The following is a 72,089-nucleotide window of genomic DNA, read 5'->3' as shown; positions in this document are numbered from 1 at the left end:
TCTTTCGTAAACCTACGATCAGATGTTTTCTATTGTGTGCTTCTTCATACACAATGGTAATTAGAGGTAGGCTACAGAGTGGTGCAGCGGCTATCGTCGTAAGAAAGATGTACTGGAGCAGAAATGATTAGAGAACACATAAATAGAGTAAACAGAGGTTTTACTTAAGTTGTAGATTTCTCCACGCATCTCGGAGAAACTTTAGAACAAAGAGCAATGACGCCTAGCTAATACAAGAAGCAAACCAAAGAGCGCCGTGCAATTTGAGACTGCCACTGTTAATGCACTAGCGAACTATAGAAGGCTGACTAACACTCATGAATTCCGAAGCCTGCGTTTGAGACTAGGACGTGTAGCTGTCGCCGGCCGTCCTATATCGTGGCGGTAGAGTGCGCTCGCAGCCGGAACCACTGAAGGCTGGCACAGTGAGCGCGCGTCACTGGATCCCGCGCGACTGCTATAGGCGTTTGTCGGAAAGGTGTATTTCCGTTGCCAGGTGTGAGACGCCGATACGGATGGTACCGATCTATCATACCACACTTTCACTGGGTGAGAGATGGGGAGAATGTACAGGTAATAGCAATCGAACGGAACCTGTTTTCAGTCAGGTCAGGACAGCACCAGTAACTTGTAGTCTTGCGTTATCTTGTTGAAGTACAATATTGGCCATTAAAATTGCTACACCAAGAAGAACTGCAGATGATAAACGGGTATTCATCGGACAAATATATTATACTAAAACTGATATGTGATTACATCTTCACGCGATTTGGGTGCATAGATCCTGAGAAATTAGTACCCAGAACAACCACCTCTGGCCGTAATAACGGCCTTGATACGCCTGCGCATTGAGCCAAACAGAGCTTCCATGGAGTGTACAGGTACAGCTTCTCATGCAGCTTTAACACGATACTACAGTTCATTAAGAGTAGTGACTAGCGTATTGTGACGAGCCAGTTTCTCGGCCACCATTGACCAGACATTTTCAGTTGGTGAGAGATCTGGAGAATGTGCTGGCCAGGGCAGCAGTCAAACATTTTACAGGACCTACAACATGCTTTATCCTGCTGAAATGTAGGGTTTCGCAGGGATCGAATGAAAGGTAGAGCCTCGGGTCGTAACCCATTTGCAATTTAACGTCCGCTGTTCAAAGTGCCGTCAATGCGAACAAGAGGTGACCGAGACGTGTAACCAGTGGCACCCCATACCATCACGTCGGGTGATACGCCAGTACGGCGATGACGAATACACGCTTCCAATGTGCGTTAACCACGATGTCACCAAACACAGATGCGACCATCATGATGCTGTAAACAGAACCTGGATTCACCCGAAAAATGACGTTTTGCCATTCGTGTACTGAGATTCGTCGTTGAGTACACCATCGCTTGCGCTCCTGTCTGTGATGCAGGGTAAACGCAGCCACAGTCTCCGAGCTGATAGTCCATGCTGCTGCAAACGTCGTCGAACTGTTCGTACAGCTGGTTGTTGCCTTACAAACGTCCCCATCTGTTGACTCAGGTATCGAGACGTGGCTGCACGATCCGTTACAACCATGCGGATAAGATGCCTGTCATCTCGACTGCTAGTGATACGAGTCCGTTGGGATACAGCACGGCGTTCCGTGTTACCCTCTTGGACCCACCGATTACATATTCTGCCAACAGTCATTCTATCTCTACCAACGCGAGCAGCAATGTCGCGACACGATAAACCGCAATCGCGATAGGCTACAATCCGATCTTTATCAAAGTCGGAAAAATTGATGGTACGCATTTCTCCTCCTTATACGAGGCATCACAACAACGTTTCATCAGGCAATGGCGGTCAACTGATGTTTATGTATGAGAAATCGGTGGGAAACTTTCCTCTTGTCAGCATGTTGTAGGTGGCGCCACCGGCGCCAACCTTGTGTTAATGCTCTGAAAAGCCAATCATTTGCATATCACAGCATCTTCTTCCTTTCGGTTAAATTTCGCTTCTGTAGCACGTCATTTTCGTGGGGTAGCAATTTTAATGGCCAGTAGTGTATAACGTATCAGGGCCGTTGAAGATTGTGCACAGCCACTGGCGTTAACATGTCAGAAATGTGACCTTTCCTACTATGCGAACCAGACGAATCCACACTGAAGTGTTGACTGTAAGGTTTAACATTTAGTTGCAGGACACTTCCTGACATTGCACTATCTTCAAATTATCCTCAACAGCGATGAGAGGCGTCCGATATCTGTACACGATACCAGCTCAGAACAAGACGCCCACATCTCCCGTGGGACAGCATGTCTGAGATTTGCGTGACCACCTGGCCGCCCTACGCCATTCTACGACGATCAGAAAAAATCTTGTATCCGTCGGTGAACAAAAACCTTAGTGTTCCCTCGATCATCTTCTTGGCGCACCAAGACGTTGAGGTTAGTATTTTTGTTCGTAATGGAGGCTGAGAGACCAAATTAATCGTGTGGAGATTATCGCATACTGTATACTTCGACACATTTCTACCAGGTCTCTCCGAGAAGGCAGGGCAGAGGTGTTTTGCTCTGTCTGTGGGTACCTACGATCTACAGGGTGCGGCAACGTTCATAGTAGGATATTAAAAATACACCATCAGGCAGTAACTATAATTCACTTATTACCTCTTATGTCAATTAACAATTAAAAGTATGTCATTTACTAATGTGTAAGTCATTGCCCATTGTGTGGATTACTTTTTAATATGACTCCTGTCATATGATGCCCCTTCTGCACAACACATTCATCTAGGCGGCGTTGGAAGCTTTCGATAACTCGGCGTAACGTATACCCTGGGACATTGCCGACTGAAGTTTTGATGTGATCCTTCAACTCAGGAATGGTGGCCACAATTTGCATGGATTTCTTGCGACAGACATTTCCCGTTTTGGTGACATTTCCTGGCCTCCTCGCTCACCTGACCTTTCATGTGCAGACTTTATCTTTGGGGCTACCTGAAGCAAGAAGTGTTCCGAACGTGTTGTGCCACCATTCCTGAGTTGAAGGCTCGCATCAGAGATTCCGTCGGCGGTGTCCCAGGGAATACGTTACGCCGAGTTATGGAAGGCTTCCAACGCCGCCTACATGAATGTGTTGTGCACAGGGGGCAACATTTGACAGGAGTCATATTCAAAAAGTAATCGAAGGAGTGGGCAATGACTTACACTTTAGTAATTGGCATACCTTTAACTGTTAATTGACATAAGAGGTAATAAATAAATTACAGTTACTGCCTGATGGTGTGTTTTTAATTTCCTACTATGAATGCTGCTGCACCCTGTATCATCTGTAGCTAGCTGTCATCAGCGGGTTCTGTTGATAGCATGCGACCACTATGTTGCACACCTTTGTTTTGTGTCTACTTGTAGCGGTTGAATGACGACGCAATTTGTGCACCAATTTGACAGTCAGTTCCTGGGGTAGACGAGCCATCTTGCTGTGAACTCAAAAAGCGCAAACAGTCTTCGAGACAATTTGTTAGACTAAACAGTGCACACACAGCCGTTCACGAAGCAGACGAAGCAAGGCATTGCATCGAGAATGGAGGAAATACCTCCGCTGTTGTTATGGTCTCCAGTCAGAAGATTCGTTTGGTACAGTTCTCCGCAGAATGTATTCTACCAGTCAGTTTGTGCCGTAAATTTTTGCCCTCAGTTCCATTCACTGTCTCCTCTTTAGTAATCTATCCACTTAATCTTCAATATTCTTCTGTAACACAACATTTCAAAAGCTTCTATTCTCTTCTTGTCTTAGTTGCTTATCGTCAATATTTCACTTTCGTACACGACTATATTTTACGTAAAACACATTCAGAAAATAGTGCCTAACACTACAAATTAAAATTGCATATTAACAAATTTCTCTTTCTCAGAAACGATTTTCTTGATGTAACCAGTCGGCGTTTTGTATGCACTCTACTTCAACTATCGTCAATTATTTTGTAGCCAAAACGTCCAAGCTAACCTATTGCTTATAGTGTTTCATTTGCTAACCTTGAAACGTCCCCTTAGAAAAATTACACATAACTGTGCTTAAACTGACACATATTATTTTTAGCGCAACGCAATCTGACTTTCAAAAATCCCTACGACGAATGGCCCTGACTAACATTAGCCTATACCTTTCACAAATCACTTACCTCACCAAAAATCTTCTGCAATACAGCGAGCGCCACTACTGCCAGCTAAATAAAAGATTCAAACTACGGAAGGCACTGACTACTGATAGGGGTAGTTAGCAAATGAAAGATTTTAATAGAGAACAAACAATGTTTTTACCTTAACAGTCATAATATATCTAGCAGTTCATGACATCCAGTCTTACAAATTACAAAACTCCGCCATCTCTCTCCCTACATCCACCACTGCTGGCGGCTCACCTACAACTGCGCAACGCTACGCGCTGTTAACATCCAGCTGCCCAACACTACAATGGCGAGTATTACAACAATGCCAACCAGCCACAGACTGCACACAGCACAGCCAGTGATTTTTCATACAGAGCGCTACGTGGCGTTACCAATAAAAAAACCTAAACAGCCTACTTACATAGCCCCCATGCTCCCCACAAAAAATTTTACAAATTGTTTTGGGTAGTGGCCAATACTGATTAGAAAAAATTTTTCATAATTACAATAACAAAGATATTATTGATACAACGTTGGTCAAAAGCTAAAATTTTCTCACAGTCCATACAGACAGTTCTGATCGTTCACCACAGTAAAATTGCAGTGTTTTTCTCAAAGTCTGAGCAGTAAAAGAGAATGCACACGGAAGTAGTGGATTTCCATGCAGTCTTGAAGAAGTAGTGTTGTCATTCCAACGGAAATACAGTGCTGACTCTTGACATGCAGACAGGTAATGGGTCACAGCAGAGCAAACCCACAGCAGAGTCAGTCGAAGTTTATAAGAATATTGGTAGGTAGGTCATCACAGAACAGACCCACTGCAGTTCCGGTAGAGATTACGGTATTGGTGGGCCACCAGAGATGCAGACCCACTGTAGTCCTTGTAGAGATGCCCAGCAGCTATCTGTTGCGACTGTGCAGGTGCACGATCACCATTGAAGAGTCTTGCGGAGAATACAGCAAGTCCATAAACCACTACTTGTGCACTCACAATTTTTTTTTGAAATGTCCTGAGAACCAGCAATGCTGTTATCCAGTCTCTTGCTGAATTATTAACACACGTGCAAACACTATCAGTCCCTACTTCTCACATGTTGTCCATATACTATGACCAACAGAAACGTGTGCAGTGAAATGTAACTTATAAGTTACTTAATTTAATGAACTGGTATCAATTACAATTTTATAACATAAGAATACAATTACAAAGGTACAAAATACATCATTAAAACATAATAATACAGATAACGTTTGTAGTAAAACAGGCTTTACAAAAGAATAGAAATAAACATTCACATCAGTGTTACAAGAATTATCACATAAGTACATACATATAGATCAGAATAACTTTTGAAACATCAACTTCACATATGAGCAACAAAACAGAACAGATAAATAATGTCTAAACATTACAAAGTAAATAACATACTATCAGAAAAATTCTGCAACGTAACTCTCATCAGATAAACAGATAAAGACAGGAAGAACACAAATACTCAAGGGTACACAAACACATAGTGGGATAACACAAGAGGAAAGGGCAGGGTTTGTTTTCAATGTAACATTTGGTACTGCAGTCCAATCCAAAACTTCATTCCATAGATCTATCGTCTTATTCCAACATTTGTTTCCACCAGAAAAAATCCTATCCAAGCATGCTTTCTGTATTTATATGTTCACATATTTCTTACCTCATTATTTATTTTCCAGTATCTTACCTCATCATTTATTTCCAAGAAAATCCTACCTATACCTGCTTTCTGTCCATTTTTCGTATAACTTCTCAATGCATTTCTTCCAATTCACCACAACTCGTTCTCTCAGATAGTCTACCCCCTCTTAAGCTAACTTAAATCTACTGAGCTCAGATGCTAAACTAAGGGACAAGGCAATGCAGCAGCACAAAACAATTAACACAAACAGCAATGACAAAAATGGAAATTGTCAAAGCAAGCAGCAGCAAATGCAATAACTTATATCTAAACATGACAAAGCTCAAGCAGAAAAAATATTACAGTAAAAATGGCCACGTTTAATACCTATATCACATCTTAACACTAGAGTGATGCATCACAAAAACTTACTCTGCAAGAAAGCTACCAAGTCGTTAAAAAAATTAATTATACACTCCCTGTGAGGGGAAATGTCTATTTGCATTCCTCCTTTTTTTGAAGTAGATTATAAAGTTATTATGTACTGGATCTGTAGGCATAAAATATGTATATTAGTACATCTATCAAATTTTTATTTTAACTAATGCTACAGTGTAGCTAGAAACTAGATATTAAACAAAATAAGCAATTATATACAAAGCAATGTACTCGAACTACTGCAATACAGCGAGCGCCTCTACTGCCAGCTAAATAAAAGATTCAAACTACGGAAGGCACTAACTACTGATAGGGGTAGTTAGCAAATGAAAGATTTTAATAGAGAACAAACAATGTATTTACCTTAATAGTCATAATATATATAGCAGTTCATGACATCCATTCTTACAAATTTCAAAACTCCGCCATCTCTCTCCCTACATCCACCACTGCTGGCGGTTCACCTCCAACTGCGCAACGCTACGCGCTGTTAACATCCAGCTGCCTAACACTACAATGGCGAGTATTACAACAATGCCAACCAGTCACTGACTGCACACAGCACAGCTAGTGCTTTTCATACAGTGTGCTACGTGGCGTTACCAATAAAAAAACCTAAACAGCCTACTTACAACCTAGTCCGCATCTCGTGGTCGTGCGGTAGCGTTCTCCCTTCCCGCGCTTGGGTTCCCGGCTTCGATTCCCGGCGAGGTCAGGAATTTTCTCTGCCTCGTGATGACTACGCGTTGTATGCTGTCCTTAGGTTAGTTACGTTTAAGTAGTTCTAAGTTCAAGGGGACTGATGACCATAGATGTTAAGTCCCATAGTGACAGAGCCATGTTTTTGCTAACCTAATTCACTCAACAGAGCCTGGTTTAATTCGACTACATTGCATTACCTTTGATTTACTTTTGTTAATGTTGATCTTATATCCTCTTTTCACTGTACTGTCCATTCCATTCTCTTCCACTTCAAAGCCTATGCCGCCTCTGATAGAATTACATGTCATCAGCAAATCTCAAAGCGTTTATCAATTCCCCCTCAACTTTAATTCCCTTTTCAAATTTCTCCCAGATTTCCATCACAGATTCCTCAATGTGCACACTGAATACCCCAGTCGGCTCGCCTTCTCAACTACTGTTTCGCTTTCATGCCCCTCGATTCTTAAAATTGTAGTCTAATATCTGTACAATTTGCAAATAATCTTAAATGAAATAAATTATGACATCGGCTGCAATTGGGCACTGAATTGAATTCAATGGCAATAGGTGAAAATTTGTGCCGGCCAGGGACTCGAACCTCGATTTTCAGCGTCGCCTAATCGCTTCGGCTATCAGAGGATGCTTAACACCCAACCCAAATCCACATTTAGTCGCACACTACTCACGTAGCTTGCCCACCATATTTATTGCTCGGCACATCACGCTTGATACCCTCATGAGTTCAGAAAGAACAGCCATCACACAACACACACACACACACACACACACACACACACACACACACACACACACACACAAATAGTAGCACTCAAAAGTATTTTGACAAACATACTAATTGGGTTAATTAAAAACAAATATGAAACATGAAACTCAGTAACGGGATATTCAATTTTCTACACAATACTGACCAAGTAGCCCTTGTTGCAACATAACAGAGTGTCATTTTTTTCAATGAGGACAATGGTGGAGCAACAGTGTTTTGATATTGTTGAAAAAACATTATAACACATAATTATCGTATACAGTAGTAAGAAAATCAATATTTAGTGGGATATCCCTTGGCTTTTATGACAGCCTCGCACCGCGCCAGCACTGAGTCGACCAGCTTTTTGAATCGATCCACTGGAATTTTCACCCACACATTTTTGAGAGCTTCGAAAAAAGCGTCTTTGTTCGAATAATTTTTTATTCTTATTCTGCGATTCAACTCCTCTCACAGATGTTCTATCTGGACTTTGAGTGGGCCACTCCAAACCCTTGACATTTTGAGTTTTAAAAAACCTTGATGGTTCCGTTAACGTCGATATGCAGCAGGATTTTAGAACATATATTGTGTTCGAACATTATGAATTACCTCGAAGGAAACGGTCTATTGACACACAGTCAACATGGGTTTAGAAAACATCGTTCCTGTGAAACACAACTAGCTCTTTATTCACATGAAGTGCTGAGTGCTACTGACAAGGGATTTCAGATCGATTCCGTATTCCTCGATTTCCGGAAGGCTTTTGACACTGAACCACACAAGCGGCTCATAGTGAAATTGCGTGCTTATGGAATATCGTCTCAGTTATGTGACTGGATATGCGATTTCCTGTCAGAGAGGTCACAGTTCGTAGTAATTGACGGAAAGTCATCGAGTATAACAGAAGTGATCTCAGACGTTCCCCAAGGTAGTGCTTTAGGCCCTTTGCTGTTCCTTATCTATATGAATGATTTGGGAGACAATCTGAGCAGCCGTCTTCGGTTGTCTGCAGATGACACTGTCGTTTATCGACTAATAAAGTCATCACAAGATCAAAACAAACCGTAAAACGATTTAGAAAAAATAGCTAAATGGCGCGAAAAGTGGCAGTTGACCATAAATAACGAAAAGTGTGAGGTCATCCACATGAGTGTTAATAGGAACTCGTTAAACTTGGGTTACACTATAAATCAGTCTAATCTAAAAGCCGTAAATTCAACTAAATACCTGGGTATTACAATTACGAAGAACTTAAATCGGAAAGAACACATAGAAAATGTTGTGGCCAAGGCTAACCAAAGGCTGCGTTTTATTGGCAGGACACTTAGAAAATGTAACAGACTTACTACGGAGACTGCCTACACTACGCTTGCCCGTCCTCTTTTAGAACACTGCTGCGCGCTGTGGGATCCTTACCAGATAGGACTGATAGAGTGCATCGAAAAAGTTAAAAGAAAGGCAGCACGTTTTGTTGTTGTTGTGGTCTTCAGTCCCGAGACTGTTTTGATGCATCTCTCCATGCTACTCTATCCCGTGCAAGCTTCTTCATCGCCCAGTACCTACTGCAACCTACATCCTTCTCTATCTGTTTAGTGTATTCATCTCTTGGTCTCCCTCTACGATTTTTACCTTCCACGCTGCCTTCCAATACTAAACTGGTGATCCCTTGATGCCTCAGAACATGTACTACCAACCGATCCCTTCTTCTAGTCAAGTTGTGCCACAAACTTCTCTTCTCCCCAATACTATTCAATACCTCCTCATTAGTTATATGATCTACCCATATGATCTTCTGCATTCTTCTGTAGCACAACATTTCGAAAGCTTCTATTCTCTTCTTGTCCAAACTGGTTATCGTCCATGTTTCACTTCCATACATGGCGACACTCCAGACAAATACTTTCAGAAACGACTTCCTGACACTTAAACCTACACTCGATGTTAACAAATTTCTCTTCTTCAGAAACGCTTTCCTTGCCATTGTCAGTCTACATTTTATATCCTCTCCACTTCGACAATCATCAGTTATTTTGCTCCCCAAATAGCAAAAGTCCTTTACTACTTTAAGTGTCTCATTTCCTAATCTGTTTCCCTCAGCATCACCCGACTTAATTCGACTACATTCCATTATCCTCGTTTTGTATTATCGCGAAATATGAGGGAGAGTGTCACAGAAATGATGCAGAATTTGGGCGGGAAATCATTAAAAGAAAGGCGTTTTTCGTTGCGACGGAATCTTCTCACGCCTGGTGCCGGCGGAGGTTCGAGTCCTCCCTCGGGCATGGGTGTGTGTGTTTGTCCTTAGGATAATTTAGGTTAAGTAGTGTGTAAGCTTAGGGACTGATGACCTTAGCAGTTAAGTCCCATACGATTTCACACACATTTGAATCTTCTCACGAAATTCCAATCACCAACTTCCTGCTCCGAATTCGAAAATATTTTGTTGACACCAACCTACATAGGGCGGAACGATCACCACGATGCGGAACGATCACCACGATAAAATAAGGGAAATCAGAGCTCGTACGGAAGGATACAGGTGTTCATTCTTTCCGTGCGCTATACGAGGTTGGAATAATAGAGACTTGTGAAGGTGGTTCTGTTGTGGTTGGCAGGAGAGCCAACCAGGGTTAGTAAAGGAGGCCGAAATGCACGCGTCTCAGGTCACGCAGGCTGGCGTGAGGTCTGGAACATGACAAGGGAATTAGAATTGAGAAAAACTGACGTAGCTGGTGGAATACGAATACTTAACTTTAATCCATTAATGGAGAACGTCGCTCTTTATGGTACATGATTCACAATATCAATAGTATGGATACTGGCGCCTTGCTAATTCGTAGCAAATAACGTAGCTGAAGGCTATGCTAACTATCGTCTCGGCAAATGAGAGCGTAGAAGTCAGTGAAACATCGCTAGCAAAGTCGGCTGTACAACTGGGGCGAGTGCTAGGAAGTCTGTCTAGACCTGCCGTGTGGCGGCGCTCGGTCTGCAATCACTGATAGTGGCGACACGCGGGTCCGACGTATACTACCGGACCGCGGCCGATTTAAAGGCTACCACCTAGCAAGTGTGGTGTCTGGCGGTGACACCACATTCCTCCCCCACAAATCGGCGTACGGTTGTGGAATAAGGCTTCCGCCCGCCGTGGGGAGGACCGCATGTTGACGTGTGCGACGAGGTGGGGAGCCTAACAACAGGCGAGGCTGTGCCACTTGCACCCTGCCATTCGGACCGCGGGGAGCGAGGAAACGCCTGAAAACCTGCTCCAGAGTGCACGCCAGCATGCGGTGTATGCGCCCGTAGAGAGACAAGAGGGGCCGAAGGGTCGACCTCCATCCGGCCGGGGCACCCGACGGGCGAAGACGACAGATGGTCCGGAGCGGGCAAGAGTTCCATGTCGGAGGACAACTTTTCACGGGAAGCGATCGGCGGCGCGTGACCCAGGAAGGCGCCCGGCGGTTGCAGCGACGCGTCCACTGCGGGCGTCGCCGGCGGGAGAACAGGTGGCGGCGGCGGCGGTGGCGTCTGCGCGTCACCAGGGGAAAAATGGAAGGCAGCGTCAGTAACACCTGTAGCTGAGGCGAGCCAGTAGATGGGTCCCCGGGGCGCTGACCGGACGGCACCATCGCTGAAAGCAGACGGCGAGCGGCAGATCCCGTGCGACGACAGAGGCGCAGCTGATTGAGATGCCGACGCACCTCACCAGAGGCCCCCAAAACCAGATACATAGCGCTGCCGAGGCAGCGAAGAATGCGCCCTTCGAGCCAACGCAGTGAACCTCGATAGTGGCGATAGTAGACAACGTCGCCTGGAGCAAAAGCAGGTGTCTGCCGCTGCACAGGAACCTGATGCGGCGGATGTAGCAAGGCATTAAGGTTCGATCAACTCAGCCGGCGAGCGATCATCTCGGGGCTGAGAGCGATACGAAGACAAAAAGAGCAATAACGCGTCCTCCCGAGAATGCGACTCTTTCAACTTCAACATCTGTAACTCGAAAGTCCTGACCAATCGTTCAGCGGCACCGTTTGACTGTGGCGAAAACGGCGCGGACGTCAGATGTTGAATACCATTGGCTTTGCAGAATGACTGAAATTCTGCGGACATGAATTGTGGGCCATTGTCGGAAACAATAGTCTGTCGAAGACCTTCAATGCAAAAGATAGCAGATAACGCTTGGATGGTGGCAGATAACGTCGTGGAAGACATCCGGACAACAAAAGGAAAATTACTGAATGAATCTACCACAACCAACCATCGAGCATTCCAGAATGGACCAGCAAAATCTATGTGTAAACGTTGCCAAGGGGAAGTGGCTTTTGGCCATGGAAAGAATTTCCGCGGTGGTGCTGATTGTTGTTCGGCACACACCATGCAAGAAGAGCACATATTCGTAATCGCGGCATCGATTCCCAACCAAGTACAGTGCTGACGAGCAAGTTGTTTCGTTCTCACTATACCCCAATGTCCTTGGTAGAGAAGCTGTTAGACAGAGGACTGTAACGAACGTGGTACCGCGACCCTGGACTGATAAGTATCAGAACGCAACAGCAAAACACCACGTCGTACAAAAAGTCTCTCCTTGTGAGCAAAAAATCGGCGAACCAACGGGTCCCCGATCCGTGACTTAGACAAGGGGCATTGCGTAGCAACAAAACGCAGAACGGGAGCAAGGACAGGGTCGGCAGCTGTGGCTGTAGCTACACGGCGAAAATCAATCGGAAACGATTCGACCACGTCATCGGTTTCCGCATCAATGAACATGCAAGCAAGTTCGGAGGAAACGAATGCCCTATCCTCAGCAACAGGCAAGCGGGACAACGCATCGGCGTTTTCGTGCTTAGCAGTGGACCGATACAAGATATCGTAGCTGTACTGCGAGAGGAAAATAGACCAGCGAATGAATTTCTGCGCTGTACGTGGAGGTACAGGCTTGGTCGGATGAAAAAGCGATGTCAAAGGTTTGTGGTCTGTGATTATGGTAAAGTGACGACCATACAAGAAATCATGAAACTTTGTAACACCAAATACGAGAGCCCTTGCTTCTTTCTCGATCTGTGAATAATTTCTTTGCGCAGACGAGAGCAATTTGGACGCAAAGGCAATAGGGTGATCGTGCGATCCATCTTCGTGCGCGAGCACAGCTCCGATCCCGAAATCTGATGCATCCACCATCAACAAAAGGGGCTTCCGGGGATCTAATGGCGTAAGGCAAGTATTGGAAAGCAACGCCTGGCGAAAGGCGCGTTCGCATTCCGTCGTCCAGACGAACAGAACACTCTTGCGGCGTAAGCGATGAAACGGAGCTGAAATGGAAGAGGCATGCGCAATATATTTGTGATAATAGTTGATTTTTCCCAGCACACTCTGTAGCTGCTTCAAATGCTGCGGCGACAGCAAGTCTTGTATGGCACGAAGGTGCGTGGGACTGGGATGTATGCCTTGGGCATTGATTACATATCCCAAGTATGGCAAGTCCTGAGCAAAAAACACACATTTGTCCTTCCGCAAGCGAAGACCATTTTGTTGCAAGACCTGAAATAATGTTCGGAGATTGGCCAAATGTTCTTCTTCCGTCTTTCCGGAGATCACAATATCGTCCAGATAATTTCCTGCAGTAGGGACCGACGCACAAACAGTTTGTAGATATTGCTGAAATAATGCAGGGGCGGATGCACACCCGAATGGCAGTCGTTTGAATCGATACAAACCAAGATGCGTGTTAACCACCAAAACGGGCTGGGATTCTTAGTCCACCGGTATTTGCAAGTACGCATCTGCGAGGTCCAACTTCAAAAAATATTTACCCGGCACAGTTTGTCAAAAAGATCTTCCGGGCGGAGCAAAGGAAAAGTTGCAATCACTAGTTGTGGATTCACTGTTGCTTTGAAGTCCACACAAAGTCTCAATTTGCCGGACGGATTTGGCAAAATTACTGAGAGTGATGCCCAGAGAGAAGCCTGCACACGTTCAATTACACCTTGTGATTCCAAATCGTGTAATGTTTTTGCGACCTCATCACGCAATACATGGGGAACATTGAGCGCTCTGAAAAATTTCGGTTGCGGGTGTACTATCAGTTTCAAATGTGCTTTATAGTTCTTAGCGCAGCCGAGGCCCGGTGCAAAAATGTCTGCAAATTCTTCACACAGACGAGAAACACTGTCTGAAAGCACAGTTTGGTTCACTGAGAGGACCTTATTTACTATAGACAAGTTAAACAACTGAAATAAATCGAAACCAAACAAGTTCACTGCAGAGGAAGAACGGAGGACGTAAAATGACACAAGTTTTGTTTGTCCTCTGTATGTTGCTGCACTGTCCTAACACAGAGATACGTTGCCCTGAATAGCTTGTTAACTGAACATTTGCGGCACGCAACGGAGGTGTGCCCAGCAGTTTGTAAGTGTCTTGATTGATCAGTGAAACTGCAGCTCCGGTATCGAGCTGGAATGGTGTCACTTTGCCGTTAATGTCCAAGTCTACAAAAAGTTTATTGTCTTGCTGACGACAAGAGCGACTGTCTCGTGCAACGTGAACTGACACTGGTACATAACCACTTGCTACTCGACGGGAGTTCCGGCGATGTTGATGCACACTATTTTTGGGACGAACACAGTCAGTGTTAGAGATAGTGGCACTGCGCGGAGTGGAATGAACTACATGAATTTCCATGGGCGAAGTTTCGCGAGCCTGAGTATCCTTGGTTCGATTCCGATACCGGCGCGAAGCAAAGTGCCTGGAACGGTTTTGAGCTTCCGATCTGAGCTTTTCCCGGCAAACACTTTGAACATGTCCTTTTTTATTACAATAAAAGCAAATAGCTTTGCGTGACGGGCAATTCTCACGCGAATGTTTAGTAGCACACCGCGGGCATGATTTGATCACTGCATTCGCTTGCCTGCGCGGCACACGTGGCTGAGAGCCTGGCGGCAGCGGCGCGGCCGGGCGCGAGGGCTGTTTACTGTTCCGTGCAGCTCGCCCGGCGGGCCGGTTAACCTGACACACTGCTGAAGAAGTTTCAAATGATTCCTGAGCGAAGTCAAGTGTGTCCTGCCGATCCAATATGTCCATCACTTGTTGAAGGGAGGGCTTTACTAGTTTCAAAATTTGTTCCCTTATACGAACATCAGAAACGTTCTGTGCAATTGCATCACGTACCATAGTATCTGAATAAGGGAGTCCACATTGACACTCAAAAGCACAATCTCTAGTAAGGCCTTGCAAGGTTGCAAGCCAGTCCCGATTAGTCTGACCTGCCGTACGTTTTGTACGAAAGAAGGTATACCGTTTCGCAACTACATTGACTGATTCTTTGAAATATGCATCTACGGCAGACAAAATTTTTTCATAGGTCAGAGTTGCTACGTCGCGGCGGGGAAACAATTTGACTATCACACGGTACGTCGTCACCCCGACAGAAGACAACAAATAAGGCTGCCGCTCGTTACCTTGAATTCTGTAGGCGGCGAGATGGAATCCAAATTGGCGTGACCACTCCGTCCAGCGTTCCAGTGCAGCATCAAAAGGTCGAAAAGTGGGTGCAGCAGCGTGTTGTGGCTGCTTTAGCGGTGAAGCAGCTGCTGCCGCATCGTTTTGCATCGCACGTTGACCCTGGACAAGCTGTCCAAGGGCATCCAGTAAGGCCTGCGTCTGCTGATTCTGTAAGCGATAAAATTCGGACAGTACATCTGGAGATTGTGGCGAAGCCATTACACAAGTAAATCAGGGCAATATCGATAAGAAAGCGGTTTTGCATCGTCGCCAATGTTGTGGTTGGGTGGAGAGCTAGCAAAGTCGGCTGTACAACTGGGGCGAGTGCTAGGAAGTCTGTCTAGACCTGCCGTGTGGCGGCGCTCGGTCTGCAATCACTGATAGTGGCGACACGCGGGTCCGACGTATACTACCGGACCGCGGCCGATTTAAAGGCTACCACCTAGCAAGTGTGGTGTCTGGCGGTGACACCACAGGTTCGATGAACCCTCTGCACAGAATTCATGTAGATAGATGTAGAAGAAGACAGGGGAGATTTACTGTTCTATCCTTTGCCTATTCTTGCGCTCCATCTCTAATTACCGCGCTGCCGACAGGAACTTGAAGCCTAGTCTTCCTGCCCTTCGGCTGTGAAACAGACACACCGTCTCCACGCAAGACCGGCCGGCCAGTGACGCAGCCGCTGTGGCATTTGGCTGTCTGCCGCAGTCGATGCTATCTGCTGGGTTGGCGTCGCGCTGCCCGAGTCACCGCCGCCTTACGCTGGCTTCCACAGTACCTGCTACACCTGTGGTTCTCACACAATTAACATCAAAACCGCGCACGCTAATTACGTTGTGTGCCATGGAGAGCTGATCGCTTTCCAAGAGGAAACCCCTGTCCAGCTGAAAAACTCATTTGTACATGAGAGTGCTATAGCTACATCCACATCTACATCTACATACCTACTCCGCAATCCACCGTACGGTGCGTGGCGGAGGGTACCTCGTACCACAACTAGCATCTTCTTAGCATCTTCTCTCTCTGTTCCACTCCCAAACAGAACGAGGGAAAAATGACTGCCTATATGCCTCTGTACGAGCCCTAATCTCACTTATCTTTGTGGTCTTTCCGCGAAATATAAGTTGGCGGCAGTAAAATTGTTTTGCAGTCAGCCTCAAATGCTGTTTCTCTAAATTTCCTCAGTAGCGATTCACGAAAAGAACGTCTCCTTTCCTCCAAAGTCTCCCACCCGAGTTCCTGAAGCATTTCCGCAACACTCGCGTGATGATCAAACCTACCAATAACAAATCTAGCAGCCCGCCTCTGAATTGCTTCCATGTGTTCCCTCAATCCGACCTGATAGGGATCCCAAACGCTTGAGCAGTATTCAATAATAGGTCGTATTAGCGTTTTATGAGCGGTCTCCTTTATAGATGCACTACATCTTCCCAAAATTCTACCAATGAACCAAAGACGACTATCTGCCTTCCCCACAACTGCCATTACATGCTTGTCCCACTTCATATCGCTCTGTAATGTTACTCCCAAATATTTAATCGACGTGACTGTGTCAAGCGCTACACTACTAATGGAGTATTCAAACATTACGGAATTCTTTTTGCTTGTCATCTGTATTAATTTACGTTTATCTGTATTTAGAGTTAGCTGCCATTCTTTACACCAATCACAAATCCTGTCCAATTCATCTTGTATACTCCTACAGTCATACAAGGACGACACCTTCCCGTACACCACAGCATCATCAGCAAACAGCCGCGCATTGCTATCCACCCTATCCAAAAGATCATTTATGTAGATAGAAAACAACAGCGGACCTACCACACTTCCCTGGGGCACTCCAGATGATACCCTCACCTCCGATGAACACTCACCATAGAGGACAACGTACTGGGTTCTATTACATAAGAAGTCTTCGAGCCACTCACATACTTAGGAACCAACCCCGTATGCTCGTACCTTAGTTAGGAGTCTGCAGTGGGGCACCGAGTCAAACGCTTTCCGGAAGTCAAGGAATATGGCATCCGTCTGATACCCTTCATCCATGGTTCGCAAGATATCGTGTAAGAAAGGGCGAGTTGCGTTTCGTAGGAGCGATGCTTTCTAAAGCCTTCCTGATACATGGGCAGCAACTTCTCTGTCTCAAGGAAATTCATTATATTCGAACTGAGAATATGTTCGAGAATCCTACAACAAATCAATGTTAAGGATATTGGTCATCAACGTCGCTGCTCTGCAAATCACACTTAAGTACCTGGCAGAGGGTTCATCGTGCCACCTTCACACTGATTCTCCATTTTTTCACTCTCGAACAGCGCGCGGAAAAATAACACCTATATCTTTCCGCCCAAGCTTTGATTTCCCTTATTTTATTATAGTGATCCTTTCTCCCTATGTAGGATGGAGTCAACAAAATCTTTTTGCATTCGGAGGAAAAAGCTGGTGACTGGAAATTTCGTGAGAAGATCCCGCCACAACGAAACGTGCCTTGGTTTTTTTAATTTTCATCCCAAATTCTGTTTCTTGTCCGTGACACATTCTCCACTATTTCTCGATAATACAAAACGGGCTGCCATTCTTTGAACTTTCTCGACTCCGTTAATCCTATCCCGTACCGCTCAGTATTCCAAAAGTGGACGGACAACCATAGTGCAGGCAGTCTCTTTAGTAGATCTGTTGCATCATCTAAGTGTTCTGCCAACAAAACGGAGTTTTTGGCTCGCCTTTTCCACAACATTTTGTGTACGTCTTTTCCATTTTAAGTTGTTCCTAAATGTAATTCCTAGGTGTTTAGTTGAATTCACGGCCTTTAGATTTGATTGATCTATCGTGTAAGAGAAGATTAATGAATTCCTTTTAGCAGGCCTCTGGATGACCTCACACTTTTCATTGTTTAGTGTTAATAGCCAATTTTCGCACCATACAGATATCTTTTCTAAATGGTTTTCTAAATAGTTTTTGACTTTCTAATGATTTTACTAGACGATAAACGACAGCATCATCTGCAAACAATCTAAGACGATTGCTCAGATTGTCTCCTAAATGTTTTGTACAGATACGTAACAACAGAGTTCCTATAATACCACCTAGGGGAACGTCACTAATCACTTCTGTTTCACTGGATGACTTACTACGAACAGTGACTTCTCTGACAGGAAATAACGAATCTAGTGATATAACTGAAACGATATTCAATAACCAAGCAATTTGATTTCAAGACACTTATGGAGTACTGTGTCAAAGCCTTCTGGAAATATAGAAATACGGATTCAATGCGAAATTCCTTGTCGATAGCACTCAACACTTCGTGTGATGTGCGCCCATGATGGCTGAGTGGTCGGCGCGACGGAATGTCTTACCTAACAACCCGGGTTCGATTCCCTTCTGGGTCGGAGATTTTCTCCGCTCAGGAGTTGGGTGTTGTGTTGTCCTTATCATCATAATTTCATCCCCGTCGACACGCAAGTCGCCGAAGTGATGTCAACTCGAAAGACTTGCACCAGGCGAACGGTCTACCCAACGAGAGGACCTAGCCACATAGCATTTCCACTTGTAAGTGGGCTGTTTAGGTTTTTATGATGGTAACGCCACGTAGCGCTTTGTATGAAATTCACTGACTGTGCTGTGTGCAGTCTGTGGCTGGTTGGCATTGTTGGAATATTCGCTATTGTAGTGTTGGGCAGTTGGATGTGAACAGTGCGTAGCGTTGCGCAGTTAGAGGTGAGCTGCCAGCAGTGGTGGATGTGGGGAAAGACATGGTAGAATTTTGAGAGCGGACGATCTGGACGTGTGGCCACCAGAAACAGTAAATTTGTAATACTGCTTATCATGAACTGACACACACATATCCTGGAAATGGAAAAAAGAACACATTGACACCGTTGTGTCAGACCCACCATACTTGCTCCGGACACTGCGAGAGGGCTGTACAAGCAATGATCACACGCACGGCACAGCGGACACACCAGGAACCGCGGTGTTGGTCGTCGAATGGCGCTAACTGCGCAGCATTTGGCACCGCCGCCGTCAGTGTCAGCCAGTTTGCCGTGGCATACGGAGCACCATCGCAGTCTTTAACACTGGTAGCATGCCGCGACAGCGTGGACGTAAACCGTATGTGCAGTTGACGGACTTTGAGCGAGGGCGTATAGTGGGCATGTGGGAGGCCGGGTTTACGTACCGCCGAATTGCTCAATACGTGGGGCGTGAGGTCTCCACAGTACATCGATGTTGTCGCCAGTGGTCGGCGGAAGGTGCACGTGCACGTCGACCTGGGACCGGACCGCAGCGACGCACGGATGCACGCCAAGACCGTAGGATCCTACGCAGTGCCGTAGGGGACCGCACCGCCACTTCCCAGCAAATTAGGGACACTGTTGCTCCTGGGGTATCGGCCAGGACCATTCGCAACCGTCTCCATGAAGCTGGGCTACGGTCCTGCACACCGTTAGGCCGTCTTCCGCTCACGCCCCAACATCGTGCAGCCCGTCTCCAGTGGTGTCGCGACAGGCGTGAATGGAGGGACGAATGGAGACGTGTCGTCTTCGGCGATGAGAGTCGCTTCTGCCTTGGTGCCAATGATGGTCGTATACGTGTTTGGCGCCGTGCAGGTGAGCGCCACAATCAGGACTGCATACGACCGAGGCACACAGGGCCAACACCCGGCATCATGGTGTGGGGAGCGATCTCCTACACTGGCCGTACACCTCTGGTGATCGTCGAGGGGACACTGAATAGTGCACGGTACATCCAAACCCTCATCGAACCCATCGTTCTACCATTCCTAGACCGGCAAGGGAACTTGCTGTTCCAACAGGACAATGCACGTCCGCATGTATCCCGTGCCACCCAACGTGCTCTAGAAGGTGTAAGTCAACTACCCTGGCCAGCAAGATCTCCGGATCTGTCCCCCATTGAGCATGTTTGGGACTGGATGAAGCGTCGTCTCACGCGGTCTGCACGTCCAGCACGAACGCTGGTCCAACTGAGGCGCCAGGTGGAAATGGCATGGCAAGACGTTCCACAGGACTACATCCAGCATCTCTACGATCGTCTCCATGGGAGAATAGCAGCCTGCATTGCTGCGAAAGGTGAATATACACTGTACTAGTGCCGACGTTGTGCATGCTCTGTTGCCTGTGTCTATGTGCCTGTGGTTCTGACAGCGTGATCATGTAATGTATCTGACCCCAGGAATGTGTCAATAAAGTTTCCCCTTCCTGGGACAATGAATTCACGGTGTTCTTATTTCAATTTCCAGGAGAGTATATATATACAGGGTGATTCAAAAAGAATACCACAACTTTAAAAATGTGTATTTAATGAAAGAAACATAATATAACCTTCTGTTATACATCATTACAAAGAGTATTTAAAAAGGTTTTTTTTTTCACTCGAAAACAAGTTCAGAGATGTTCAATATGGCCCCCCTCCAGACACTCGATTAATATAAAACCGATACTCCAACTCGTTCCACACTCTCTGTAGCATATCAGGCGTAACAGTTTGGATAGCTGCTGTTATTTCTCGTTTCAAATCATCAATGGTGGCTGGGAGAGGTGGCCGAAACACCATATCCTTAATATACCCCCATAAGAAAAAATCGCATGGGGTAAGATCAGGGCTTCTTGGAGGCCAGTGATGAAGTGCTCTGTCACGGGCTGCCTGGCGGCCGATCCATCGCCTCGGGTAGTTGACGTTCAGGTAGTTACGGACAGATAAGTGCCAATGTGGTGGCGCTCCATCCTGCTGAAATATGAATTGTTGTGCTTCTTGTTCGAGCTGAGGGAACAGCCAATTCTCTAACATCTCCAGATACTGTAGTCCAGTTACAGTAGCACCTTCGAAGAAAAATGGACCAAAAACTTTATTGGCTTAAATGACACAGAAAACGTTCACCTTAGGCGAGTCACGTTCATACTGAGTTGTTTCCCGCGGATTCTCAGTGCCCCATATCCAGACATTGTGACGGTTGACTTTCCCGTTAGTGTGGAAAGTTGCTTCATCACTAAACACAACCTTTGAAACGAAAGATTCATCTGTTTCCATTTGAGCAAGGATAAAATCACAGAAATCGATTCTTTTAATCTTATCAGCTGCAGACAGTGCTTGAACCAATTTCAGACGATAAGGTTTCATAACTAACCTTTTTCGTAGGACTCTCCATACAGTTGATTGTGGAATTTGCAGCTCTCTGCTAGCTCTGCGAGTCGATTTTCCTGAGCTGCGAACAAATGCTTGCTGGATGCGTGCTACATTTTCATCACTCGTTCTCGGCCGTCCAGAACTTTTCCCTTTGCACAAACACCCATTCTCTGTAAACTGTTTATACCAACGTTTAATACACCACCTATCAGGAGGTTTAACACCATACTTCGTTCGAAATGCACGCTGAACAACTGTCGTCGATTCACTTCTGCCGTACTCAATAACACAAAAAGCTTTCTGTTGAGCGGTCGCCATCTTAGCATCAACTGACGCTGACGCCTAGTCAACAGCGCCTCAAGCGAACAAATGTACAGCTAAATGAAACTTTATAGCTCCCTTAATTCGCCGACAGATAGTGCTTAGCTCTGTCTATTGTCGTTGCAGAGTTTTAAATTCCTAAAGTTGTGGTATTCTTTTTGAATCACGAATATTATTAAGGTAAATTCATTGTTTGTTCTCAATCAAAATCTTTCATTTGCTAACTATGCCTATCAGTAGTTAGTGCCTTCACTAGATAGAATCTTTTATTTATCTGGCAGTATTGGCACTCGCTGTATTGCACTAGTTCGAGTAACGAAGATTTTTGTGAGGTAAGTGATTCATGAAAGGTATAGGGCCATTCTTTTGTAGGGATTATTGAAAGTCAGATTGTGTTGCGCTAAAAATATTGTGTGCAGTTTAGTGTTGATCAGAATAAGTAAAGAGAGAAACGTCTGAGTACGTTCAGTTCTGCTCAGCTGTTTGAAAATCAAATAACGTAAGCGGTTTATCAGCACAGTCATTTAATATTTTTCCATGGGGATTTCAATAATCCCTAAAAAAGAATGGCCATGACTAAAAATTACTTATACCTTTCATGACCACTTACCTCACAAAAATCTTCGTTACTCGAACTACTGCAATACAGCGAGCGCCAATACTGCCAGATAAATAAAAGATTCTATCTACTGAAGGCACTAACTACTGATAGGCATAGTTAGAAAATGAAAGATTTTGATAGAGAACGAACCTTAATAGTGTTCAAAAGTCATAATATACTGTATATATCAGTTCATGACATCTAGTCTTACAAATTTCATTTTTCTGACGGACACACGTCCAGATCGTTCGCTCTCAAAACTCTGCCATCTCTTCCCACATCCACCACTGCGCAGTTCACATAACTGCCCAACACTACAATAGCAAATATTCCAACATGTTCTGCTCAGCTGTTTGAAAATCAAATAACGTAAGAGGTTTATCAGCACAGTCATCTAATATTTTGTAGTGGGGATGTTTCACACTTCATAAGACCGATGGTTCCTTAATTCGTGTTTACTATGAGCCAACAGACGGTTCTCTGCAGGGTAATTCATAATGTTCGAACACAATATGTATTCCATAATCCATTTGTGCGACTTGTGCAACTTTCCAGTCTCCGGGTATGGATCTTTCGTCGAGCGAAATATTGTGTATGACTTTTAAGTACAGAACCACTGCATCAACATACTCTGAAAGGAACTTATTTAATATACAGTCGGTACTGGGAGACTTACTTTTGTTAAGTGATTTAAGTTGCTTTACTACTCCGAGAATATTTACTTCTACGTTACTCGTGTTGGCAGCTGTTCTTGATTCAAAATCTGCAACTTTTAGTTTGTCTTCTTTGGTGAAGGAATTTCGGAAGGCTGCGTTTCGTAACTCTGCTTTAGCAGGACTGTCATCGATAGCATTTCCATTGCTGTCACGCAGAGAAGGCATTGGTTGTGTCTTGCCGCTAGAATACTTTACAGACGACCATAATTTTCTTGGATTTACTGTCTCGAAATCTGGCAAAGTTTCGTTGTGGAAACTACTGTAAGCACCTCGAAGTGAAATCCGCGCTAAATTTCGAGCTTCTATGAACGAGCTGAAGTGAATACTGCGACTGCAGGAATATCAGCGATTACCCAGCGACACCGGCATTAATTCATACACAGAGGACGACCAGGATCAGTGGGTATGTGGAACCCGTTAGAACCAGCAGAGTAATGTGGAACCTAAAAGCGACTTTTCGGGTCTCCTAGCTGCGACTGTGGATGACGACACTAGCTCATCTGTGGGAACATCACAGTGTGGACGCGCAGTGTGTTCTAAATTGTCTGTGGATGGTTTTCGGTTATTGGAACACTGGTGCTACGGATTTAATGATCGGGGACTCACTTGCACAGACATTACTAATGTTGACGTAGGTTACATACACTACCGGCCATTAAAATTGCTACATCACGAAGATGACGTGCTACAGACGCGAAATTTAACCGACAGGAAGAAGATTCTGTGATATGCAAAAAATGATTAACTTTTCAGAGCATTCACACAAGGTTGGCGCCGGTGGCGGCACCTACAACGTGCTGACATGAGGAAAGTTTCCAACCGATTTCTCATACACAAACATCAGCTGACCGCCGTTGCCTGATGAAACGTTGTTGTGATGCCTCGTATTAGGAGGAGAAATGCGTACCATCAATTTTTTGGGATGAATCCAGGTTCCGTTTACAGCATCATGATGGTCGCATCCATGCCTGGCGACATCGCGGTGAACGCACACTGGACACGTGTATTCGTTATCGCCATACTGCCGTATCACCTGGCGTGATGGTAAGGGGTGCCATTAGTTACACGTCTCGGTCACCTCTTGTTCGCATTGACGGCACTTTGAACAGTGGACGTTACATTTCAGATGCGTTACGACCCGTGGCTCTACCCTTCATTCGATCCCTGCGAAACCCTACATTTCAGCAGGATAACGCACGACCGAATGTTGCAGGTCCTGTACGCGCGTTCTGGATACAGAAAATGTTCGACTGCTGCCCTGGCCAGCACATTCTCTAGATCTCTCAGCAATTGAAAACGTCTGGTCAATGGTGGCCGAGCAACTGCCTCGTCACAATACGCCAGTCACTACTCTTGATGAACTATGGTATCATGTTGAAGCTGCATGGGCAGCTGTACCTGTACACGCCATCCATGCCCAGGCGTATCGTTATTACGGCCGGAGGTGGTTGTTCTGGGTACTGATTTCTCACGATCTGTTCATCCAAATTGCGTGAAAATGTAATCACATGTCAATTCTAGTATAATATATTTGTCCAATGAATACCCGTTTATCATCTGCATTTCTTCTTGGTGTAGCAATTTTAATGGCCAGTAGTGTACTTAGAATTCCTCAAAATAGGCTTGCTGAAGAATATAACTTCATTAATCCTGGAGTGCACCAATGGCTAAGATCAGGAACTGATAGTAAGCCATCCCCTGCAGTTGTAGTATAGATGTTTCTGGTATTTCTTTTTTGATTATTACATGATTTCCCAACATTCAGGGATGAGACAGTAACGATCATTCGAAACAAAAGAGTCTAGTAAACATGGTCTCTAATGTGGTACCTTAACAGCTATGATAACTTCTTCACTAGAAGAGATGTGTTTCACAGTAGTGTAATGAACTAGAGCTCATAATTCGTAAAGTAGGCACTTTAGAGACCATGTCTACGGAATATTTTTTCTTCTTTTGCTCGTCTTAAAATATGGAAAGCAGAGAGCTTGCAGTAGAAGGGTTTTGTTTCATAACATCGAAGATGAATAAGTGGTCATCGCTGCTTAAGGTATGCATTTTAGAGCTCATGTTTAATAGACACTTTTGCTTCGAATGTTCGTTCCTGTCATATCTCAAAATACTGAATATTCCTACTGGGACACCGTCAACATAATATTACGAACTACTTTATAAATCAAGAAGCGACTGTTCAATCCCTATTGAATGTTTTCGTGGCTGTGTGGAAATGCGACCTACAACAGAGTCCAGGGACGTGTGGCGAGATTGTAAACAATAATAAATAAATAAATAAATGTCCACAAAAGCGTGACTATGGGGCGTCATCGTTTGAGAACGATCAATAGCGTCCGTGCGAAAGTGAGACCTTGGCAGTGGACGAGTAGTTTAGTGTAGAAGTATGCTTGGCTCCGTCACAAAAAGTCGTGCACGATGCCTGGCAAAGGACAAAGAGACTCCTTCTCAGTGTCTATACAGTCGTATGGCGCTTTTTTTAAAATTTAAAACATGTCCTCCCTGTTGCCAGTCGACTCTTGGGCCGTGTGCCAGATCTGTCGGTGAATCGCGTAAACTTCTTTTTATATTTTGTCGCATATCAAATGTACGTAGATCGTGTGAGAGGGGGAATGAGGACAATTAAACACTGACATTTTATCCTGTCTCCATATGTACTTCCTATACTACACACATCAAAAAAAGTTGTGCATCACCGCGATTCCCTGAACTCCTCCTCCATCTGTTTAAAATAATAACGCTATTTGAAAAACAAACTTTGTTTACTGAACTTACAGTGCTGCCGGTATTCAAGTTTCGAAAGTGCACGTGTGGGATTTCAATGATGTAGACAAAGCAGAGTAGAACAGAACGATATGCTCATCTGAATGAAGCCACTTTTTCACATTCAACATCACTCCTACATTCAAGCAGTCCATCATCAAATGCCACACTAATTAAACTTTCAAACGATGATAGTAGGATGCCAATATCATAGCCTGCATATTGCTAAGCAGATCGTAGTAATGACAGATGTTAAAAAGTGACTTTACTCAGAAGTGCATATTGTTTTGTTCTACGTTGCTAGACTACTTCATTGACATCCCACATATGTACTTTGAGAACTGAATATCTGTGTAACAGTATATCACAAATAATAATCTGGATACTATTATGCCGTGGGCGAAGGGACTTCACTTTAAAATTGTGACAATTCAGGCCTTGAAAGTTTTCATTTTGCAACACTGTATCACCAGCAAAAAGTTTTTTTTTTGAAATAGGGTAATTATTTCAAGCAGTGTGAAATATTATGATTACCTGACATCTTCAGTGGAACCAGGAGTTGACGATCTGTATGTGAGAGTCCAGTATCCTTTTAGAACCCTTTATTGCCTAGATCAAAGATTCGTAGTATTGATGACTAGTTCCAACCGGTTCAATGGCCACCTTCGCATTTTCAGTGCATTGATGTTACCATGCACGTTATATACTCTACTTAATTGTCTTACACACTTTTGGTTTGGACAAGATATATTGACCTGTGATTCGTTGTAAACCTTTGCAGTAATGAAGATTGCCATTGAACTGGCGGAAACCGGTTATCTATGCAGCAAAACTTGGGATCTAGGCAATAAAGTATTCTAAAAGGATATTAGACTCTCAAAGAGGGAAATATCTCTACCCTGAGACATGTCATGGAGAAGAGATTGGAAAGAAATGCAGGCAGGTATTTGGTCTTCATCTTGGAAAATGACGCAGTGCCACTAAAGATATTGTTCGAAGTGCTGTGCTCAGAGGAACTGCAAAAAAGTTATATAAGAAGTATCACAAACCTCTACAAGTCGGCAGAATGGGTCTTTAAAGAGGGGAAAGAAATTTCTAGAGAGGCCTTCAGAATAACTAAAGGACTGAAGGAAGAATGCTGTTGCCCCACCACCCACGCACTCTGTAAGTTGTACGTGGAAAATGTAATGGATTTATGCTGTGGAAAGTGCTTGGACAATGGGATTGAAGTGGGGAACCAGCATATCTAAACACTTTTCTGTGCTGATGATCAGGTCGTTGCGCAAACGACGACGAGGATATATCTTACATGCTTCGGAAGTTGTTGGAAGAGTATGAAAAGTAAGATCTGTAAATTAATTCTGAGAAAACTACATATATGTTGTCGAGAAGAGGGAAGTAACTCGGACATCGGCGGACATCTTATTTTAGTGTGGAAAATGTTTAAGTACCTGGGTAGTATCTCATCAAGTAATGGAAGTTGTGACAGAGATATCTAACAACGGATCAGACAGGGTCCTCAAAAGTCAGTTTAAAGGTTAAAATGCATTTATGCAAATCCACTGTCGAACCAAAACCAGCTATGGGAGTGTGTGCTGGAGACTCACAGAAAGAAATACTCGTACTAGGACACTTACCAAGTAATTAAAGTGATCATTGAAATGTCTCTCTTGGTGAGAAGGGCAATTTTGCAAGCGAATGGCCCATACCACTGGTTTTGGGATGAGAGTGGTTCTGAGAGATAGATATCACGCACTTCCGTTATCAGGCCAGGGAATTGTGTCGGGGAGCATCAAATCAACCGAAGAAAAGGCTGTACAGTCTCCAAATGGCAAATGGTCTGCACTACCATCTGGTGAGCAAGATGTACGAGACAGGGGAAATACCCTCAGACTTCAAGAAGAATATAATCATTCCAATCCCAAAGAAAGCAGGTGTTGACAGGTGTGAAAATTACCGACCTATCAGTTTAATAAGTCATGGCTGCAAAATACTAGCGCGAATGGAAAAAATGGTAGAAGTCAACCTCGAGGAAGATCAGTTTGGATTCCGTAGAAATGTTGGAACACGTGAGGCAATACTAACCCTATGTCTTATCTTAAAAGACAGATTAAGGAAAGGCAAACCTAAGTTTGTAGCATTTGTAGACTTCGAGAAAATTTTTGACAATGTTGACTGGAATACTCTCTTTCAAATTCTGAAGGTGGCAGGGGTAAAGTATAGGGAGCGAAAGGCTATTTACAATTTGTGCAGAAACCAGATGGCAGTTATAAGAGAGACATGAAAGGGAAGCAGTGGTTGGGAAGGGAGTGAGAGAGGGTTGTAGCCTCTCCCACTATGTTATTCAATCTGTATATTGAGGAAGCAGTAAAGGAAACAAAAGAAAAATTCGGAGAAGGTATTAAAATGCGTGGAGAAAAAACAAAAACTTTGAGGTTCGCTGATGACATTGTAATTCCGTCAGAGACAGCAAATGACTTGGAAGAACAGTGGAACGGAATGGACAGCGTCTTGAAAGGAGGATATAAGATGAACATCAACAAAAGCAAAACGAGGATAATGGAATATAATCGAGTTAACTTGGATGATGCTGAGGGAATTAGATAAGGAAATGAGACACTTAAAGTAGTAAAGGAGTTTTGCTATTTGGGGAGCAAAATAACTGATGATGGTCGAAGTAGAGAGGATATAAAATGTAGACTGGCAATGGAAAGGAAAGCGTTTTTGAAGAAGAGAAATTTGTTAACATCGAGTATAGATCTAAGTGGGAGGGAGTCTTTTCTGAAAGTATTTGTATGGAGTGTAGCCATGCATGGAAGTGAAACATGGACGATAAATAGTTTGGACAAGAAGAGAATATAAGCTTTCGAAATGTGGTGCTACAGAAGAATGCTGAAGATTAGATGGGTAGATGACATAACTAATGAGGAGGTATTGAATAGAATTGGGGAGAAGAGGAGTTTGTGGCAAAAATTGACAAGAAGAAGCGATCGGTTGTTAGGACATGTTCTGAGGCGTCAAGGGATCACCAATTTAGTATTGGAGGGCAGCATGGAGGGTAAAAGTCGTAGAGCGAGGCCAAGAGATGAATACACTAAGCAGATTCAGAAGGATGTAGATTGCAGTAGGTACTGGGAGAGTTAGAGGCGTGCACAGTATAGAGTAGCATGGAGAGCTGCACCAAACCAGTCTTAGGACTGAAGACCACAACGAAAACAACAACTATGTGAAGCACTGTGAAGAAATGTCTTTGTATGACGAACTCCCTTTACCAGTGACCATTGAGGCTCCGTTTTATTCCGTTTTTGGCACGAGGAGCGTGTCGGAAGGCGACGAGATAGCGCAGACGCTTAACGCCGTTTAGTGGCCTACTTCCGTCGAGAGGCCGCACAGCACTAGCCACAATAGCGCTGCAGTAAACACGCCGCGTTGCGCATGCGCAGTCCAGTTGCACAATGCGCCTTTTTGGGAGCAGTTGCGTCATCTGGATCGCCGAGCGCTGTTCTCCGCTAACAAGCGCTCCGAGACGGCGACCGCCGGAAGACTTGGAGGCGTCTGCAACAGGCATCTTGAAGCCACTTGTTTGCTCGGACAGCTATTTTGTTTCTACCGAACGAGGTGGCGCATTTGCTATACCCGATGCCTTTTTCACAAGGAAGCGTGCATCCGAACGTCAATGCCTCCAACGTTCTGCTCACAGAACAACAAGAAAAGAGAAGCGCAACTCCCGTGTTAAAAGAGGGCAACACTGACCGATAGCACCGCATCTAGTGGTATGGAGACGAACTAAAAAAGGATAAACATTGCGGGTTGCATCCCTCCTACCTTATGTACGCAGTTTTTTTTCACTTAATTTTCTTATCTCAGTTTTCTGAGCGTGCTATGTAATAATTTTGGCTAGCATCATAACAAAATAATTTAAACACAGCTATAGCACACTGCCATACAGCAGTACAACATATTATTCAGGGATATTTGTAGTCCAATTTAGCTGAAACAATTTTATTTAGCTTCAGCTATTTAAGCTGCAAGCTTGTTTCTTCTTACTGCCAGTTTCAAGTGTTGCGTCTAATTTTTTATGACGCACAAAACATCCTGGAGCTCTTATATGTTGATAGAAATCAATATAAGTGTGTCAGTTTACAAGTCTATTCTTGACGTTTGTGTCTGACAGTCGTTGCTTCTATGATCTTTTCTTGAGCAGCAACTGTCAGGCGCAAATATCAAGAATAGACTTGCAAACTGACACACTTATATTGATTTCTATCAACATATAAGAACTCCAGGACGTTTGTGCGTTACAAAAACTAGAGGCAACACTTGAAACTGACAAGAAGTCGAAACAAGCTTGTATTCTAAATAACTGTCACAAGCTAAATAAAAATTGTTGCATATAAATTGGACCACAAATATTCCTGAATAATGTCATACTTTGACATCTTATAAGCTGTGGGGTCAATGGAAGAAAAAGCTATTATTAAGAGAATAATTGGCAGTTAGAGAGGCTCTAATAAGAAATTTTTGTCACAGTGTTAATGAATGAAGAACTCTAACATTTGTTACAGCTATGTTTCAGGACTGTAATTTATGAGTAATTGCCCAGGAAACGTGCACTACTGACCATTACTTTCTTAAAAAAGTTCCTATATCTTACAACTGTAAACGCTTCAACACAAAAAAGAAGACATCAATATTAAGTACCAAAAATAGGAAAGGTGGATAAAAACAGTGAAATGAAAACAAAACTGACTTTTTATTTGTTAAGCACACAGTAAAAATTTCACCATGAGCGACAGTTTCACCTGATTCACTACTGATATTAACAATTTCACATGGAACACCTGCCACATGTTTTGGAAACTCACCCCTGTTTAGCCTATGCCTAGTTTTATTCATAAAATCCTCCTCGAAAAAATGATCTTCGCAAACAAAATAAGTAGCACAATTCATATCAGGTCACAGTTTACAAACACTTTACCGCTTCAGAAGCAATCCTTGAAGTAGTTTTGAAAACCTGTTGAAATGCTTGTTAATAACTTGCTCCGTGAAACCGACGTAATATCCAGATGAACAGCCAGGGAATTTACAGGAGTATTTCTACGTCAATTTGTTGTGTTGAATATTCTGAAAAACATAAAATTCTTCATCAAATAAAACTCCTCCTGACATATCAAAGTTATTTAAGTAAGCAAACAGAAATCACAAAGCTTCATTCACAACAGAAGAGAATACATTTCATTTGTAGGCTACGAGATTATTTACTGAAAATTAAATGTCACACCTTAGTATTAATGGCAGACATTTTTTCTGCAGGAAATCTCTTAAGTTCCACAGTGAACTTAATGAATTTTAATGTAATAAACCTGTTTATAATGAAGATGAGTAGTACGTAAATATGAAACATATACGCAGACGACTGTAACCGTGGACCTCAGTACAGAGCAAGACGATATAATATCAATAACCGCCATTGGACAGTTTTCATTGGTCAATTGCAGCTTCGTTTGACCCACAGGGAGCTTGTTGCCTCTTCTCCCATATAGCTTTCACCCCCGTGGTGCTGCTGATCGTTCGGAAACGACCCGACTTGTGCATACGGTATGCCCGTCTCAATACGCGATCGCAGCGCGCTCTAGCGGCATTTGTCGGCAGTATCAGGGTGTTTGTTTACGAAATGAGCGGCGTAAAGTCCCTACTTATGCACAGTTCCTCCTACGTCCTTATGCCAGTCATATTGCGATACAAGTTTAAGATAGTCTTCCACATAAAGTAAAAATTATTTCATCATCCTCGCTATTTAGTAAAACCCTAAGGTCATTCTTATTTGAGCGTAGTTTCTATTCAGCAGCAGAATCTGTACAACATGTGAAACGACAAGACTAAACAATTAAGTGCAAAATATATTCAGGCGCCGGAAGCTGTTGCTAGCGGTTCTAGGCGCTTCAGTCCGGAACCCCGCTGCTGCTGCGGTCGCAGGTTCGAATCCTGCCTAGGGGGTGGATGTGTGTGATGTCCTTAGGTTAGTTAGGTTTAAATATTTCTAAGTCTAGGGGACTGATGACCTCCGATGTTAAGTCCCATAGTGCTTGGAGCCATTTGAACCATATCTTCAGGCATGCAGCGCACGCTCGCTTGTAGATAAAACCAGTGGAACACACACACTCCGGAGACAGAGCGTAATTAACATTCACGTTACACCGAATATTGTAGATGATACTTGTAATAAATTAGTAATAATGTCTCAGAAACTATTACAAAACTAGAAGGTGGGTAAAAAATGAATATAATGGGAACAAACCTTCAATACAATATATAAACATCTTGTAAGTCTGCAATGATATTGAACTTGTGTAGTATGCGCCCTTATCTTGTATGTCACTATATTCTGAACGCTTTAGTCACAGACGTGTTATTAACTGAAATTTCGTATTATTTTTAATATTACACCTTTTTACCTCCAGGACAGTGATTAACTTGAACGTTACATGATTATACTTTTTTCCTGTTTCCTTCTTCTTTTTCTCTTCCCAAAACCTCTTCATTCTTTGGATGTTTTCTTGTTTACTTTGCTCTGTCCGTATTTTGCCTGTTTTGCTTCCTCTCCTTTACTTGTTATTTCCGTTCATAATTTTGTTTCTGAATTTGTCTCGTCCATTTATCATTTCACTGCTGATCCTTGCTTGTTTTAGGTCTCCTTCCATTTCTTGATCCGGAACCGCGCGACTGCTACGGTCGCAGGTTCGAATCCTGCCTCGGGCATGGATGTGTGTGATGTCCTTAGGTTAGTTAGGTGTAAGTAGTTCTAAGTTGTAGGGAGCTGATGACCTCCGATGTTAAGTCCCATAGTGCTCAGAGCCATTTGAAACATTTTTTGAAACCAACTTTTTGTGTGTTATTGAACTGTTTACTGCATAAAAAACATTTTTTGTGTGTCTGATGTTGTTCATCCTCTGTATGTGGCCATAGAATGTTGGTCGGCGTTTTCTGATCGTATCTGTCAGCCTGTTTGTGTGTTCATATAATTCTTTGGTTGGTCCCTTCATTAATATACCATCTCTGTGTACCACACCAAAAAAATCTGACGATTTTACGTTCTATTTTTTCTGTGTCTGTGATGCCTGATGCCCTAATTGTAGTCGTTTCTGATTCCTAAGAGAACTTCTGGTAGTACAACTGTACTGTAGAGTTTGAGTTTTTCTGAAATATGCATTTGATTCTAGTGCGTCCATGTCATTTTGTATGATTTCTGAAGTTTTTATGTTTTTTTTGTATGTTGAATGCTTTTTCTGATCCTCCTATTTGTATATAATCCCCAAGAGATTTGTATTTTTCCACTTTGTTAACCTTTCCGTATTTTGCATACATGGCTTGATTGTTGTTGTTGTTGTTCTTTCTTTCCATGTACTGCGTCTTCTCATATGATACCTGTTGACCTGCTTTCGCAGAGACTTCATGTAAGTATTCCAGTGTATCTTGTCTAAGGTTGTTGAGTATTGCCAGGTCATCTGCAAATGACAGGCATTTTATGATCGACCTGTTTGCAAACGTTCTTCCTAATTGAATTCCTTTTACTTTTTCTTCGAATTGTTTGATAATTTTGTCCAAGAAAATCTTGAATATTATTAACTTACGTTTAATTATACAACGAATCATACCAAGGAAAAAGTATTTTTGACAGATGCTCAATGTGCCTTTCCCATGAAACGACACAGTTTCATGACTTGCGAGTTATAATTTGAACTATCTTTAACCACCAATATGACGTTTGCCACTATTTTATCACAACAAATCATACCATAAACGATGGGTTTTCGAAAGATCAATTTGCTCGTGTTTTGAAACGGCATGTATTCATAGAACGTAAGTTATGACATGAAACCCACCAAATAGGGGCTTCAACTAAAAGGCAATGTGGCGTCTCCCGACTCTGTACTGAATACAGAAGGCGTGCATGTGACATAGGTGGTGTTCTTCCATCTCATTGATCTGCGTTAAACCCATGTCCATAATATCTGACATGCTTGATATTGCACCCGTGCGGTTCTAGGCGCTACAGTCTGGAACCGACCGACCGCTACGGTAGCAGGTTCGAATCCTGCCTCGTGCATGGTTGTGTGTGATGTCCTTAGATTAGTTAGGTTTAATTAGTTCTAAGCTCTAGGCGACTGATGACCTCAAAGTTAAGTCGCATAGTGCTCAGAGCCATTTGAACCATTTTTTTGATATTGCACTACACTTTTTGAACGATTCCGCATCGTGCTTTCTCCATTCTATGACGCCAGAAGCTCGGTTTGCTCGACGTTGACGTTCGAAAGGACGTTTCCTGTGACGACAGCTTCGACTCGTGTTGAGGAGAGCGCCGGATCCCTAAATACGAGGGTTGGAACTTAAATAGTGGCAACTATTTATTCACAACCGATACAAAAGAGTTAAATGTTTGCACCTGTTAATGCCCTTCAGAGTAGTCACCAGCGTTGTGTAGAACCCGATGCCAGCGATTTGGAAGGCGTAGTATACCGTTAGCAGAGCCTGTTCTGTTGATGGTGCGAATAGAGCGGTCTACAGTTATGCTGACTCTAGTGTACGACTGTGATGGTGTCATCCTAACGCATTACGTTCCTCCGCGGTAGACCGTCAATGCACAGTATTACTGTTCGTTTCTGGAGCATCACCTGCGACCAGCTTTGCGAAAGAAGCGGCGACACTTTCTGCGCAACCCACCCATCATTTTGTACGACAATGCGCGGGCGCATACAGCGCAAGCTGTGGCTGCTCTTTTCGGTCGATAGGACTCAGAAGTATTGTACCATCTACCACACTCCTCGAACTTAAGTCCTTGTGACTTTGATCTGATTCCGAAGATGAAGGCTTCAGAACTGCTCCAGAGATTCGACAGGCAGTAGACCGCTCCATTCGCACCATCAACAGAACAGGCTCTGCTAAGGGTATACTACGCCTTACACATTGCTGGTAGCGGGTTCTAAACAACGCTGGTGACTACTTTGAAGGACAGTAACATGTGAAAACATGTAATTCTTTCGTATCGGTTGTGAATAAATAGTTGCCACTATTTAAGTTCCAACCCTCGTAATTTAATGCAAATAGCTGGATGTTCCGTTTGACAGAACACATCATTTTCCTTCTCCATTTAGAGCTTTTTCAGCGACTTAATTAATGTAGTAGCTGAAGTGACGTTAAACCTCAATCTTCCATCCTTTGCTTCCGGCTGACGTAACTGCAGTGATTTGTAGAAACCTCGTTCCTTCTGCAGCATGTAATGTATTAGATGCTAAGCTCGTAGCGAAAATAAAGCATCTAATGCTTTTTGTGTTGGCCTGTAGCATCTTTGACGAACATTGGATGGGTTGTGAGACTGAACATTGCCACCAAGCAAGTGTTGGTTTCGCCGGCCACGGTGGTATGCGGTTCTAGGCGCTCAGTCCGGAACCGCGCGACTGCTACGTTCGCAGGTTCGAATCCTGACTCGGGCATGGATGTGTGTGATGTCCTTAGGTTAGTTAGGTTTAAGTAGTTCTGAGTTCTAGGGGACTGATGACCACAGATGTTAAGTCCCATAGTGCTCAGAGCCATTTGGACCATTTGAACCAAGTGTTGGTTTCCTTTGCTTGAGGCAGCAAGCGGCAACAGGACATTGCGTCAAATTTCCATCTGACGTAGGACTCCCTTGCTTGTAGTTCAGGTGCGCTGAATAAAATAGACATTTGCAAGTTTATCGTAAGGAATGCCTAACGCAAACAGAGCAGCCACCAACATTAATTACAGGACAGTGTCTCTGTCCTTCCGCCAGTAACTTCATAAACTTTGGTTCACTCGAGCTGTACACGTATTTCACTCCAACGTGTGCCAACAGTAGTGTAGTGCCAACACTGCAGCCAAGTGACAGCAATGGATCAGGCTCCTCCTGATAGTTGAAGACTTGTTACCGATGTGTTGCCCACAAAGCATGGAGAATATCTCGTACTGCAGGGCAATATCTGTCTCTGTCGTTGTCTGTAAAAGGTTCCTTATTACTCATAGCCTTTATTCTTATTTCTCACGCCGACAGCGCTGCAGTACCAAGTCGCGTAATACGAGTGGTGAAACAATGTTATTTCGTTTCATTCCGAAAGGTAGCCTACGTAAATGGAACTTATCTCTGAGGTCATCAGTCCCCTAGAACTTAGAACTACGTAAACCTAATTAACCTAAGGACATCACACACATCCATGCCCGAGGCAGGATTCGAACCTGCGATCGTAGCGGTCTTGCGGTTCCAGACTGAAGCGCCTAGAACCGCTCGGCCACAATGGCCGGCTGCAGACAGTCATGAACCCCACAAATGTTGCGGACATCCATTGAACATAGGAAATAATGCAGTGATCAAAATAAGCATTGCATATTGCTCTATTGTTAATACTGGAAATAAAACGAAACAAAACCGATCTTGTTCCGTCACGTACAATCATAAGCCAACGGCCTTGCCGCAGATCGCTGAAGTGAAGGGCTGACAGGCTCGGCTAGCTCTTGGTTGGGTCGCTGTTGGCAAGAGGGGTTCACTCAGCCCTTGCGAGGCTGATTGAAGAGCTACTTGATTGAGAAGTAGCGGCACCGGTCACGAAACTGACAATGGCCTTGAGAGCGGTGTGCTGACCACATGCCCCTCTGTATCCGCATCCGGTGAAGTCTCAGATCTGAGGATGGCGTGGCGGCCGGTCGCACCTCTGAGCCTTCAAGGCTTGTTCGGACGATGTTTGTTTGTTTGTCTTTCGTAAGAAAACAAAGAAGATAAACACATTTCCATCTGACAGACATAACGAAAAAAAATCTCTAAGAAAAGAATCCACTACAAACACTACAATATCTTCTCACTGTCGACGATTGCAAACCGCACGTCTTAACATGGCTCACGCATTCTCAGTTCAGCTGAAATTTGGAGAATATGGTCACCATTCCATCTAACGTATTTTATGTTCCACTAGGGAACAAGACTGTGACGACTGGGGGTGTGCACTGTCGTCCATCAGCGTGAATCCCGCTCTAGTATGTCCACCAAATGGAACCACAATGAACGCAAGGAAGTCGTTCCGGTACTTCACACCAGTCTTCCTCCCATGTACTGGCACTAGTGGTGTCCTGAGGTCACACGTGATTTCACTACAGAACGCGACTGAACTTCAAACGTGATTTCACTCTAAAACGTAACTGAACTGCCTTGATAAGAGTGGAGGTCTGCGATACAGTTTGAATGTAAATGTCGTCCTCGTTACCTCCACACGCTAATATCAGTATTGTCAGGGTGGAGACAGATGCGTGTCTCATCTGGAAAGAACGTCGTGTTCCACTGGTGCCGATTCCACAACGAGTTGTTTCGCACCCATACGACGCGAGGCCCTCTCCGAACCCGATTTAGGAGAGGAGCCTTGAACGGTCTTCTGGCACGCTATCACTGTTCATAGAGCCTATTTCGTATCGTTTGTGTTGACACCTGCGCTCATGTAACTTTTGGGAACTGCCACTATATACGTGCAGCATGGTGTTGAGAATGTCTACTTGATGTTACACGCAGACATCGGTCCTGAACATCTGTTGCTTTCCTTCCGCGGTCACTTCTGTGACATCCTCAGCTGATCCTATCGCTAGAAACATATTCCACATTCTAGAGAGACAACGTTCCAATTCACAACGGCATTCGCTGGGACGTCCACCTGTCTCTCCTTCGCGACATTGATGCTCGCATTGGTCGAGATCCAATGACTGTTCGCAGAATATGGAATCGGTGGGTTCAGGAGGGTAATACGGAACGTCGTGCTGGATCCCAACGGCCTCGTATCACTAGCAGTCGCGATGACAGGCATCTTATCGGCATGGCTGTAACGGATCGTGCAACGAATGGCAAAACGTCATTTTTTCGGATGAATCCAGGTTCTGTTTACAGCATCATGACGGTCGCATCCACGTTTAGCGACGTCGCGGGGGAACGAACATTGGAACCGTGTATTCGTCAATGGCCATACTGGCGTATCACTCGGCGTGATGGTATGGGGTGCCATTGGTTACACGTCTCGGTCACCTCTTGTTCGCATTGACGGCACTTTGAACAGTGGACGCTACATTTCAAATGTGTTACTACCCGTGGCTCTACCCTTCATTCGATCCCTGCGAAACCCCACATTTGAGCAGGATAATGCACGACCGCATGTTGCAGGCCTGTACGGGCCTTTCTGGATACAGAAAACGTTCGACTGCTGCATTGGCCAGCACATTCTCTAGGTCTCTCACCAACTGAAAACGTCTGGTCAATGGTGGCCGAGCAACTGACTCGTCACAATACGTTAGTCTCTACTCTTGATGAACTGTGGTATCGTGTTGAAGCTACATGGGCAGCTGTACCTGTACATGCCATCCAAGCTCTGTTTGACGCAATGCCCTTGCGTATCAAGGCCGTTATTACGGCCAGCGGTGGTTGTTCTGGGTACTTATTTCTCAGGATCCATGCACCCAAACTGCGTGAAAATGTAATCACATGTCAGTTTTAGTATAATATATTTGTCCAATTAATTCCCGTTTATCATCTGCATTTCTTCTTGGTGAAGCAATTTTAATGGCCAGTAGTGTAGTTGTCCGAAGCATCCTCTCGTAATGATACACAGCGGAAGTACTGCGATGTTTGCAGGTGAAATGGTTGCCATAGACTGCACATACTGCCCCCTCAAATTAGAAGCATGGACTACTTCCGCTAGAATTACTCGTACATTAAAGACAAACCAATGTATAGATATAATAATGTATTTCCAAATCACAACGTCCTTATTAAAGTTTAAGAAATGTGCGGCATTCATTTTGATCCCTGTTTTCACAAAGACGGTAAGCCTAATAAATATCTGTCTGCTCAGGAAATGAATATCCTCGCATGTTTGAAAGTAGAACATAGAGTTAATGCAGTACATGTGGCACATGTACACAGTGGACCGTTGAAGACACGTGAATGACGACTGTGGCATCACAGAGTCATCTAGGATGCAGTGAGTCAAACAAGTCCTTAGATAAGTGACGTTGTTGCGTTATACCTGGAAAGCTGCTGAACGTCAAGTTTCATCAATACCTCGAAAACAAAGATTCTTTTGGACATATATTTACACGAACGTTTTTTCTTGTTTTGGTGCAAGGAACCTGTCCCCTAAGTTTGCAACACTAATTTTGAAACACCTTGTACAAGACTATGAAGCCCTTCACTTCTGTCCACCTTGGGACCTGATAACTCACTGCTTTAACGTTGGTGCTCACCAAAGCGAGAGGCGTGCTCAAAAATCTGCAATGACAATACTAAGTATTTTGTATCTCTTGACATCTAGTGTACTAAATGTCCCCGAATATAGTGTAGTTACTATTTTTGTTAAACAGACTGAGATGAACAATATTTTTTGTGTGACACTGAGATATAAAGGATTATACGTGAATTCTGCCTGCTGGATACGTGTTTCTTTTGTGTGTAAACATTGGGGCACGAAAGAACGTGACTAGGGGCTCAGATAGGGAGAGGGAGGGGGGGGGGGGGAGCGGGAGCAACTCATTTTAGTTTTGTGGAAGGGTTGGATGAAAAGAATGACCACTTCTTACAAAAAAAACACACCAAACACTTTACAATAGATGAAACATCAAATCAAAAACATCTTCAGTCGTCTATATTTCAAATTTTATTTTTGTTATGCGACAATTTCCGGCGTTTCACTACGCCATCTTCAAGCTCCCTGCCCGAGTGTAGGAAGAATCCGATCTCACGTGCAATCGGAATAGGGGTCAGCATTCAGTAAGTGGTATTCGCAGATCATTTTTTAACACCTCGTTCCTTTTGTTTGTCTGCAGTTGACGAACAGAAGGATCGCGTTTTCAAAAAAAGTGATCTACTATTTCGATTGCACGTAAGACTAAATTCTTCCTACACGTCGGTGAGAAGGCTTGAAGATGGGATAGTGGAAACTCCGAAACTGATCGCAAAATAAAATTAAATTTGAGATACAGTTGCAGGTGTTTTTCATTTGATGTTTTTTACTGAAGAGCCGAAATCATTCAACCATAAAGATGGAGTTACAGAGACTTATAATTGTGATACGTAGGACATAAAAGGTAGCTGACTGAACGTTGTTAGTATTAGATTTGCACGTATCGTTTTGCAGTTAGGTGAGTATCCTTCAGATATATGCGAAATGTCAATACTTCCTGTACCCACATTTAAGTACTTTTCAACATTATGTGTGAATATAGTCCTATAGTGTGGGATTTTTTCTTCCTTTTCACATCAAAGATAGAGTTGTAAGAGCAGATTTTTTGTTTCTTTCTATATACATATCGTAACTGATACCAAAGGAATAATTACTATTCTCTATTTTTTGCTGTTCTGTGCTTATAATTTTTAATGTGGTATTAGAACAGTTTTATGTGCATAACACTGTATTTTTGCTTAAAAGTTGAAAACATTGTATTCGACGTAATTTTCTGCCGGACAGACGATCTTCGATATGTGTCGGAAGTTCGCTGTGTAACAAAGGAGCTGCCCTGAAAAAATGTTTCGTCACCCTCAAAATTCCCAGAATTCCGTTTTTAAAACCATTTAATAAATTTTTCTATTTTATTAAATTTTTAATCAAAAAACTTTTAATTCCTAGATTGCAATTTTCCCACTTGCCAACAGCACTCGGCAGACCCAGACAGTAACCCATCCGACTGCTAACTAAGCCCCACAGCATTTAAATTCGGTGATCCGACGGCTACCGGGGTTACCACTGCAGCAAGGCCATTGGCGGGATGTTGTAATAGTGGAGGAAAATGGCCAGTAGCGTGAGTATAAGTTGCATCAAAAGATGGAAGCAAGCTAAGATACTTATCGTACTTGTACTGTAGTAGGAAAATTGCGGTATAGGGATTAAAAATCTTTTACTCAAAAAATTTATTAAATAAATTACATTACGACAACCGTCTCCTCTCTGACAGTGTCAGGCTTCACTAAGAAATGTAGGTTTCGCTCGACTGAACAGAATATGATGTGATAAATTAATACATTTGAGTTTATTTCTGTAACCTCCATAATCCTATAGTAATCACAGTATCAGTACTGGTACACTCAAACAATAATAATTTATTATGAGCGGTACTGTGGCTGGAGAGTAGCTGTATTGCTGTAACAGCTCCAGGCGTTGAAAATTTGGAAGAGTTGTAGAAACTGTCTGATTGTCGTGCAACGTAGTACGTCATCGTAAGAATAGTGCAGCTGTTGATGTCATGTCAGACAATCTCGTGTTAGTTGTACTCTGAGATGGTAATAATTGCAAGGTGTTTGTTTACAATACCGGCCGAGAGTGTCAAAGTGGGAAAATTATTTTCGCTTTATTATGATTCCAGGCTTGGATCACAATGTTTATTTGTTACCAGGAAATTAATTGAGCTCGATAATGACCCTCTTCAGACCTGAATAGAAACATGTTGCACTGTCAATATTACGCCAATGTATGTGATAACTGTGTCTCTCATAATGTGCAGTATGAACGCCTCAATTGTGCTCTTTACATACCACAGTTTCATTTGTTTGACGAAGCTGAAGTGGCTAATGATTTTGACTGCACCGTCACGTGTAATAGCATAATATGTACACTCCTGGAAATTGAAATAAGAACACCGGGAATTCATTGTCCCAGGAAGGGGAAACTTTATTGACACATTCCTGGGGTCAGATACATCACATGATCACACTGACAGAACCACAGGCACATAGACACAGGCAACAGAGCATGCACAATGTCGGCACTAGTACAGTGTATATCCACCTTTCGCAGCAATGCAGGCTGCTATTCTCCCATGGAGACGATCGTAGAGATGCTGGATGTAGTCCTGGGGAACGGCTTGCCATGCCATTTCCACCTGGCGCCTCAGTTGGACCAGCGTTCGTGCTGGACGTGCAGACCGCGTGAGACGACTCTTCATCCAGTCCCAAACATGCTCAAGGGGGGACAGATCCGGAGATCTTGCTGGCCAGGGTAGTTGACTTACACCTTCTACAGCACGTTGGGTGGCACGGGATACATGTGGACGTGCATTGTCCTGTTGGAACAGCAAGTTCCCTTGCCGGTCTAGGAATGGTAGAACGATGGGTTCGATGACGGTTTGGATCTACCGTGCACTATTCAGTGTCCCCTTGATGATCACCAGAGGTGTACGGCCAGTGTAGGAGATCGCTCCCCACACCATGATGCCGGGTGTTGGCCCTGTGTGCCTCGGTCGTATGCAGTCCTGATTGTGGCGCTCACCTGCACGGCGCCAAACACGCATACGACCATCATTGGCACCAAGGCAGAAGCGACTCTCATCGCTGAAGACGACACGTCTCCATTCGTCCCTCCATTCACGCCTGTCGCGACACCACTGGAGGCGGGCTGCACGATGTTGGGGCGTGAGCGCAAGACGGCCTAACGGTGTGCGGGACCGTAGCCCAGCTTCATGGAGACGGTTGCGAATGGTCCTCGCCGATACCCCAGGAGCAACAGTGTCCCTAATTTGCTGGGAAGTGGTGGTGCGGTCCCCTACGGCACTGCGTAGGATCCTACGGTCTTGGCGTGCATCCGTGCGTCGCTGCGGTCCGGTCCCAGGTCGACGGGCACATGCACCTTCCGCCGACCACTGGCGACAACATCGATGTACTGTGGAGACCTCACGCCCCACGTGTTGAGCAATTCGGCGGTACGTCCACCCGGCCTCCCGCATGCCCACTATACGCCCTCGCTCAAAGTCCATCAACTGCAGATACGGTTCACGTCCACGCTGTCGCGGCATGCTACCAGTGTTAAAGACTGCGATGGAGCTCCGTATGCCACGGCAAACTGGCTGACACTGACGGCGGCGGTGCACAAATGCTGCGCAGCTAGCGCCATTCGACGGCCAACACCGCGGTTCCTGGTGTGTCCGCTGTGCCGTGCGTGTGATCATTGCTTGTACAGCCCTCTCGCAGTGTCCGGAGCAAGTATGGTGGGTCTGACACACCGGTGTCAATGCGTTCTTTTTTCCATTTCCAGGAGTGTATTTTACGACATTCTGCTTTTCAGTCTTTGTTGTTTCTTATTTAATTTTCCTTTCACTTTAATGCCAACCAGATTCAATAAATCGGGTGTTGCTGCAGCACGTGCTGAATTTAATGCAACTTGTTGAAACACTCTAAATACGAAGAGGGTTTTGAAAGCGAATATCATTTTGTAATTTGGACGGTTGGGCTTTCTGCTCGCCGTGTTGCGCATCTTCAACTGTTGGCTATCCACAAACGATACTGGGGAGCCATCGCTTTTAAAATGCATCAGCCGATTGAAAACGCCGTTTGTTGTGAAATACGCTCTCTTATAAGTTTGTCAAATGCAAGACACGCGAAAGCTGGCGAAATTCATCGGGAGATTATTGAAGCGTATCGAGAAAAGGCTATAAACGCTATAATGGTTAAAAAATAGTGTAGATCATTTAAAGATGACCGCACAAATGTGCACGATGAGAAACGAAGTTCGCAAGCGTCCGTCATTACCGATGACCTCGTGGTGAAATCACAAAAAAAAAAAAAAAAAAAAATGTCGAGAAGAGTGACGCTACACGATTTCGTCATTATCTTGCGTCTTTCCTCAAGTTATTAGACGTGTTCTGTAGGAAACTCTGACAGAACTGTTAGTGTATCGGATGTTGTGCGCTTACTGGATTCCAAAAATGCTGAGTTGCTCAAAACCAACCGTGGAACAAGTATATCGACTTCCCTCAAGAGGTAATGTGTCGAAGGGAATAAGTTTGTTAAGCCAAATTTTCTCTGTGACGAAACATGTGTTGACCGCGCTACACTGTAGAATGGGGGCACCGGGCAGTTCCCAAGAAACTGAAGTTACAGCAGACAATTACAGCCCGGAAAACCATATGCACTGTTTTTTGGGACAGACAGGCTATTTTGTGTGTCGATGATTTTTGCCTCGGGCAGCACAGTCAATAAAGACAGTTATTGTGATATCTTAAAGAAACATTTGCCGTGCATTCCAAAACAAAGGGCGTGACATACTCACCAGAGGCGTCGTTTCGCTGCACGGCAATGCCCTTCCCCAAGTAACTCAACTTACTTAAACTCTCATTGCATCATGTCCTGCTTAGCTGGGTGGTAACGTGCTCGCCTCCCATGCCAGCGGGCCCGTGTTCGATTCCCGGCCGGACTGGAGATTTTCTCCGCTCGGGGATTGGGTGTTATGTAGCCATCATCATTTCATCCTCATCGTCGGCGCGCAAGTCGCCCAATATGACGTCGACTGAAATAACTCTTGCACGTGGCGGCCGAACACCCCGGATGGGGCCTTCCGGCCAACGATGCCATACGCTCATTCCATTTCATTTCATTCCGTCATTATGTTTGAGAACAATATGATCACCCTAAGTATAGCCTTGACTTAGCACCTAGTGACAATCATTTGCTCTTGCAATTAAAGAAGCACCTTGCCGATTACTGCTACGAGGAAGGTGACGGTTTCAAAACTTCAGCGTAAGATTGGTTCGAAAATCAGGTGGCAGATTTGTTTGAGGGTGGATTTCGGAAGCTTGTATCACAGTAGGGTGAAAAGTAGATTAAGGTCTAGGCTTTCATTCAAAATGTTGTTGCAATATAATTTTATAATTTGAGTTTTTTACTTTATTTTAAAAGGTACTTAGTTTAAAAACGCGAGTTGTATGGTTTGACATAACCTAGACTTGTCAATAATTTTTCAAGCAACACATCTTTCATTAAAGTTTTCCAATTGCCTCACAGAGTATTCACAAAACTGTTATGACCGTACACAATGAATACCTGCGGTCGTTTAAGTATGGACTCATCAGATAGTGTCATATACTGTTTTCATCTGTATTCTTCTTCGTCTCGTATGACAAGTGAATCAGAGACGGTACCAACGATACCGATGGTCCAGTTAGCTGCTAAACGACCACAAAAAAACATGAAAAAAAAACCACAAACAATTCTCTGAGTCAACATCAGTCAATCGTTGCTCTGTTTTTGGGTAAGTCGCCATCTCTCCCCGTCCTGCGCTCTCCTCTTTGGTTCCACGTAGTTATCGCTTTCCTGCTTGACTCTGTCTGTTAGTACATACCTTCTTCTTCCACTCCTGCTCCCTTTAGCACCCCCTGAATTCCTTGCTGGAGTAAGCGTTGCCTACTCGAGGTGTGGCCTAGCCAGTTTCCATTCTTTTTCCTTGTGATGTCTAAGAGGTTTGCGTTCTCCTCAACGCCTCTCGTCACCTCCTCTTTTCTTACCCTGTGTTCGCAACTCATACCCTCGAGTTCCTCCCATAGCCACATTTCCAGTGTCGCCAGCCTCGTCTCTCCGCGATATCCAGTTCTCTGTTCCGCATAAAACTACTCTCCATTTGCAGAACAGAAATGTGTGGCTTACGAGGAGATGCTGTACCATTGTAGCCCTTTCTTTTTAACTCCATGAGCACATCCATTGTGCTACTGGTGTCAGCTCACGAGTGGTTCCTTCAGCTGATTACATGCGGTACTGTACAACCACACTGCCCCTCAGTGCATGAAGACTGCCTGGCATTGGCTTAGATGTGGTCCCACTTCACAATCACATCACCAATAGTCGACTTGGGCAGCTCTAGAAGGGTTCAAATGACCATGGTAGATTTGTTACCCAGGTGGCATCCAACGACTAGTCCATGTTCGAAGTCACTGAGCTCTCTGAACCTACGCATTTTGCTCTTACTGCCTCTCACACAACACTCCCCGCCTCCATTTATACTAGCGGGTCCACCTTTAGTGACATCTAGTGATCAGCTCCGCATTTCCCAGGCTGTCCGGGTACTTTCGATCTCGTGGTGAAAAGCATTTTAATTGTGTGAATTGCGTACCTAAACACATTAGTTTACTCAGTTTACTCCTGTATTAGAATACGTCATTTCACAATATCATTTCGTAGAGATAATGTAACACTTCAGAAACTTGTTAACCATAAAGGTACAGTTATGTTCATTTTAAAGCTTTAACATCTGTTCTTCTTAAAAATAATTTTACTGTGTTTCGTTTATATGAGGCTATAATACTGCCAACTGGATTGCATCCCATTCCACATGCAGGGAGTGAACGAAAGAACAATATGTGAAAGAAATGAATTACGTATATTGAAATAAATAGGATTACCATACTTTAAAAAAAATGGTTCAAATTGCTCTGAGCACTATGGGACTGAACATCTATGGTCATCAGTCCCCTGGAACTTAGAACTACTTAAACCTAACTAACCTAAGGACAACACACAACACCCAGCTATCACGAGGCAGAGAAAATCCCTGACCCCGCCGGGAATCGAACCCGAGAACCCGGCCGCGGGAAGGGAGAACGCTACCGCACGACCACGAGATTCGGGCCATACTTTTTTAGTTCCAACCCAAGAAAAATCCTTTGAAATTACTTAAAAAACCCTAACAAATTTACTGAAACGTCAAACTTTATTTACCCAGTTGTATTTGTCACCTGACACGACTTTTTTTCAGAATTGGTTTGTGCACAACCAATTCCTGAAATGCATTAAATGAATTCGCAGTTGCGAATAAGGACAGCCATCAGCTGTAGACTGGAATGAAGTCAGTGAAAATTTGTGCCGGCCCGGGACTCGAACCTGTATTTCCCGCTTATAATGAGCGGTCGCCTTACCATTTGGCTATCTGTGCACGACAGACAGCCACACCGAAACTTCTACATGTCATCGCGATCAAAAGTATCCGGACACATGGCTGATAATGACTTCGAAGTTCGTGGCGCCCTCCATCGGTAATGCTGGAAATCAATAAGGTGTTGGCCCTCCCTTAGCCTTGAGGACAGCTTCCACTCTCGCAGGCATACGTTCAATCGGGTGCTGGGAGGTTTCTTGGCGGATGGCAGACCATTCTTGACAGAGTGCTGCACTGAGCAGAGGTATCCATATCGGTCGGCGAGGCCTGGCACGAAGTCGGCGTTCCACACATCCCAAAGTTGTTCAGGTCAGCACTCTGTGCATTCCAGTCCATTACAGGAATGTTATTGTCGTGTAACCACATGCCGCGCTTTGTGAACAGGTGCTCGATCGTGTTGAAAGATGCAATCGCCATCCCCGAATTGCTCTTAAATGGTGGGAAGCAAGAAGGTGCTTAAAACATCTTTGTAGGCCTTTGCTGTGATATTGCCACGCCAACAAAAAGGTGTGTAACCCCGCTCCAATGAAAACGTGACCACGCCATAATAACACCACCTTCGAATACCACCATACCTACACCCTGCCATCTGATCGCCACGTTGTGTACCGTAATTCGTTACTCCACACAACGGTATTCCACGCTCCTTACACCAACCAAGGCTTTTTTGGCATTTACCGGCGTGATGTGTGGCTTATGAGCAGCCGATCGACCTTCAAATCAAAGTTTTCTCACCTCCCGCCTAACTGTCATAGTGTTTTCAGTGGATCCTGATGCAGTTTTGAATTCTGCTGTGATGGTCTGGATAGATGACTGCCAATTACACATTACGACCCTCTTCAGATGTCGGCTGTCCCTGTCTGTCAGCCGGGTGGGTCGCCGAGCGGTTCTAGGCGCTACAGTCTGGAACCGCGCGACCGTTACTGTCGCAGGTTCGAATCCTGCCTCGGGCATGGTTGTGTGTGATGTCCTTAGGTTATTTAGGTTTAAGTAGTTCTAAGTTCTAGGGGACTGATGACCTCAGCAGTTAAGTCCCATAGTGCTCAGAGCCATTTGAACCATTGGAACCTGTCAGTCAACAGATGAGGTCGACCTGTAGACTTTTGTGCTGTACGTATCTCTCCACGTTTCCACTTCACTATCGGAAACAGTGGACCTAGCGATGTTTAGCAGTGTGGAAATCTCGCGTACAGACGTATGGCACAAGTGACACACCATCACCTGACCATGTTTGAAGTCCGTGAATTCCACGGAGAGCCCCATTCTCCTCTCGCACGATGTCTAATGACTACAGAGGTTGCTGATATGGAGAACCTGACAGTAGGTGGCAGCACAATGCACCTAATATGAAAAACGTATGTTTTTGGAGCTATCCTGATACTTTTGATCACACAGTGTATCTGCTACCCGTACTTTTACATCCATTATGTATATTCCCGTACAGGTCAGACGTTGTACTTGAAAGTCGCTTGCCCGGTATTGGCAGATAGATACAACACTACAATGCCTGTGTTATTCTGATTACAATGGCCGGCCGGAATTGCCGTGCGGTTCTAGGCGTTACAGCCCGGAACCGCGCGACCGCTACGGTCGCAGGTTCGAATCCTGCCATGGATGTGTGTGATGCCCTTAGGTTAGTTAGGTTTAAGTAGTTCTAAGTTCTAAGGGACTGATGACCACAGCAGTTAAGTTCCATAGTGCTCAGAGCCATTTGAACCATTTTTGATTACGATGCAAAGTTCTTTTGGACCTGCATGCATGTTGTTCACAACTCCCACTCTCTAGTTCTCTCCATGGCCACGTTTCCAGTGCCGCCAGCCTTTTTACCTTGTCTTTCCATAATGTCCAGATTTACGTTCCGTATAAAACATGCATGCATGCCCAAAGGAATTTGCATCGTAACAAGGACAATACAGGCACTGTAGTATCGTAATTCCTGAAATAGGTCTATCTAAATCACTTTGAACATTTCTGAAGATGTTTTCATTCCACTTTCTCTTCACACACCAAAATTACTGTCAGTGTTATCAAGAGTAAAACAAACCAACTTTTATGCAAATTTGTATTTTTTTCACACAGTGCAAAAGATAGTTAAAATTTAAATATTTGCATCTGACACTTCAACGAAATTTAAATGTTTAACTTCAATTCCCTGTTCCAGACTGAAACCACATACAACAAATGGAACAAATTTTACTTCACTTTTGCTTGAGCTATTGTTACACCAATAATATTTTCCAAAGCAAGCAACACATTGTTAAATATAAGTGGCGAAATAACTTTAGCAATAAATGCTTCAGTTTTGTTTCCAGCACTAGAAAATTTTGGGGCATATTAATTTTCTAATCAGTATGGATGTGCAGCCTGATGTTTTGAAACTGACATTGTGTCTGGCAGTGTGGTATGAAAATGGGGCCCCTTTAGTAGCACTCACCAGATCATTGTTAGTCCTACCTTCGGCTTTAAGAAAATCTCATGTTTCATGAAGCAGTTACATTAATAGCAGTTTCATGTTAAGCTGTTTTGACGTGGTCTTCAATATAGCACTTTCCTTTATGTGCAACGGAAAATTGTTGACAGTGCGCAACAAATGTCTCTGAGCTCTATGGGACTTAACTGCTGAGGTCATCAGTCCCCGAGAACTTAGAACTACTTAAACCTAACTAACCTAACATCTGAAGCAGGATTCGAACCTGTGACCGTAGCCGTCGCGCGGTTCCTGACTGTAGCGCCTAGAACCGCTCGGCCACCCGGACCGGCGAGCAACAGTCACGTTCGCTCGTACTGTTATTACACAGTTTCAAACATTTTTACTTCTTAATACGATTGTTTGCGAGGCCATCTTACGCAGCAGCTGTTAAAATCAGTCTTTACTGGTTTTAAGTCTTGAGCAATTTAATTAAAGGGAATTACTCGAGACCCGTTTCGCTTTTATTTATAAAGCGTCTTCCGTGGTTATTGGTGTTGCTTTACATATTCTTCTTCTTCCCTTCTTGATAGCAGAAGTTGACGTTGAAAGACTTCGATTCACATATGCACTTAGCAGTTTTTGTAATTTGGCAGTATTTCTTGCGCTGCATTATTTACACTTCAGTCTTGTAAGTTGAACTGAAGTTACGTGTGTTTCTTACCATGCACAGTCATACTGTTACGGTACATACGTGAATCGGGGTCTTTCGACGTCAGCTGGTGCTAGCAAGGAGGGAAGAAGCAGAATATGTAAGGAAACACCGATAACCACGGAAGATACTTTATAATTAAAAGCGAAACCAGTCTGGTGCAATTCTCTTTAACTAAATTGCAGTAAGCTCAAGATGGAAAACCAATAATAACTGATTTTTTACTTGTGTTGTAACATAACATTAAAAAGCAGTTTCTTTTGCTTATTGCTAAGCGATGTGGCAGAAAACGAACAGAGATGAAGTGATCAAAAACTGTAGACGAGCTACTTCTCACGCGAAACTACACTGAACTGCCAAAGAAACTGGTATAGGCATGCGTATTCAAATACAGAGGTATGTAAACAGGCAGAATACGGCGCTGTGGTCGGCAACGCCTATGTAAGACAACAAGCGTCTTGCGCAGTTGTCAGATCGATTACTGCTGCTAAAAATGGTTCAAATGGCTCTGAGCACTAAAGGACTTAACTTCTGAGGTCATCAGTCCCCTATAACTTAGAATTACTTAAACCTAATTAACCTAAGGACATCACACACAACCATGCCCGAGGCAGGATTCGAACCTGCGACCGAAGCGGTCGTTCTGTTCCAGACTGTAGCGCTTAGAACCGCTCGGCCATTTTAGCCGGCTACTGCTGCTACAATGGCAAGTTATGAAGATTTAAGAAAGTTTGAACGTGGTGTTATAGGTGGCGCATGAGCGATGCGACACAACATCTCCGAGGTAGCGAAAAAGTGGAGGTTTTCCAGTACGACCATTTCAAGAGTGTACCGTGAATATCAGGAATCCGGTAAAACATCAAATCTCCGACATCGGGGGACTGATGACCTTCGCTGTTTAGTCCCCCCTCAACATCCCAATAACCGCCACCATCTCCGATATCGCTGCGGCCGGAAAAAGATCCTGCAAGAACGGGACCAACGACGACTGAAGAGAATCGTTCAACGTGACAGAAGTGCAACCCTCCCGCAAATTCCTGCAGATTTCAGTGCTGGGTTGTCAACAAGTGTCAGTGTGCACACCATTCAACGAAACATCATCGATATGGGCTTTCGTAGACGACACTAAGTTTTACGCCTCGCCTGGGTCCATCAAAACCGACAGTGGACTGTTGATAACTGGAAACATGTTGTCTGGCCGTTTCAAATTGTATCGCGCGTATGGACGTGTACAGATGTGGAGACGATCTCCTGAATCAATGGACCCTGCATGTCAGCAGGGAACTTTTCAAGCTGGTGCAGGCTCTGTAATGGTGTGGCTTGTGTGCAGTTGGAGCGCAATGGGACCCCTGATGCGTCTAGATGCGACTTTGGCAGGTGACACGTACGTAAGCATCCTGTCTGATCACCTGCATCCATTTATGTCCACTGTGCATTCCGACGGACTTGGGCAATTCCAGTAGGACAATGCGACACCCGACACGTACAGAGTTGCTACAGAGTGGCTCCAGCAACACTACTCTGAGTTCAAACACTTCCGATGGCCAGCAAACTCCCCAGACATGTACATTATTGAGCATACCTGTGATATCTTGCAACGTGCTGTCCACAAGAGATCTCTACCCCTCGTACTCTTACGGATTTACAGACAGCCCTGCAGGATTAATTGTGTCAGCTGCCTCCAGCACTACTTCAGTCGAGTCCATGCCACGTCGTGTTGCGTCACTTCTGCGTGCTCGCGGGGAACCTACACGATATTAGGCAAGTGTACCAGTTTCTTCGGCTCTTCAGTTTAGCATAAACACATTGCCCCTGTTTTTTCGCCAAATAACGAAGCGGAACCGGTAACCACGCCTCCACATCGCCATCAGCGCTCGCTCCAAGGTCATCTGAGGGAAACACGGCCATAACAGAATATTTAAAAACGATAAGTCAAACATATACATCTCCAATTTAAAATAAAATCCCCGACAGTCAAATAACAATTTGGAAATTACCCCGAACAGCACTAGAAAGCCAAGGCTGTCTGGGATAACCCCGTATGGTAAACCTAGGCATAAGGATATTACACTGCAAAAAGTCTTTGTCATATACCTTTTACAATAAGCGTTTTGTAAAATGTATCATCAAGCGTGGTCGTAGCGTAACCGAAATGGTTGTCGAAGAACTTTCCCAATGTTATACGGGCCTAAGATCTAGAAGGTGCTTAAGCTGGCAGTGACGGCCATCCGCCTCTTAGCTGTGAATCACGCCACAGTGGCCGCTGCCGAGGATGACTAACTGCCCACGAACGCAACAGCTCTGACATGAAGCTTTCTCCACACAATTTCATTACTTTGCTCATCGTACTCATCTCAACTAAGGTCAAACGCCTTCTCAGATTTTCCTGAAAAATAGAGTCTTCCTCAGTTCCGTAACAAATATTTCGCAGATACACATATCTGGGAGACCGTCTCCGTTACCATTTAAAATATGCTGTTGTTGTTGTGGTCTTCAGCCCAGAGAATGATTTGATGCAGCTCTCCATGCTACTCTATCCTGTGCAAGCTTCTTCATCTCCCAGTACCTACTGCAACCTACATCCTTCTGAATCTCCTTAGTGTATTCATCTGTTGGTCTCCCTCTACGATTTTTACCCTCCACGCTGACCTCCAATACTAAATTGGTGATCCCTTGATTCCTCAGAATAGGCCCTACATTTGAAATACAAATACAAGGAAACAACAAGGAATCATGCAGAACCGTACCAAAGACCAAAGCGATCGCGCGCGGGAACTCTTGGAAGCCGTGCTCCCCCCCCCCCCCTCCAATCCCCCCCGCTCCCTCACCACTGCTCTACCACTCACTCACCGTGTACTCACTTCATCGTTAGGATTTCCACTCAGTGCTTCAAGAATTTCATTCATTGCAATTTAAACAGTCGTACCACACATGTCAGAAATAGTAAAGATGCCATGTTACAGAGATTGGTATCAGCATTACTTCTTTCAAATTCAAACTCAATTGCTCCTCACCCTCCCCCACCCCACCCCCTAAAACCCTCTCACCATCTCGACCAAACAATCTGCAATTTCTTAAGTAGGCTTTAATAAAGATGAAGCATAGCCCACATGTTGCCAAGACTGTTTCGAAGAGGCTGCAGAAGTTTCGCTGGGAACCCCTTACACGTTCTCCATATAGTTCCGACCTCTCCCGACGCGATTTTAATTTTTTGGAGCCCTGAAGAAAGACAGTCGTGGTCGTCGATTTGCTTCGGACGAAGAGATATACACCTGGGTACAATCATGGTTCCTTAGGCAAAAATGGTTCAAATGGCTCTGAGCACTGTGGCACTTAGGATCTGAGGTCATCGGTCCCCTAGACTTAGAACTACGTAAACCTAACTAACCTAAGGATCACACACATCCATGCCCGGGTGAGGGTACGAACCTCCGACCGTAGCAGCAGCGCGGTTCCGGACTGAATCCCTTAGAACCGCTCGCCCACAGCGGCCGGCGGAAATCTTGTACCATTCCTATCGCAAAATGGTGGCATGTTCAGGTAATGGTGATCGAGGTAGTTAGCGATCACGTAGGTACCATTCTCACCAAAGTAAACCATAAAGACTCAATAATTTTGAGATCTAGTGACCTCACTGGTCAGGGGAAATGCAACAATTCATCGTCATACTCACAGAACCAATCCTGGAAGATGCGAAAATTCAATTATCTTATTTTTCGTCAGAATTCACTTCAAACGCTGTCCGTCAGTATCATTAACACACACTTTCGTCCACATTATGACTTAGCGGATCATGTATATCCGCTCTTCCCTGCATGTGGTATAAATCTTCGATGCGGTTCCTCTCGAAACACCCAACATTTCGGCTACCTTGGTTACGGAAACATCCATCATACGAGCACCAACAGTCTGCCCAGATTCTAAATCACGTAGCTCACAAGAAGAGGTCCCCAGTGGTGGGATAGACGTTTTGAAACTATATATACTGTGCTGCAGGTTAATATCCCAGATATTACACCCTGCAACCATTCACCCTGGGTGGGCTCTCGTTTGCGAGTAAAGGACGAAAAACATTTCGGAATATTGCGTGAGACTCTACAGCTTTATTTTAATTCAGTTAAATGGTTTAAACGTAATTTTTTTAAAATTTCTATTCCTTTGTCAGATCATTTTAATCACCGTATCAACTTTTTCACTTTCTGTCATTTTTTCGTCCTATCTTTCTTTTCCCATTTGGAAGCTTTGTGCATGTGAATTATTTTTATTTTTCTATAATAATAATCTGCTCTGTCGGTCAGAGAACAAAATAATTTATTTTTATTGACTGCGCAATGGTGTAAAATATATTTTCCATTACAAGACTTATATTTTTTTGGCCGGTAATCATCATGTAAATATCCAAACCATACTTTCTTATCGCACTGTGGACAAAATAATGCAGATGACGATTTCAGCTATAGAAAGGAGTACAAGTAAAACGAAATTCAAGCAGAATCAGGTATAGCAGAAATGAATCCAGTAATATGGACGAAAATACAGGATTACACAAAGGAAGAAATCAAAGAAATATTTAAAGGCATATCAAATAAGATTCCAAGTGGAAAAAGAATAATAAGAAGCAAAATGAAACCACATCAAAAACTTGATACGAAAAGTCTGACGTGACAAATGAACAGAAATTAAAACAATACCTTTAAATCACTTAACTTGATAAAAGTAATAATCAAGTCACTTCAATAAAGATTTAAAAATAAATAAAATGCAGTGCATCTGAGGAGATCAAACTCACTAAGTTTTGCACGTGAGGGACAGTACCGTAACCGCTACGCTACACAATCAGTTTGCATAACATTCCATTTTTAAGCTTTAGAGCATCATGCTAAATTATGAATTTTTTATTTCAATTACTCGCAAATGAAGGCCCACCATGGTGAATGGCACCAGGGTGTGACGCCTCGGAGTTTAACATACACCACTATAGATGGTTACAAAAACTCAATCTCACCACTGGTGACCTCTTCTGGTCAGACATAACGCAGTCACAACTACACATAAGACTATTTTGACCGCGGCTGACACTTGCAACGTATTGAGAGTATTCGACAGGCGCTTTCGTGGTCAATACAACATGGCAACAAACAGGCATTGCCAGCACGTGTATTTATTTTGAAGCACGCAATTCTCGCTGTTTTGTCAAATATTTGTCCAACACTTATAGTTCCTCACAGCATGTTGCAATGGAGTTAACTCTACTTTTAGCGAGCTTTGACAGCTGAATCTAGTCTAACACAACATATAGAAGCCTAAGACTGCACCAACGCAGCATTAACACGAACTGTAGTTACGTAGTTTGCAAATCGTATTGCCGAACGAATAACAGCAGGAAACTGTGAATGAGCACGAGGAAGACATAGAAAGATGAAAATAGGTTAAAATTAAAATTTAAAACAGTTTATTGCAGTGAGTGACCGGTTTCGGCTCTTTCATAGAGTTATCTTCAGACTCCAGAGCGGTGGATGGACATTGCCAGACGAGTTCCGTCAAGCAGTTACACGAGCGTCGAGGGTCGACAGAACTCGTCTGGCAGTGTCCATCCACCGCTCTGGAGTCTGAAGATGACTCTATGAAAGAGTCGAAACCGGTCACTCACTCCAATAAAAAAATTGCGATCAAGACTGTTTTAAATTTTGATTTTAACAAATTCTAAAATCGCTGACTATGTTTTCAAAAATTTTAAAAATAGATTAAATAAGAAACATGAATGTATTATTTCAAAAGACTAAATTAATCGTAGATCGGTAGGTGAAATTGGTAGACAGTTATATCAAAACATAATTCAGTCTGGGAGAAAATAAATAAATGCACACTGAGGGAGCTACAGATATGGTGAAACATGCAAATATGTTTTGCTATAAGCCGGACACTGTTAATCGCAAACTGACAATTACACTAATAATCAAGCTGAGTAGTTTCGGTCAGTGGTAAAAGAATAAAATTTCAACCTAAAGTGATGCTTCAAAATGAGGGAGTCATTGTTTATTAAACCTTAAATAGAGTTGCAGATAGAGTGCAGATTTGATGTATAGAGGGTGAAAAGTATTTAAACCGACAAACTCTGGGAGGTTGTAGGGGACATCAAAACAAATATTTTTCCCTAATGTCATTTTTTCATATGAGGAGTATTTAAACCGGTAGAGGAAAATTTCTCTGGCGGCAAATTAATTAAACCAACAAACACTTTTCCATTTTTTTATGACCAAGAGACAACACATTAACACAACCCAATTTCAATTACAGTAGATTTTCAAAAACGCCTCCATTGACATGTAAACAATGGTTAAACCGTCGTATCATGTTCTGCCTGACACGAGGAAAAACCCCAGGAGTATCCTGAATTGTTCCTGCTGCTGCTACTATCCGGGCAACCAGATTCTCTTCTGATGCAACAGGAGTTCCGTAAACAAGGTTGCGCTTCTCTCGCCACACAGAAAAGTCCAGAGGGGACATATCTGAGGATCGAGCAGGCCATGGTACAGGACCACCTCTGCCAATCCACGTTTCTGGGAACCGTCGGTCCAGGAATCGACGCACACGACGACTGATACGTGTCGGCGCCCCGTCATGTTGGAACCGCGTGCGTTGTCTTGTAGGGAGCGGGACGTCTTCCAGCATTTCTGGCAATGCTCTGGCGAGAAAATCGTAATAGTGCCTGCCATTTAATGCCCTAGGTAGCAGATACACCCAACTAAACAGTCCCCAACAACACTGACCCACAAATTAACGAAGAACCGCACTTGATGAGTGCTAGTAACTGTGGCATGTGGGTTATCCTCACTCCAAATATGCGAATTGTGCATGTTGAAGACTCCATCAGGCCCGAACGTTGCTTCATCGGTAAACAACACAGAGGATGGAAATGTAGGATGCCTTTCACACTGTTGCAGCTACCACTGCGAAAACTGTGTTCTGGGTGGATAATCAACTGATTCCAGGTTGTGGACACGCTGTAAGTGAAATGGACGTAACAACTGCTCTCGAAGGACTGTTCTTACATTTGTCTAATTCGTCCCCATGTTACGTGCAATTGCACAAGTGTTGATTGAAGGATCCCGCTCCACATGCTGCAAGACAGCTTCCTCAAATTGCAGCGTTCTTACCGTGCGACGGCGCCCCTGTCCAGGTAATCTGCTAAATAACCCGGTCTCACGCAGACGTTAGTACACAGCAGCAAAGGTCGTATGATGCGGGATACGGCGATTAGGATATTGTTGTTGATAAACCCGCTGTGCAGCTCGTCCGTTGTGGTGCGCTACGTAGTACGCACCAACCATATCAGTGCACTCACTCCAGATATATCGCTCCATTAGTAAACAGAGACAATGCACTACTGCATTGGTGGACAGCAGTTGCCTACAACTGAAGAGCGTAATACGCCCTCCAACAACTGAAGATCGGAATGCGGCTTCTAACAACTGAAGAGCGCAATACGGCCTCCAACGGTTTAAATAATACTCATAGAAAAAAATGACATTAGGGAAAAATATTTGTTTTGATGTCCCCTACAACCTCCCAGAGTTTGTCGGTGCGATCCTGCATTGAGACAGTCATGGCGAACGCCGCAGACGCGAAAGGAGGAAAAGCCGTGTACCCAGCGTGTTTATGCCAACTTCAATGGGTCGTACGTGGAGAACTAGGGGCTGAAGGATGCAACAGGTTGTTCTATATAAGCAATGAATCTGGTAAGAAGGCGTCAGTCTTCATGCAGCCGCGCGAGCAACAGGGCTGGACCGCTCACGCAGAAGATGCCACGGTATTATTAGGAGAAGAATGCGTAGCCGCCCTACAGTGTAGAAAGCAATTGACAATGTTGCTATTAATACCTCTAACTACGTGGGTGCGCAAGTCGTCCTGCATGGTCCATCAGTGTTCTGTGGTGGGGCTCTTAACTTTACCATTACCAATAATGATACCCTGCAGCAAGGTAACTGTTGGCAGGTATTTTCATTTACGTATTCCGACACATACAGCGCCATCTATTGATCAGTTTTCGCTCTATTTTTTCTTCTTCTTCCGTACGTTTCCCGCCTTCTCTGATAATATTCCGTTGCAATTTGACGTTATTCTGACCATTGGCGTTATTTCTACAGCCTTTTGAAAGTTAGTGTCAAAACGCATCGCTCATGTAATATAACAGTATACCAACAACTTCTGAATGTTGCTATTACTAATTTTCAAGTTTGTGAGCTTGAGATTACGCCTGTAGTGAGTGTGTAGCGGTAACAACCAAATATCATCTGAGAATTTCCCCCAAGATAATCATACCCTACTCATGCTGATCAAATTCCAGTGGCAGTCACTGCAAGAGAGACGCCATAAATGGTCGAAATATCTGTTATTTTACAATTATACGATTGTCGAACAATCACCGGGAGTAGCGACAGCTGTTAAATATCAAAAATGGTTCAAATGGCTCTGAGCACTATGGGAATTAACAGCAGGAGGTCATCAGTCCCCTAGAACTTAGAACTACTTAAACCTAACTAACCTAAGGACATCACACACATCCATGCCCGAGGCAGGATTCGAACCTGCGACCGTAGCAGTCGCGCGGTTCCGGACTGCGTGCCTAGAACCGCGAGACCACCGCGCCCGGCTGTTAAATATCTCAGAGTGGTCATGCGGAGCGATTCAAACTGCAACAACTACATAAAAGTAATCGTAGGAAAGGAAGTTGGTAAATTGTGAGATTCACAATAAGAATCCTCAGGGAGGCCAATCTGCCTGCGAAGGAGGAGCGCCGGCCGTAGTGGCCGTGCGGTTCTCGTCTCTACAGTCTGGAGCCGAGCGACCGCTACGGTCGCAGGTTCGAATCCTGCCTCGGGCATGGATGTGTGTGTTGTCCTTAGGTTAGTTAGGTTTAAATAGTTCTAAGTTCTAGGCGGCTGATGACCTCAGAAGTTAAGTCGCATAGTGCTCAGAGCCACTTGATAGGAGGAGCATTAGGAAACCCTCTTTCGATTGATATTTTAGTACTGTTCATCAGTTTTGGTCTCGTATCGGGATAGAGGAAATAAGAAAACATCCATAGAAGAGAAGCGCGTCTCATCACAGCAAAGCATCACGGAGGTGCTCCTCTAGCTCTAGGGACAGATGCTGCTAGCCTTGTAGCTGCTGTGGGCACGCATAAGCATTATGATTCACCGTTTTCCAGGTGGTGTGGAAGTGTGCAAGGGCGCTTCTTGGCTTTTCCTACGGTGCTATGGACGTCTGAATGCGTCCTGAGTCGCCGAACTCTCACTGGCGCGGACGTATTACTTCGTTATCTCGGTAAATAAAACAGTTTTGGGTGTTTATCATACACACAAGTGCCTCACTGCGTGCTACCGTTTACAAAAAAATCTTTTCGATATCTTGAATCTTTTATTAGATATGACGATTATAAAAATCGTAAAGTCCACGTGGTTCGCGATGCGCAAGGACGTGAATGGATGCGTCGCTAGCGGACAAATAAGCCAATAACTCGAGAATGAAATGAGATATCGTTCTGCCCTCAATTTTAAATAAAGTTTCAATATCTTATCTGCATTTCACTGACTGCAGGTCAGCTAAAATTAATCATACGCTAAATTTACGCAATTGTGTTTCACCTATGCAACATTTAAAAAATTTCTCGCAATGTTTTACTTAAGTTAATGAAGCACAGTAACTATGACAGACGACGAAAAGAAATTCAATTCCTTTTTGAGCGAGTATATCATACCGTAAGATGCGCAGAAATCAAACTTTTTTACCTACTTTTTATTTTTATTTTTTTATTTGAGTCATTAGTCATCTGACTGGTGTGATGCGGCCTGCCACAAATTTCTCTCCTGTGACAACCTCTTCATCTCAGAGGAGCACTTGCATCCTACCCCTCAATTATTTCCTGGATGTATCCCAATCTCTGTCTTTACTCTTTATACCCTCGACAGCTCTCACTAGTATTAAGGAAGTTATCCCGTGACGTCTCAACAGGTGTCCTACCGTTCTGTCCCTTTTACATCTACAGCCATACTCCGCAAGCCACCTGACGGTTTGTGGCCGAGGGTACTTTGAGTACCTCTACCAGTTCTATTCCAGTCTCGTATTGTTTGTAGAAAGAAAGATTGTCGGTATGCCTCTGTGTGTGCTTTAATATCTCTGATTTTATCCTCATGGTCTCTTCGCGAGATATACGTAGGAGGGAGCAATATACTCCTTGACTCCTCGGTGAAACTCTGTTCTCGAAACTTCAACAAAAGCCCGTACCGAGCTACTAAGCGTCTCTCCTGTAAAGTCTTCCACTGGAGTTTATCATCTCCGTATCCCTTTCGCGATTACTAAATGATCCTGTGACAAAGCGAGCTGCTTTCCATTGGATCTTCTCTATCTCTTCTATCAACTCTATCTGGTACGGATCCCACACTACTGAGCAATATTCAAGCAGTGGGCGAACAAGTGTACTGTAACCTACTTCCTTTGTTTTCGGATTGCATTTCCTTAGGATTCTTCCAATGAATCTCAGCCTGGCATCTGCTTTACCGACGATCAACTTTATATGATCATTCCATTTTAAATCACTCCTAATGCATACTCCCAGATAATTTATGGAATTAACTGCTTCCAGTTGCTGACCTGCTATATTGTAACTAAATGATATACGCAGAACATTACACTTGTCTACATTGAGATTCAATTGCCATTCCCTGCACCATGCGTCAATTCGCTCCAGATCCTCCTGCATTTCAGTGCAATTTTCCATTGTCACAACCTCTCAATATACCACAGCATCATCCGCAAAAAGCCTCAGTGAACTTCCGACGTCATCCACAAGGTCATTTAATTGTGAATAGCAACGGTCCTACGACACTCCCCTGCGGCACACCTGAAATCACTCTTACTTCGGAAGGCTTCTCTCCATTGAGAATGACATGCTGCGTTCTGTTATCTAGGAACTCTTCAATCACACAATTGGTCTGATACTCCATATGCTCTTACTTTGTTCATTAAAGGACTGTGGGGAACTGTATCGAACGCCTTGCGGAAGTCAAGAAACATGGCATCTGCCTGGGAACCCGTGTCTATGGCCCTCTGAGTCTCGTGGACGAATAGCGTGAGCTGGGTTTCACACGATCGTCTTTCTCGAAACCCATGCTGATTCCTACAGAGTAAATTTCTAGTCTCCAGAAAAGTCATTTTCCATATATTCCGTTCCTCCCCGATTCTGCGCAGAACCTCCTCGTTCCTTATCAGTTCGCCTAATTTTAGACATTCCACTGTAGCACCACATCTCAGGTGCTTCGAATCTCTTCTGTTCCGTTTTGCCACAATTCATGTTTCACCAGCATACAGTGCTGTCCTTCAAATGTACATTCTCAGAAATTTCTTCCTCAGTTTAAGGTCTTTGTTTGATATTAGTAGACTTCTCTTGACCAGGAATGCTCTTCGTGTCAGTAATAGCCTGATTTTGATGTCGCCTTTGCTCCGTCCATTATAGTTTATTTTTCTGCCTAGGTAGTAGAATTCATTAGCTTCCTCTTCTTCGTGATCAGCAATGCTGATATTAAGTTACTCGCTGTTCTCATTTCTGCTACGTTTCATTACTTTCGTTTTTCTTCGCTTTACTATCAACCCATGTTCTATACTCATTAGACTGTTCATCCCATTTGACAGTCCTGTAATTCTTCTTCAGTTCCATTGAGAGTAGCAGTGTCATCAGCGAGTCGTATCATTGATATCCTTCCACCTTGAATTTTAATTCCACTCCTAAACCATTATTTTATATTCGTCATTGCTTCTTCGATGCAGTCTTACATAGCAGATGTGTAGATTGAAATACATCTTATCTAACACACTTTTTAATTTGAGCAGTTCGTTGTAGGTCTTCCACCCTTATTGTCACCTAATAATTTGCGAAAAATAGGATGATTCTTATTTCACGTCGGCCGGGACGCCGTCTCTTAGCACAACAGCAGCATTGGGCGAGTAGTACAGCCATAACAAAAGCCGCCCTCAGCACAGAATTCTGAGAGCACGTCCGTAGCACTGAAAGGGCTAAAGAGGCGTTCCAGATCATGGTGCGGTTTACCATTAAAATTCCCAGAGCTCGCGTTCCTAGAAGAGTCAGCCCCAAAATATTAACTCAAACTTCTTTGGAGATTAAAACTGTGTGGTGGACGTGTAACACCATAGCTCTAATACTCTACGGATTTATTTTGCCTTTTGCTTTGGTTTAATGTTATAACATTGAGTATCTGTAAATGTGTTTGAATCGATAACATAAAATTGTATACTCCTTTCTTTGTTAAAACTTTGATGTCGTGGTTTGATTCTATGCAATGTAGAATATATGTCATTTAAATTCTTTGTCCCATTTGGAGGGAACAAACTGTATACAGTTGTAATTTCTGTGTGAATAATTTTTTGTAGAAATGTCAATATGTGCAAATGTTCTGTTTCATTTAATGCGTTTGGTTGCTATTATGTAAACTGCTGACCTTCACATAGGATTCTTAGTTATTCTGTATGTGAAAGTTGTTGTGGTTCCCCTCGGGAACGGAACTGTGTAGCTCGCGCAAATTGTGGTTGGCCTAGGTAGAAAAGGTGGAACAAGAGTCAGTCGGGGACGAGCTACCAAACTGTGCACTGCCATGTAAAAGTTACGAGAGAGGCTTTTTCTGCCACTGTCCAATGCCTCGGATGGATGGATATTTTGCTGGAACGATTCTGAATTTGGTATCCATCATCGCCACCAAGAAGGGACAGAGTCCAGCAATTCTGCCTGCAAATCCACCTATCAACATGCAGTTACCACCACATTGCGCAATCACTGTAACGGAATACTATAATAATGTACAGTGAAGGATCAGCTTATTGGATGTGTTAGTAACTTATATAAGGTAACTTATAACTGAATTTATGTACCTACCTTGATTTTTTTCCCTATCACAACACCTCTCAGGTTCCTCTCCATTTGAACTATGATTACCGAGTGTCCTAATTTGTGGAAAAAAATGAAAGTCTCATAACATTAAATAAGGTTGTTTGATCTTTGGTAAGAAGGCAGTGTTCAGATTTACTGTGGATTTAGTGAAATTGTGGGAGGTAGTAAATGTAGTCTTGTGAAAGCCTCCCAGGGATGGAAACAGTCTAATTTAAAGTTCAGTGGAGTTTCAAAGTCATCTATTTAATCATTTACTTGGAAGTAGAAGATTGTGGTAATAAAGACAATTTTCAGTTTCTTTTAAAGATTAAAAGCTCTTAAAACTGAGGCTCGTAAAGTGTTGCTTAGTTAATGGTCATAGTGATGCCTCTAGTAAATTTTATAAGGCGAGTCAGTTTCTTGTAAATTTGTCAACATTGTGTCTCGCTGTAGTGAAAGTCCTGAACTGCATTTATGGGAAGTTATATACTCATGGTTGCTAAGCCCTTGTTTCTATTGCGTATTGAAAGTGCATGTTAATAGTGTAATAATATCCACAGGTTATCCTTTATCATTATTTATGAAAACAATAATTTCTTTATTCAAAAGACAGTGAGCATTAACCTGTTGGTGAATTCCATTTAAGTTTCATTCTAAACAGAATAGTATTTAGTTGAGAGATAGTTAACCTGTGACCAGTTCATAATTTTGCAGTGAACTACTTTTATAATTTCAAGCCAGCTAGGAAAATGTTTGAACAATAATACTGAACCTATGTCCAATTAATGATTCTGCAGTGAATGTTAATAGTAATGTTATAAAGACCATTCAGTTTGAACAAGTCCTGAAAGTAATGGTGTGTCTCGGTATCTGTTATATTTTTTTTTCAAATAGTTTGTGCTGCTCTAGCTGTCAGCTTCAATCTTATCGTAAACATATGTATGTGTCAGAGTTCATTGCACTCACGTGTGGCCAAGAATAGTTTGTGTTTGTCCGTTAAAGTTACTCATACCTACTTTCTTAAGTAAGAACTTTAATCTTTCTCTTGCCTAATTAGGCTGGCGACCGTTTTCCCTTATTCTTTAAACAGTGTAGCTAGGTAAAACATTATTTGTTACTGTTTGAATATTTACGTAATTCCGATTTTCACTTCCGATAAGCCACCTCCGTTAGGTAAAACACGATCAACATAACAAAATTCCTCTCAGACGGTAACACTGCTCTGCTGCTTTATACCATAATTGTTTTCATAAGATAGTTTTATTTCACAACCTGCCTCCAACTTAAGGTTTATGGAAAAGTAGCAGCAGACGGTAGTGTTATAGACGGAGACTCGAACCTGGGACCGTTGCCTTTCACTGACAAGTGCTCTACCTACTGAGTAATGCAATCACGGCGCTGAAGCCGACATCTGAGCATCACTTCCACCAATATCACTTCTGCTGTCTTCCGAACTTCACAGAAATTCGGCTGCACGCCTCCCGGGATTAGGGTCCCTGGAACAAAGGAAACTGGGGAGGCGTGGCTCTCAGCCTGGAGAACACTTTCCAGTTGCAATCTGTCAGTAGCCGGACGCTGTGACCGAGCAGTTCTAGGCGTTTCAGCCCGGAACCGCGCTGCTGCTACGGCCGCAGGTTCGAATCCTACCTCGGGCATGGATGTCTGTGATGTCCTTAGGTTAGTTAGATTTAAGTAGTTCTAAGTCTAGGGTACTGATGACTTCAGATGTTAAGTCCCATAGTGCTTAGAGCCATTTGATCCATATCTGCCAGTAAACATCAATAAACATCAACGAACACTCTGCTGCAGAGTGACAATTCATTGTGGAATAGATTGCTTCTTCATCGAATATCTCGCGAAAAGACCATCAAGGCAGAGTCCAAACCACCCGGAGACTTATAAACGATCGTTCTTCCTGCGCACTGTTGGCTATAGGAAAAGGGAAGGGAAGAAGTGACAGCAATATACAATGTTCCCTTCGCCACAGTCCGTGATGTGGTTTGTGGAGTATAGATATAGATGTTAGATGACTTAGGTTGTTCTCTTTGCGACTATTTGATCAATTTTTCATCAACTTTACACTTTGCCCTTACAGCCTTAAGAAAGACCCAACTGCTGTAGTTTTGTGTCTTGGTCTCAAGTAACTCTCATGGGCTACCTCAGACGGTACGACATTTCGGGCGTAACTACAGAGCAGCCGGCCTTGTCTGGGTTTCTTGCTAGTAATCCACTCCCCCTACTCCTTAACCCCCCCCCCCCCCCTCAGCCGCTGCCCCTCTTCCCCCCTACCAGCCATCGACGCACACACACGCACCTCGCCCACCTGCGCCGACATTAATTCGACACTAGCCAAGCGTCCCACGATCATTTGGTACACGTGTCAAGGCCGAACTGTACATCCTGACCATAAAGCGTATTCTCGAACGATCTCCTTTTCCATAAGAAGAATATGATACCAGAATGAGATTTTCACTCTGCAGCGGAGTGTGCGCTGATATGAAACTTCCTGTCAGATTAAAACTGGGTGCCGGACCGAGACTCGAACTCGGGACCTTTTCCTTTCGCGGGCAAGTGCTCTACCAACTGAGCTACCCAAGCACGACTCACACCCCGTCCTCACAGCTTTACTTCTGGCAGTACCTCGTCTCCTACCTTCCAAACTTTACAGACGCTCTCCTGCGAACCTTGCAGAACTGGCAGAAGTACAGCTGTGAGGACGGGGCGTGAGTCGTGCTTGGTTAGCTCAGTTGGTAGAGCACTTGCCGGCGAAATCAAAGGTCCCGAGTTCTAGTCTCTGTCCGGCACACAGTTTTACTGGCCAGGAAGTTTCAAGAATATGATAACTCGTAAAGCAGTTCGTAGTAAAAAAAGGCAATGATATTTTGAAAACAAGCATGAACTCTCATCATGCTCGTAATACTCCTGATCTAACGTCTGTTGTAATATGTAATTTTTTTTTTGTTCGTGCACATCACAGCTTACAACATTCCGATCAAATAAGGCGGAAGGCACAGACAACATTTCTTCGGAATTTCTAAACTCACTGGACGAAGTGCAAAGGAACCGATTTTTCAAGTTGATTTGTAGTACCTTTGAGACTGGAAATATTACCATCAGATTTTAGGAAAAATATGGTACATACAAGGCTGAACGATAGGAAGAGCAAATAAGTGTGAGAATGTAAGAATGCAGAGCCTCGCGGCCGTAACACTGAATATAAAATTCTCGGGTTTCCAACCGTGTCAAATAATTAAAATAACTCGAGTTATCGATCAAGTACCCCTCGGCCACTGTTAAGTGGTATGACTGCCAGTGTGCTGCTGCTGCGTCCCTTATATACACTGTCAATATCAATGAAATCCTCCAACAGACGTGTAACTAAGTTGTTATATTATTGAAAAGGTAATGTATTGTACAGTACCTTCACATCTTTGTAAAAATAAAATTTTAACAAAATGTCAGTTCGGTTTCCAGAAAGGTTTTTCAACGGAAAATGTTATATACACTTTCACTAATGAAATATTAAATGCTCTGAGTAACCGGAAGTCACCCATTGGAATTTTTTGTGATCTCTCAAAGGCTTATGATTGTGTAAATCACGGAATACTTCTAGATAAGCTCAAGTACTGTGGTATGAATGGGAGAGCGCTCAAATGGTTTAAATCATACCTAACTGGAAGAGTGCAGAAAGTAGAAATACTCAGTTCACATAATATGCAAAAAACCGGTGATTTCTCAAACTGGGGAACAATGAAGTATGGGGTCCCGCAAGGTTCGGTGTCTGGTCCTCTGCTGTTCTTAAGATATACACTCCTGGAAATGGAAAAAAGAACACATTGACACCGGTGTGTCAGACCCACCATACTTGCTCCGGACACTGCGAGAGGGCTGTACAAGCAATGATCACACGCACGGCACAGCGGACACACCAGGAACCGCGGTGTTGGCCGTCGAATGGCGCTAGCTGCTCAGCATTTGTGCACCGCCGCCGTCAGTGTCAGCCAGTTTGCCGTGGCATACGGAGCTCCATCGCAGTCTTTAACACTGGTAGCATGCCGCGACAGCGTGGACGTGAACCGTATGTGCAGTTGACGGACTTTGAGCGAGGGCGTATAGTGGGCATGCGGGAGGCCCGGTGAACGTACCGCCGAATTGCTCAACACGTGGGGCGTGAGGTCTCCACAGTACATCGATGTTGTCGCCAGTGGTCGGCGGAAGGTGCACGTGCCCGTCGACCTGGGACCGGACCGCAGCGACGCACGGATGCACGCCAAGACCGTAGGATCCTACGCAGTGCCGTAGGGGACCGCACCGCCACTTCCCAGCAAATTAGGGACACTGTTGCTCCTGGGGTATCGGCGAGGACCATTCGCAACCGTCTCCATGAAGCTGGGCTACGGTCCCGCACACCGTTAGGCCGTCTTCCGCTCACGCCCCAACATCGTGCAGCCCGCCTCCAGTGGTGTCGCGACAGGCGTGAATGGAGGGACGAATGGAGACGTGTCGTCTTCAGCGATGAGAGTCGCTTCTGCCTTGGTGCCAATGATGGTCGTATGCGTGTTTGGCGCCGTGCAGGTGAGCGCCACAATCAGGACTGCATACGACCGAGGAACACAGGGCCAACACCCGGCGTCATGGTGTGGGGAGCGATCTCCTACACTGGCCGTACACCCCTGGTGATCGTCGAGGGGACACTGAATAGTGCACGGTACATCCAAACCGTCATCGAACCCATCGTTCTACCATTCCTAGACCGGCAAGGGAACTTGCTGTTCCAACAGGACAATGCACGTCCGCATGTATCCCGTGCCACCCAACGTGCTCTAGAAGGTTAAGTCAACTACCCTGGCCAGCAAGATCTCCGGATCTGTCCCCCATTGAGCATGTTTGGGACTGGATGAAGCGTCGTCTCACGCGGTCTGCACGTCCAGCACGAACGCTGGTCCAACTGAGGCGCCAGGTGGAAATGGCATGGCAAGCCGTTCCACAGGACTACATACAGCTTCTCTAAGATCGTCTCCATGGGAGAATAGCAGCCTGCATTGCTGCGAAAGGTGGATATACACTGTACTAGTGCCGACATTGTGTATGCTCTGTTGCCTGTGTCTATGTGCCTGTGGTTCTGTCAGTGTGATAATGTGATGTATCTGACCCCAGGAATGTGTCAATAAAGTTTCCCCTTCCTGGGACAATGAATTCACGGTGTTCTTATTTCAATTTCCAGGAGTGTATTAATGACTTGCCATTCTATATTCACGAAGATGCAAAGCTGGTACTTTTTGCCGATGACACAAGTATAGTAATCACACCCAACAGACAAGAATTAACTGATGAAATTTTGAACGATGTTTTTCAGAAAATCATTAAGTGGTTCTCTGCAAATGGGCTCTCATTAAACTTTGACAAAACACAGTATATACACTTCCACACAAAAGGGAATGACACTATTAATAAATATAGACTTTGATCAGAAAGCGGTAGCTAAGGTATAATATTCAAAATTTCTAGGTGTATGCATTGATGAAGGTTTGACCTGGTAAAAACACACTGAAGATCTGCTGAAACGTTTGAGTTCAGCTACTTATGCTATTAGGGTCATTGCAAATTTTGGCGATATACGTCTCTGTAAATTAACTTACCACGCCTATTTTCATTCTCGGCTTTCATATGGCATCACAATCTGGGGTAACTCATCATTGAGTAGAAGAGTGTTCATTGCACATAAGCGTGTAATCAGAATAATTGCTGGAGCTCATCCAAGATCATCCAGCAGACACTTAATTAAAGACCTAGGGATCTTCTCTGTAGCCTCACAATATATATATTCACTTATGTAATTTGTTATTGACAATCCGAACGAATTAAAAATTAAAGCAGTGTACATGGCTACAACACTAGGAGAAAGGATGATCTTCACTACTCAAGGTTAAATCTATCTTTGGCTTAGAAGGGGGTAAATTATTCGATTTTGTGTCCTTTCAGCAGGTGGCTAATTTCGCCCGACGCGGAGCCACAGAACGGCAAGACAGCAAGTCTCTTTTTCTGCTCCTCAAAATGATTCAAATGGTTCTGAGCACTATGGGACTTACCTTCTGAGGTCATCAGTCTCCTAGAACTCAGAACTAGTTAAACCTAAGGACATCACACACATCCACGCCTGAAGCAGGATTCGAACCTACGACCGTCTTAAATAATCAATATTCAGGCCCTCGACGAAAATCCGTGAATTACTGAGACCATTTAAAGACGCAGTATGCACTGTGCTGTGTACAAAGAATGAGGAAGCATGAGACGTTTTATCGCCTTCGCGAACCCGAGGATCTGATTTAGCCGAGCACGCTTTAGAAAACCAGCCACAGGACGTTATATTGCGACTCAAACTGTGCACGACAGGTTGCATGATGCGCAACTTCACTCCGGACGTCCATGGCGAGGTCCATCTTTGCAACCACGACACCATGCAGCGCAATACAGAGGAGCCCGAGAACATGCCAAATGGACCGCTCACGATTGGCATCACGTTCTCTTCACCGATGTGTGTCGCATATGCCTTCAACCAGACAATTATCGGAGATGTGTTTGAGGGCAACCCGGTCAGGCTGAACGCCTTAGACACACTGTCCAGCGAGTACAGCAAGGTGGAGGTTCCCTGTTGTTTTGCGGTGGCATTATGTGGGGCCGACGTACGCCGCTGGTGGTCATGGAAGGCGCCGTAACGGCTGTACGATACGTGAATGCCATCCTCCGACAGGTAGTGCAACCATATTGGCAGTATATTGGCGAGGCATTCGTCTTCATGGATGACAATTAGCGTCCCCATCGTGCACATCTTGTGAATGACTTCCTTCAGCATAAAGACATCGCACGACTAGAGTGGCCAGCATGCTTTCCAGACATGAACCCTATCCAACATGCCTGGGATAGATTGAAAAGAGCTGTTTATGGACGACGTGACACACCAACCACTCTGACGGATCTACGCCGAATCACTGTTGAGGAGTGGGACAATGTGGACCAACAGTGCCTCGATGAACTTGTGGATGGTAGGCCACGACGAATACAGGCATGCATTTATGTAAGAAGACGTGCTACTGGGTATTAGAGATACCGGTGTGTACAGCAGTATGGACCACCACCTGTGAAGGTGGTTTTCATGAGCAATAAAAAGAGCGGAAATGATGTTTATGTTGACCTCTATTCCAATTTTCTGTACAGGTTCCGGAACTCTCGGAACCGAGATGATGCAAAACTTTTTTTTTTATGTGTGTATGTTCGAAAAAAATGTTATTCATAGTGCCAACATTTTCTTAAAAAAACACTTCTTTAATACGTGACGTACTACATTAGACAATATCATCAGTTTCAAAGCAGCTGGGGAAATTTTGTTCAACGTTGCAAATTGTGATTTTCAGAGTTCCTACCAACCGCACTCGCACTCGGCGAAAGCGTTTCGTCGATGTCGATTGATGTCCAATGAAGGTCTGAAGTAGTTTTTGCAATTTGTTTGTTGTTGAATTGAAAAAAGTCATGAATATCGGTTTCAGAATAGTCACCTTGGCCTACTCCGGGACTAACGAGATAAATGAGCCCTGCGACGAACTTGTGACGTCACTCGTTTGCTTGACACCCACAATTCGCGAAGGCGTGGCTCCGTCCAGGGCCCTCGGGAAATAGATACGTAATTGAAAAGATATCCACTAAAGATCTTAACTCCGATGTGTGCTATCGAGAGCTCAAATGGTTTTAAACGAGCGGTTAAGGATTACTAAACTCGTCTGCAATAGTTTCTCGCTCCCCGACTCAGATGCTGCTGGCACCAGCAACACCTGTAGTGTCACGTGCTGCGACGTAAGCCCCCACGGCCTGTCTTTCTCGTCGGCCCCGGTGTAGCTTAAGCAGCATCTGTGGCTGGGAGCGAGTAACTATTTCAGACGAGTTTAGTAATTCTTAACCGCTCGTTTAAAACCACGTGAGCTGTCGATAGCACACATCGGAGTTAAGATCTTTAGTGGGTATCTTTCCAATCGAAGCTCAGGAAGTTCCGACCTCACTGAACTGTACTTCAGTGTGCCTGTTGTTGCGACGCTGACTACAGATAGCCCCGAAGCGGACCCGGTTTCGCAGGGCATGCGACTGCTGCTGCGGCAGGCAACAAAATAAGCAGAGTGCGAAGCCGATAGCTGCTTCCTCGGCTCATTCACACCTTCCAAAGACTGTGTGAAATGTTATGTAACGCATGACTGCATAAGCTGCTTCCTCACCCACGCGGCATGCCGACACGGCCATAAATCAGGACACACACAGCAGGTGTGCATGCAAAGGAAACGCAAACAATTCAGTTCTACACGTTTCTCTCGACTTAAGAAAATAGAAAAAGTGTGACCTCTCATTCTGAACCTCTAAGCATTCCTTCTGGAAATCAACACAGGAGCCATGGACGTAGGCGATGGAATCGCACAACGTGACGCTCATCGCAAAAATTGCCTCATTCTAACTACGCTATGTGATCAAGAGTATCCGGACACCTGGCTGAAAATGACTTAGAAGGTCGTGGCGACCTCCACCGGTAATGCTGGAATTCAGCAACGTGTTGCCCCACCATTAGCCTTGATGACAGCTTCCACTCTCGCAGGCATACGTTCAAACAGGTGCTGGAACGTTTCCTGGGGATTGGCATCCCATTCTCCATGGAGTGGTGCTCTGAGGAGAGGTATCGGTGTCTGTCGGTGAGGCCTGGCACGAGGTCAGCGTTCCACAACGTCCCAAAGTTTTTCTATTGTATTCAGGTTAGAACTCTGTGCAGGCCAGTCCACTACAGGGATGTTATTCCGTAGCCACACCGCCACAGGCAGTGCATTATCAAGAGGCACTCTATCGTATTGGAGGTGCAATCGCCATCTACGAATTTCTCTTCGACAGTGGGAAGCAAGAAGGTGCTTAAAACATTAATGTCAGTCTGTGCTGTGATAATGCCACGCAAAACAACAAGGGGTGCAACCCGCCTCCATGAAAAACACGACCACACCGTAACACCACCGCCTCCGAATTTTATTGTTTTCACCACACACGCTGGCGGATAACGTTCACCGGGCATTCGCCATACTCACACCCTGCCATCGGATCGCCGCATTGTGTACCGTGATTCGTCACGCCACACAACGTTTTTCCACTGTTCAATCGCCCAATGTTTACGTTCCTTACACTAAGCGAGGCGTCGTTTAGCATTTAGCGCCGTGTTGTGTGGCTTATTAGCAGCCGCTCGACAATGAAATCCAAGTTTTCTTACCTCCCGCCTAACTGTCATAGTACTTGCAGTGGATACTGATGCAGTTTGGAACTCCTGTGTGATGGTCTGGACAGGTGTGTGCGAATTACACATTGCGACCCTCTTCCGATGTCAGCTGTTCCTGTCAGTGAACAGACGAGGTCGGATTGTACGCTTTTGTGCTGTACGTGTCCCTTCACGTTTCAACTTCACTATCACATCGGGAACAGTGGACGTAGGGATATTTAGGAGTGTGGAAATCTCGCGTACAGAGGTATGACACAAGTGACACAGCATCACC

This window comes from Schistocerca gregaria, chromosome 2, assembly GCF_023897955.1.
Source record: "Schistocerca gregaria isolate iqSchGreg1 chromosome 2, iqSchGreg1.2, whole genome shotgun sequence".
Lineage (NCBI taxonomy): Eukaryota > Metazoa > Arthropoda > Insecta > Orthoptera > Acrididae > Schistocerca > Schistocerca gregaria.
This window is presented reverse-complemented; position numbering follows the sequence as displayed.